The 72089-nt window shown below is 36.9% G+C and overlaps 6 protein-coding genes across 10 annotated transcripts in view; 2 read left to right on the top strand and 4 right to left on the bottom strand.

Annotated features, from left to right (window-relative positions):
* The window catches only part of kif11 (kinesin family member 11), a 31841-nt gene extending 28001 nt beyond the window's left edge, over window positions 1-3840 (bottom strand). The window contains exons 1-2 of one of the 2 annotated variants that reach the window (XM_062059455.1): window positions 3659-3840; window positions 3458-3533 (exon numbers count right to left, since the gene is read on the bottom strand). In XM_062059455.1, coding sequence (XP_061915439.1) covers window positions 3458-3531 — 74 coding nt within the window. In that variant the 5' untranslated portion in view covers window positions 3532-3533; window positions 3659-3840. The remainder of the gene's footprint in view (window positions 1-3457; window positions 3534-3658) is intronic. The other variant, XM_062059456.1, reaches the window with a different exon arrangement.
* Window positions 3841-19251: 15411 nt separating this feature from the next.
* On the top strand, window positions 19252-20040 carry egr2a (early growth response 2a). Its single transcript, XM_062057918.1, has one exon. It carries the CDS (start codon window positions 19252-19254, stop codon window positions 20038-20040), a length of 789 nt encoding a protein of 262 aa, XP_061913902.1.
* Window positions 20041-30004: 9964 nt separating this feature from the next.
* adob (2-aminoethanethiol (cysteamine) dioxygenase b) lies at window positions 30005-31737 on the bottom strand. The gene has a single exon (XM_062057845.1). It carries the CDS (start codon window positions 31388-31390, stop codon window positions 30686-30688), a length of 705 nt encoding a protein of 234 aa, XP_061913829.1. The 5' UTR covers window positions 31391-31737; the 3' UTR covers window positions 30005-30685.
* A 2811-nt stretch (window positions 31738-34548) lies between these two features.
* On the bottom strand, window positions 34549-45414 carry znf365 (zinc finger protein 365). Of its 4 annotated transcripts, none has more exons than XM_062059422.1 (5): window positions 44527-45414; window positions 42277-42589; window positions 40501-40672; window positions 36677-36723; window positions 34549-35361 (listed from the first exon to the last, which is right to left on the bottom strand). In XM_062059422.1, exons 1-5 carry the CDS (start codon window positions 45032-45034, stop codon window positions 35163-35165), a joined length of 1239 nt encoding a protein of 412 aa, XP_061915406.1. In that variant the 5' UTR covers window positions 45035-45414; the 3' UTR covers window positions 34549-35162. The 4 variants fall into 4 exon arrangements, with proteins under 4 accessions (XP_061915406.1, XP_061915407.1, XP_061915408.1 ...); XM_062059423.1 differs by having other exon boundaries at window positions 36677-36720; XM_062059424.1 differs by having other exon boundaries at window positions 36677-36717.
* Window positions 45415-48889: 3475 nt separating this feature from the next.
* sult6b1 (sulfotransferase family, cytosolic, 6b, member 1) lies at window positions 48890-65781 on the bottom strand. The gene is made up of 7 exons (XM_062059427.1): window positions 65466-65781; window positions 57860-57972; window positions 57520-57609; window positions 52489-52615; window positions 52252-52346; window positions 52034-52184; window positions 48890-49622 (listed from the first exon to the last, which is right to left on the bottom strand). The coding sequence occupies exons 1-7, from the start codon at window positions 65659-65661 to the stop codon at window positions 49495-49497; spliced, it is 900 nt and encodes a 299-aa protein (XP_061915411.1). The 5' UTR covers window positions 65662-65781; the 3' UTR covers window positions 48890-49494.
* A 3592-nt stretch (window positions 65782-69373) lies between these two features.
* slc30a6 (solute carrier family 30 member 6) overlaps window positions 69374-72089 on the top strand; it is a 71181-nt gene continuing 68465 nt past the window's right edge. Inside the window, exons 1-2 of the mRNA XM_062059421.1 lie at window positions 69374-69616; window positions 70068-70108. Of these exons, the coding sequence (XP_061915405.1) occupies window positions 69439-69616; window positions 70068-70108 (219 nt within the window). The 5' untranslated portion in view covers window positions 69374-69438. The remainder of the gene's footprint in view (window positions 69617-70067; window positions 70109-72089) is intronic.

Raw genomic sequence — 72089 nt, 5'->3', positions numbered from 1 at the left:
TATACAGGGAGAAGAGCAAGGGGGAGAGTACACAGCCCTGAGGAGTACCAGTGTTCGTGGTTCGACTGTCCGAGACAATCTTCCCCAGCCGCACGTGCTGTCTTCGGTCTGTCAGGAAGTCATTGATCCAACTGCAGAGGGAGTCGGGCACGCTGAGCTGGTAGAGCTTGTCTCGTAGCAGTCCAGGGAGGATGGTGTTGAAGGCAGAGCTGAAGTCCACAAACAGGATCCTAGCGTAGGTTCCTGGGGAGTCCAGATGCTCCAGGATGAAGTGGAGGGCCAGGTTCACTGCATCATCCACAGACCTGTTGGCTCTGTAGGCGAACTGCAGTGGGTCCAGGAGGGGGGCGGTGATGTCCTTGAGGTGGGGCAGGACCAAGCGCTCAAAGGACTTCATGACCACAGACGTCAGCGCGACCGGCCTGTAGTCATTTAGTCCTGTGATACGTGCTTTCTTGGGGACAGGGACAATGGTGGAGGTCTTAAAGCAGGACAGCACGCGGCATAGCTCCAGAGAGGTGTTAAAAATGTTAGTGAAGACAGGAGCCAGTTGGTCCGCACAGTGTCTGAGAGTGGAGGGGGAGACACCATCCGGCCCGGGGGCCTTCCGCGCATTCATCCTCTTCTTGGATGGAGAGGGCCTTTACAGTCCTATGATGTTTTTGGAATCCTGTGATGTCCTTGGAGTCCTTTAACTCCTTTAATGAAGTGCTGGCATTGGTGGGAAGGGTGATGGTGGGGGGAGCATGGCTTTGATGAGCTGAAGGCCGTTCATGACTAGGGATGATACTCGAAACCGGTTTTCCCGGTTGTTCGATAAGAAAAGAACAGAGTCCTCTGACTCGTATCCCTTTTTGATAACCGGTACCCGTTATCGAGACCACTATAGTAAAGAAAAAGAGTTGGTTCTTTATTCGAATCCCTGGAATCTCGTCCCGACCAGAAATGCTCCGTGAGAAATCACAAGAAATTACGTCACATAGCTCAGTCATTAGGCGCAGATAGGGAAAGCAGGGGCCGGAAAAAGCGCTCCAAGGTGTAATAAAGTTCAAAACAAAAGGTATAATCCAATGAATAACTTTACTGAGAGATTTGAGCAGGGTACAAACACATGACCAACACTTTTACCACCAACCGGAAACATAGCAACCAGGCTAGCAACGCACCTCCTTTACGGCAGCTGTCGCAACGTTCTTATAGCAACCGCAGCACATACATATATGACATCTCCCTTTTTTAACTTTTGCTTTTCTTTCCTTGTAAACAAAACAAAATCACACTGTATATGTGTTGTCTGTCTAATTATAAATAATGCAGACGAGGCGTGTTGGCTGAGTTCTTGACGTCTTAGCTGCCGAGTGAGACGACATGCAACAACACTTTTTGGGGCTACCGCGCATGCTCGTCACTCCCGTTGCATGCTGGGTAGTGTAGTTGTTATATTCCTAGCTCATAAAATCAAATCTTTCCCCCTATAAAGAAATAATGTTAACTCAATAAAGTGTATTTCTTTTTTAGCTTTAACTTTTCATTTTTTAGCATTGTAACCACATTTGCAAACAACTTTTCTCCTCATAGAATTTTCTTTCAATAAAGAAATAAAGTGCAAAAATGTCAAAGCATCATAACAAACAGTTATGTCAAATAGCAGCAGAAGTGCACTTTTTGGAGAGCTGTATTATTTTCAGTTTTGTGCCCAAGGGACTGATTTTATTTAACACTATATTATTATTTATACACCTATAGTGATCACAGAGACAGGTTGTTTTTGTGTTACTGTATATATTTGTTTTTCTGAAAAATCCCACTTAATATACTTTGGGTGACAACAGTCAATATTTATTAATTTATTAGATTTTATTTTTTTCTTATATAATAAAAGTGAGCTTTTGTTAAACCAAATATTGTGTGTTTTTTTCCATATACAACAACCTATCTGGACTCGATAAGAGAATCGATAAGGAATCGGTTCGATAAGAGGATTCGATAATAGGCTTGAACTCGATAATTTCTTATCAAACATCATCCCTATTCATGACGACAGTAATGTGTGTTGAGGCCCTGAGCGAGAGTCCAGTCATTCAGGGCCTGGGGGGTTTTGGGCTTGTAGTTCGTAAGGGCCCTTAGAGCCCTCTCCAAACTCCTGCAGATATGTCCGATAATATTCGGCCGATAAATGCTTTAAAATAAAATATCGGAAATTATCGGTATCGGTTTCAAAAAGTAAAATTAATGACTTTTTAAAACGCTGCCGTACGGAGCGGTACATATCCGGTAAAGCACGGACGTAGGGCATACTTGCCAACCCTCTCAATTTTCCCGGGAGACTCCCGAATTTCAGTGCCCTTCCCGAAAATCTTCCGGGTCAACCATTCTCCCGATTTCCACCCGGACAACAATATTGGGGGCGTGCCTTAAAGGCACTGCCTTTAGCGTCCTCTACAACCTGTCGTCATGTCCGCTTTTCCTCCATACAAACAGCGTGCCGGCCCAGTCACATAATATCTGCGGCTTTTACACACACTTAAGTGAATGCAAGGCATACTTGTTTAACAGCCATACAGGTCACACTGAGGGTGGACGTATAAACAACTTTAACACTGTTACAAATACGCGCCACACTGTGAACCCACACCAAACAAGAATGACAAAACACATTTTGGGAGAACATCCGCACCGTAACACAACATAACAAATACCCAGAACCCCTTGCAGCACTAACTCTTCCGGGACGCTACAATATACACCCCCCGCTACCATCAAACCCGCCCACCTCAAATATGAGCTTATATAAGTAAAGCAGTAAAGCAAATTAATATTGGTTATTGGCCTCCTTTGAGAAGCATTTAAGTCCCAACTTAAAGCTCATTTGTTTACTCTAGCCTTTAATAGACCCCCCTTTAGACCAGTTGATCTGCCGTCTCCTTTCTGCTCTAGGAGAGGGTGGGGCACAGATTAGGTGACCACAGATGAGGCGCTAGCTGTTAAAAGTCGGGACCCGGGGTGGACCACTCATCTGTGCATCAGTTGGGGACGTCTCTGCGCTGGGAGGGGTCCCCACCAAGGTTTCTCATTGTAGCCTACTGGGTTGAATTACCATAAATATACCATGAATTGATTAACGTGGACCCCGACTTAAACAATTTGAAAAACGTATTCGGGTGTTACCACTTAGTGGTCAATTGTACGGAATATGTACTGTGCAATCTACTAATACAAGTTTTTATCAATCAAAAATTAGTTTTTCCTTGCCGTGATGTGAGATCTGAGCCGAGGATGTCGTTGTGGCTTGTGCAGCCCTTTGAGACACTCGTGATTTAGGGCTATGTAAATAAACTTTGATTGTTTGACTACTAATAATCGGTATCGGCCTCCTTTGACTACTAATAATCGGTATCGGCCGTTCACTAGACAAAAATCACACTGGCGTTAAGAAATAAAGGAGAACATTTCGTACCTGCATCTGACGACCACTTGAATGTTTCTCCCCTTTTCTTCTCGCTTGACTCCACTCAGGTTGTGTGAAGCCATGACTGCAGAGAGCAAGAATTTGTTATCAATGACAACTTTAACGCCACATTACAAGCTGGCGCCGTCTCCACGTTAGCATCTTCGCTAGCGATAACCGCAATAATCGGCCGGAATGCTAAAAACTTACCGAGGGCCTTTACGAGTTATTCGCTTCTGCTCTGAATGTGTTTCGCTTGTTTATTCGGTGTCCGCTTCTGCGGGGAAGTTTTTGGTTGTTTTTGGAGTCGGCTTTCTGCTCGCCGCACTTTCCAAATTCAGCCTTCCTGGCGCCCAAACGTCAACAGACGGTTCAAAGTGCTTTTTTTAAAAATTCGTTCAGCCAATTGCAGCAGAGCAACGCAAAAGAAGGATTCTATTGGTCAACCTCGACACGTGACCATTCGCCGTGCATCTTGGGAAATGACTGCTATTTTGCGCACACGTTTTTAAATATGGTATTTAGTATTATTACTGTATAGCATATAAATATAAAATATAATATAACATGTTCAGCTCGTTTGTGAGACGATGGCTGACTATCAAAATTTCCCGAAAAACGCCCACATTTTGCTTTAATCGACATTTTTGGCGACTTCTTCTACTGAAATAAATGTTGTTTTTTTTCCAAAGGATTAAGGCTCAGCCCCTCCTCCGAAGCAAAGGGAAAATGGTTTGATTGATTGATTGAGACTTTTATTAGTAGGTTGCACAGTGAAGTACATATTCCGTACAATTGACCACTAAATGGTAACACCCGAATAAGTTTTTCAACTTGTTTAAGTCGGGGTCCACTTAAATTGATTCATGGTACAGATTTTGGGGGGGTTGCCACTTTCGATCAACTTTTGATAAAGGACAATCAGCTAATGACAAATGTTTTCATCCGGCAGCTGAGTAGGCCGCTTTAAGGTCCTTCCATAGTAATGGGGTCCTTCAGGCATTAGCAGAACATTATGGTGGCCATTGGATGCAGGCGTCGTGCCCGAATGGTAGCCATCTTGGGTGGGGCAATGTTTCCAGTAGAGCAGTGGTTCTCAAACGTTTTTCATCCATCCATCCATCCATTTTCTATCACTTGTCCCAAAAAACATTTTTATTTTATTTTATTTTATTTTATTTTATTTTATTTTATTTTATTTTATTTTATTTTATTTTATTTCAGACACAATTTGGAAACAATCTACTAAGCAGAAAAATTGTGACTATAGAAGATTATACAAAACCTATATTGTTGGCATTGTTGGTTCAATTATTTGGTGATTTTTAATATCGAGAAAAACAAAATAAAGACAATTTTACTTATATCTATATATCTATCTATCTATCTATCTATCTATCTATCTATCTATCTATCTATCTATCTATCTATCTATCTATCTATCTATCTATCTATCTATCTATCTATCTATCTATATAACGTGTTTTAGTAATATTACACAGGTAGTATCATTCAATATTATTAATGTGATGGGGTTGTAATACACACATACAAATAAATATGACAAAAAATCTCAGCTGCCTCAGAAAACCCTTGGCTCTCCGAGTGCCACCACAATGAGCAACATTAAAATACAGTAGCGTAGTAGGCTTAAGTATTCATTAAAAGCAAGGCAATGGTTTTATTCAAACATTTTCGGCCACTGTAGCAATACACACAGTTTGAACAGTAACACTGTGTTTGAATATTTCATTAAGTGATTCTTTGGCGTACCACTAGATGGAGCCCGCGTACCACTCGTTGAGAATCACTACATTACAGGCAATGCACGTGTAGTTATGCAAGATATATGCAAGAATTAGTTATTTTACTGGTTACACACGTTAACTTTTTTTTTTTAGCTAATTTTGCAGTCGTACACCTTCGAGTTTTATAACTGTCAACTGTTACATTAGCATGCTAACCTTTTTAGCTGATTTTACAGCCGTACACCTCAGAGTCGTAAAACATGCTACTTGACACACGCTAAGTGTTATCATGGTAGCATGCAGCAATTCAGTTCGGCTCCAGCGGGCGTACACATCAGAATCATACATTGTGGTACTTGACGCATGCTAACTTTTACATTAGGATTCTAACTTTTTTAGCTAATCTCAAAGCTGTACACCTTTGAGTCATTTATCGTGGTACTTGGTTGCACATGCTAACTATTACATTAGCATGCTAACTTTTTTTTAAACAAATTTCACAGCCATACACCTCAGAGTCGTAACTTGGTACTTGGCAAATGCTGTTACAGTAGCATGCTAACATTAGCATGTTTAACCTTTTTTTTGTCATATTTATTTGTATGTGTGTATTAAAACCCCATCACATTAATAATATTGAATGATACTACCTGTATAATATTACTAAAACACATATATAGATAGATATAAGTAACCTTTTTTTTATTTAGTTTTTCTCTATATTAAAAATCACCAAATCATTGAACCGACAATGCCAACAATATAGGTTTTGTATAATCCTCTATAGTCACAATTTTCCTGCTTAGTAGATTGTTTCTAAATTGTGTCTGAAATCAAATCAAATAAAATAAAATAAAATAAAATAAAAGTTGGCGACTTGTCCAGGGTGTACCCCGCCTTCTGCCCGAATGCAGCTGAGATAGGCTCCAGCACTCCCCCGCGACCCCAAAAGGGACAAGCGGTGGAAAATGGATGGATGGATGGATACTACCTGTATAATATTACTAAAACACATATATAGATAGATATAAGTAACATTTTCTTTATTTTGTTTATTCTCTATATTAAAAATAACCAAATCATTGAAGCAACAATGCCAACAATATAGGTTTTGTATAATCCTCTATAGTCCCAATTTTCCTGCTTAGTAGATTGTCTCCAAATCGTGTCTGAAATAAAATAAAATAAAATTAAAAAAAATAAAATAAAATAAAAGGCGGCGACTTGTCCAGGGTGTACCCCGCCTTCCGCCCGAATGCAGCTGATAGGCTCCAGCACCCCCGGCGACCCCAAAAGGGACAAGCGGTAGAAAATGGATGGATGGATGGATACTACTCGTAATATATTAAAACACATTATATAGATGGATATAAGTAACATTTTCTTAATTTTGTTTTTCTCTATATTAAAAATAACCAAATCATTGAAGGAACAATGCAAACAATATAGGTTTGATAGGCTCCAGCAACCCCCACGACGCCGAACGGGACAAGCGGTAGAAAATGGATGGATGGATAATCCTCTATAACAGTGGTCCCCAACCACCGGGCCGCGGCCCGGTACCGGTCCGCAGACCGATTGGTACCGGGCCGCACAATAAATTTAAAAAAATAAAAAATTATTATTATTATTTTTATTTAATTAAATCAACATAAAAAACACAATATATACATTATATATGAATATAGATCAATACAGTCTGCAGGTATACAGTCCGTAAGCACACATGATTGTATTTTTTAATTTAAAAAAAAAAAAAAAAAAAAAAAAATTTTTTTTTTTTTTTTTTTTTTTAATTTTACCCTCCACCCCCCGCCCCCCCCGATCCGTGGGACACATTTTCAAGCGGTGACCGGTCCGCAGCTACAAAAAGGTTGGGGACCACTGCTCTATAGTCACAATTTTCCTGCTTAGTAGATTGTTTCCAAATTGTGTCTGAAATAAAATAAAATAAAACAAAATAAAATTAATTACAATTGAATACAATTAAATAAAATTAAATAAAATTAAATAAAATTAAATACAATTAAATACAATTAAAATGTTTTTGGGGCCAAGCGGTAGAAAATGGATGGATGTTGTTTTTTTCCCATGATTAATAAACAATTAGCATTGCTTTTAATGCAACATAACTTATGAGAAAAAGTAAGAGAAAAGCACTAAAACACAAATAAACAAAACATGCAGATATGATGTTAGTGTGTGTGGGGGGGGGGGGGGTGCCTAATCAAGTGACCATTGGTGAGCAGCGGTCCATCTGCTGAGGAGGTCCACCCACTCAGCCCCCTGAGGAGGAATCAGTGGGAGGAGGGTGACACCTTTTTTAACAAACACACGCACAAATAGACAAATATTTGACTGCGTCCGCACTCACAACACGCGCACACACACACACACACACACACACACACACACACACACATTTTATACATGTATACATACGTATATGACACACACAAAGCAAAAGGAGGATGGTCAGCACATCATGTAGCCAATTATGTGCAGCTTTTAGCCCCGCCCCCTCTGAGCAAAGTGATAATAAATGAAGTGTGGTCACTGAGATGATTGACAGCTGCTGAGTCATCAATTCTCACTCACCCACCGGCCACTTCATTAGGAACACCACGGAATGCCATCTGCCTTTGCCATTTTCCCTGTCTTGCATGGTACCTAATGAAGTGACCGGATGTGGTCCGCTTCATTATCATAACAGTTTCCGAGGAGAGGGAGGAACAATCGTGCCCCGCCCACCCTTTGTGGCAGCATCCCACTCCGACCCGGCAGGCCAGGACCGGGAACTTTTTTCCTTCGGCCGGACCTCCTCGCTCGCACTCTTTGTTCCTCTCTGGAGAGCCAGGACGCCGCCCGGAGCAGCGTCTCGGGGAGAAGACGGGAGAAGAAGGAGGAGGAATAGAAGGAGAAGAACGAGGAGGATCATTATAGGGAGAACCAGGAGAAGGAGAAGAACAAGGAGAAGAAGAAGGAGAAGAACAAGGAAAAGAAGAAAGAGAAGAACAAGGAGAGGAACTAGAAGAAGGACAACAAGGAGAAGAACTAGGAGAAGAAGAAGAAGGAGAAGAACAAGGAAAAGAAGGAGAAGAACAAGAAGAAGAAGAAGAAGAAGAACAAGGAGAAGAACAAGGAAAAAAGAAGGAGAAGAACAAGAAGAAGAACAAGGAGAAGAACTAGAAGAAGAAGGAGAAGAACAAGAAGAATAAGAAGGAGAAGAACAAGGAGAACAATAAGAAGAAGAAAGAGGAGACGAACAAGAAAAAGAAGAAGGAGAAGAAGTAGATGAAGAAGAGGAAGAAGAAGAAGAAGAAGAACAAGGAGAAGAACAAGGAAAAAAAGAAGGAGAAGAAAAAGAAGAAGTACAAAGAGAACAACTAAAAGACGAAGGAGAAGAACAAGAAGAATACGAAGGAGAAGAACAAGGAGAAGAATAAGAAGAAGAAAGAGAAGACAAACAAATAAAAGAAGATGGAGAATAAGTAGATGAAGAAGAAGGAGACGAAGAACAAGAAAAATAAAAAGAACAAGGGGAAGTACTAGAGGAAGAAGAAGAAGAAGAAGAAGAAGAAGAAGAAGAAGAACAAAGAGAAGAAGAATAAGTAGGTAAACCACAATAAGAAGAACTGGAAGAAGAAGAAGAACAACAGGAAGGAGAAGAACACAAATAAGAACAAGGAGAAGAACAAGGAGAAGAACAAGGAGAAGAACAAGGAGAAGAACAAGAAGAAGAACAAGGAGAAGAACAAGAAGAAGAACAAGAAGAATAACAAGGAGAATAACAAGAAGAAGAACAAGGAGAAGAACAAGAAGAAGAACAAGGAGAAGAACAAGAAGAATAAGGAGAAAAACAAGAAGAACAAGAAGAACAAGGAGAAGAACACGGAGAATAACAAGGGGAAGAACAAGAAGAACAACAAGGAAAAGAAGAAGGAGAAGAAAAAGAAGAAGAACATCCAAGGATAGATTTGTTTACGGCTGAGGTAAGTGTGCATGATCATGAGATGTTCACGCTGAATTCTTGTCTGCTCAGCATCTTTTGTTGGAAGCTCCAGAGAAGAGAAGATAGTTTATGCTTTGAAAGGAGCATGAATGCTTCCCACCAAGTGGAGATCAGGTGTGGGACGTGAGAGTTGTCCACCAAGTGGAGATCAGGTGTGGGACATGAGAGTTGTCCACCAAGCGGAGATCAGGTGTGGGTCATGAGAGTTGTCCACCAATCGGAGATCAGGTGTGGGACATGAGAGTTGTCCACCGAGTGGAGATCAGGTGTGGGACATGAGAGATGTCCACCGAGTGGAGATCAGGTGTGGGACATGAGAGTTGTCCACCGAGTGGAGATCAGGTGTGGGACATGAGAGTTGTCCACCGAGTGGAGATCAGGTGTGGGACATGAGAGTTGTCCACCAAGTGGAGATCAGGTGTGGGACATGAGAGTTGTCCACCGAGTGGAGATCAGGTGTGGGACCTGAGAGTTGTCCACCGAGTGGAGATCAGGTGTGGGACATGAGAGTTGTCCACCAAGTGGAGATCAGGTGTGGGACATGAGAGTTGTCCACAGAGTGGAGATCAGGTGTGGGACATGAGAGTTGTCCACCGAGTGGAGATCAGGTGTGGGACATGAGAGTTGTCCACCGAGTGGAGATCAGGTGTGAGACATGAGAGTTGTCCACCGAGTGGAGATCAGGTGTGGGACCTGAGAGTTGTCCACCGAGTGGAGATCAGGTGTGGGAAATGAGAGTTGTCCACCGAGTGGAGATCAGGTGTGAGACATGAGAGTTGTCCACCGAGTGGAGATCAGGTGTGGGACATGAGAGTTGTCCACCGAGTGGAGATCAGGTGTGAGACATGAGAGTTGTCCACCGAGTGGAGATCAGGTGTGGGACATGAGAGTTGTCCACCGAGTGGAGATCAGGTGTGGGACATGAGAGTTGTCCACCGAGTGGAGATCAGGTGTGGGACATGAGAGTTGTCCACCGAGTGGAGATCAGGTGTGGGACATGAGAGTTGTCCACCGAGTGGAGATCAGGTGTGGGACATGAGAGTTGTCCACAGAGTGGAGATCAGGTGTGGGACATGAGAGTTGTCCACCAAGTGGAGATCAGGTGTGGGACATGAGAGTTGTCCACTAAAGTCACGTTGAAGGATGTGACAGGAACACGTTGGACTGTGTTGACGTCACTGTCTCTTTGTTAAGAAGGTTCTACCACACAGCTGTCCAACTCAACACCCATGGGCCACATCTGGCCTCCTACATCATTTTATGTGGCCCACTACTTATATTTACGTGGCCCACCACTTCATTGTATGTAGCCCGCCATATAATTTTATGTGGCCCACCACTTATTTTTACGTGGCCCACCACTTCATTGTATGTAGCCCGCCATATAATTTTATGTGGCCCACCACTTATTTTTAAGTGGCCCACCATGTCTTTTTATATGGCACGCCACATCATTTTATGTAGCCCACCACGTCATTTTATGTGGCCCATCCCATCATTTTACGCGGCTCGCCACATCATTTTATATGACACGCCGCATCATTTTATGTGGCCCACCACAATATATGGCTTGCCATTTCATTTTATGTGGCCTACATCATTTATGTGTCCCGCCACATCATTTTATATGGCATACTACATCCTTTTATGTGACCACCACATCATTTAACATAGCTCGTCACAACATAATTTTACATGGCCCCCCACATCATTTTTTATATGGCCCACCATTTCATTTTATGCGGCCCGTCACATCATTTTACATGGCCCGCCACATAATTTTACATGGCACGCCACATTATTTTATGTGGCCCGCCACAACAGTTTACATGGTTTGCCATATCATTGTATGTGGCCTACATAATTTATGTTTCCCGCCACATCATTTTATATGGCATACTAAATCCTTTTATGTGGCCACCACGTCATTTAATATGGCCCGTCACAACATAATTTTACATGGCCCCCCACATCATTTTATATGGCCCACCATGTCATTTATGCAGGCCGTCACATCATTTTACATGGTCCGTCACATCATTTTACATGGCCCGACACATAATTTTATGTGGCCCGTCTCATCATTTTACATGGCCACCGTCCCACTTTTTAAGTGTATTATTATACAACTTTTTTTTTAGAGCATTATTTAAAAAAAACCTTTTTAAGTGTATTATTATAAAAACATGTCTTTTTAAAAATGTATTATTCAAAAAACATTTTAAAGTGTATTATTATAAAAAATACTTTTAAAAATGCATTATTTACAAAACATTTTTAACTGTATTATTATAAAAACATGTCTTTTAAAAAATGTATTATTTAAAAAACCTTTTTAAGTGTATTATTATAAAAAAATATTTAAAAAAATGTATTATTATTTTTAAAAAACTTTTTTAAATGTATTATTAGAAACATTTATTTTTAAAAAGGTGTAATTATAAAAAATAATTAGAAAATTGTATTGTTATAAAAATGTATTTAATTTTTTTTTATTATAAATTTTTTTTAAAAAATGTATCATTATAAAATTATATATGTTTTAAATATAATATTTTAAAAAACATGTTTAAGTGTATTATTACAAAAACATGTATTTAAAAAAATGGATGATTTAAAAAATTTTTTTAAGGGTATTATTATAAAAAAAAAAATTTTTTTTTAAATGTATTATTAAAAACAATTATTAAAATTGTTTTATTATTACAAAAAATGTATTTAACATTTTCTATTATTATAAAAAAATATTTTTAAAATGTATAATGTTTTTCAAAACATTTTTAAGTGTATTATCATAAAGAAATATTTGTAAACATTTATTATTATTTAAAAAATATTTTTAAATGTAATATTATAAACATTTCTTTAAAAAAATGTATCATTGTAAAAAATGTATTTGAAAAAATGTGTTATTATTAAAAAAATGTTTTTAAATGTATCATTATAAAAAATACTTTTTAAATGTAGTATAAAAAAATATTTAAAAACATTTATCATTATAAAAATGTCTTTTAAAAAATGTATTATTAATTAAAAAAATGTTTTAAGCGTATTATTATTGTAAAAAAAATGCATTCTTAAAATTATATTATTATAAAATGTATATTTTTAAATGTATTATAAAAAATAATTTAAAAAATGTATCATTATAAAAACATTATTTAAAAAAAATATTATTATAAAAAAGTATTTAAAAATTGTATTATTATGTAAAATGTATTTTTTAAAAACATTTTAAGTGTATTAGTATAAACATTTTTTGTAAAAATGTACTATTATTTTAAAAACATTTTAAAAAATGTTTTATTATTAAAATGTCTTTTTAAAAATGTATCATTATAAAAATTTATTTTTAAAAATGTATTATAAAAAATGAATTTTAAAAATTTATTATTATTCAAAAATATATATATTTTAAAATTTATTATAACAAAATATTTTTAAAAATGTATCATTATTTTAAAAACATTTAAAAGTGTAGTATTATAAATATTAAAAAAAAAAGTATTAATATTTAAAAAACATTTTTTTAATGTATTAATATGAAAACATATTTTTAAAAATGTATCATTATAAAAAAAAAGTAAAAATCTATATTTTTATATGTAAGAAAATATATATTTTATTAATTTAAAAAAGTGAATCCAAATGTTACTGAGTTTCCTTTAATTCTTGACTAAATATTCCAGTCCAGTTGCCCGTGCAGAGCGGGCGATTGCCCACGCTAAATTTGTTGTACACAAATATCATCAAAAGGTTCAGAGAATCTGGAGAAATCACTGCACGTAAGCGATGATATTACAGACCTTCGATCCCTGCATCAAAAAGCGACATCAGTGTGTAAAGGATATCACCACATGGGCTCAGGAACACTTCAGAAAACCACTGTCAGTAACTACAGTCCGTCGCTACATCTGTAAGTGCAAGTTAAAACTCTACTATACAAAGCGAAAGCCATTTATCAACAACACCCAGAAACGCCGCCGACTTCGCTGGGCTCGAGCTCATCTAAGGTGGACTGATGCAAAGTGGAAAATTGTTCTGTGGTCTGACAAGTCCACATTTCAAATTGTTTTTGGAAACTGTGGACATCGTGTGCCCTGGACCAAAGAGGAAAAGAACCATCCGGATTGTTCTCGGCGCAATGTTGAAAAGCCAGCATCTGCGATGGTATGGGGGTGTATTAGTGCCCAAGACATGGGTAACTTACACATCTGTGAAGGCACCAGTAAATCTGAAAGGTACATACAGGTTTTGGAGCAACATATGTTGGCATCCAAGCAACGTTATCATGGACGCCGCTGCTTATTTCAGCAAGACAATGCCAAGCCACGTGTTACAACAGCGTGGCTTCACAGTAATTTTATTATATTTTATTTATAATATTTTATTCAAATGTTATTCAGTCTGTATGATATGATGGATGACTGATAAACGTTGGCGGTTCAGAAATCTGCGGGGCCAACATGTTCACCGCTGAGCCACCGCGCGCTCCTGCTGAGGTCACGTAGCGTCGGCATCCTCCGCACATCAGCGGCGGACAAGCGGCGTTCCGTCTTGTCCGTCCCAGCGAGCGCTTCTTGGCCTACGTTTGAGATATGAGAGGCGGCGTCGGCGACGTTGGGGTTTGAGGTCTGGGACAAAGATCCGCATGAACAAAAACCACCGATGACACATGATTAATCGGCGCGGCGCGCTTGGTCGAGCCGCCGGACCCCCGGCTGACACTCCAGCCATCCAACACAAAACCAACCCCCCGCCCAGGAGCCTCGGCGGCCCGGAGGAGCGTGGGCGAAGGGTGCACGCGGGGCACCGTCCCCATGGAGCTGTGTGTGTGTGTGTGTGTGTGTGTGTGTGTGTGTGTGTACGCACCAAACCCCCATCTGGCAGCGGGTGGGCGGCCACAATGCACGGCAACATTTTTGGAGGTGTGGGCGTTAAAAAGGCAGCCAGATCTGCATATGTGTGAGCAGACCGAGGGCGGGGTCTCGAACGCAGCCCTGATGAACTCCTTTCATCAGGCCAGTCCCCGCTTCGTCTCCACGACAACTTGGGACCGGCGTCGCGTGACTCGGCGATATCACGGTGCTGGTATTTTTGCTCTACGTCCTGTAAGGGGTCTTTAACTAGGCGATGAGCTAAAATGTCCTCACATTGTCTGACACGGGTGAGGTTTACACACGTACTAGCAGACATCACACTTCAACACATCAAACATTTATTACGACATCTATTCATCCCAATTCTGAAACGATTCAGAACTTGCAAAAATTATTGAAAAATGTAAAAAAAAAAAAAAATGTCATTCATTTTTATTATAAAAATAAATTTTTAGGCCATCTTTATGCAACCAGAAGGAGATTTTTTAAACTGTAATAGTTTTATTGAAATTATGACACCAAATAATACGTTGCCAGAATCGGTTTGAAGTCAGAATCGTGTTGAATCGAGAATCGATTCTGAATGGATTGGATCGGATCATTAGGTACCCAAATGTTCACACCTTGATCAAGTAGTGAGTTTACCAAGAATCAGTGTTTATGTTGTGGATTTATTGTGAAGGTTGCAGAATTGAACTTCCTGTTGGCTTGTTATGCGGAGAGTTGAATAAAAACATTGTCTTTGTTTAGTATAGGTGCACAAAAAAAACGATTCACATCCAAATCATGATTCCTATTCATCCCGATTCCGAATCGATTTCTAATTTTCAAAAATCGATTAAAAAAAAATTGTTTTACATTTTATTTTGTAAAAATCTATTTTTAGGCTATCTCCATGCAACCATAATCTCTATTTGTGTACCTCCCAATTCTGAATTGATTCCTAATTTTCAAAAATCGATTTTTTAATTTAAATTTTTTATTTTAGTGAAAATAATTTTTTTTAAAGAGGTTTTTAGGCCAATTTTTTAAAATAGGTTTTTAAGCCATCTCCATGCAACTAGACTCGCGATTCTTATACCTCCCGATTCTAAATCGATTAATCATTTTCAAAAATCGATTATTATTAATTTTTTGGGCAGAATACATTTTTTCTAAATGTTTTTTTTAGGACATCTCCTTGCAACCCGAATCGTGATTCGTACACCTCCCAATTCTGTATGGATTTTTAATTTTTTTTAATCTTTTTTTTTTTTTTTTTTCGTGAAAATTAATTTTTTTAAAGAGGTTTTTAGGTCAATTTTTAAAAAGAGGTTTTTAGTCCATCTCCATGCAACTAGAATCGCGATTTTTGTATTTATAAATGGTTGATTTATATAGGCTAGTAAGGTAAAGTTTTGTACCTGACAAGTAAGAATCGCTATTCTTATACCTCCCGATTCTAAATCAATTGATCATTTTCAAAAATCAATAAAAAAATAACATATATTTTTTTAGTCAGATTACATTTTTATCAAAATTGTTTTTTAGGCCATCTCCATGCAACGCGCAATTCGTATACCTCCCCGTTCTAACTCGATTCATAATTTTCAAAAATCGATTAAAAAAAATTAAATAAAAAAAGAATTCTAACAAATTGGCCCGAATGCAGCTGAGATAGTCTCCAGCACCCCCCGTGACCTCGAAAGGGACAAGCGGTAGAAAATGGATGGATGGATGGATTGGAAAAAATATATATATATACTGTATTTATATATTTTTAGTAAGAATTAATTTTAAAAAAGAGGTTTTTAGGCTATCTCCATGCAACCAGAATCGCAAATCGTATACCTCCCAATTTTGAATTGTTCCTAATTTTCAAAAATCGATAAAAAGTTGTATTTTATTTCTTTCTTTTAGTGAAAATTATTTTTTTAAAGAGGTTTTTAGGCCATCTCCATGTAACTAGAATTGCGATTCTTATACCTCCCGATTCTAAATCGATTAATCATTTTTCAAAAATGTATTTAAATAAATAAATAAATAAATGTTTTTTTAGTCAGAATAAAAAATAAAAAATAAAGGTTTTTAGGCCATCTCCATGCAACTAGAATAGCGATTCTTATACCTCCCGATTCTAAATCGATTAATCATTTTCAAAAATCGATTAAACATTTTTTTTTTTAAATGTTGTTTTAGTCAGAATGCATTTTTTTTAAAATAGGTTTTTAGGCCATCTCCATGCAACCAGAATCACGATGCGTATATCTTCCCATTCTAACTCGATTCATAACTGAAAAAAAAGCTTTAAAAAATTCAAATAAAATGTTTAAATTTATTTTTAGTAAGAATCAATTTTATTTAATAGGTTTTTAGGCCATCTCCATGCAACCAGAATCACGATTCTTATACTTCCCAATTCTAAATCGATGAATCATTTTCAAAAATCGATTAAAAAAAATAAACAAATAAAAATGTTTTTTTAGTCAGAATTTTTTTTATTCTGACTAAAAAAACATTTTTATTTGTTTATTTTTTTTAATCGATTTTTGAAAATGATTAATCGATTTAGAATTGGGAAGTATAAGAATAATTTTCATAATTTTCAAAAAACGCTTAAAAAAATTAAACTAAAAATGTAAAAACATTTTTTTAGTAAGAAACAATTTAAAAAAAAAGGTTTTTAGGCCATCTCCATGCAACTAGAATCGCGATTCTTATACCTCCCCATTCTAAATGGATTCATAATTTTCATAAATTATAAAAAATATAAATATTTTTTTTAAATCGATTAAAAAAAAAAAAATACTGTATATATATATATATATATTTTTTTAGTAAGAATTAATAAAAAATACAAATAAAAGGTTTTTAGGCCTTCTCCATGCAACCAGAAGTAACTTTTCTAACCAGTGACCTGTTCATTATAACTTATTATACCAAATCACACATTGCGAGAATCGAGCATCGTGTTGAATCGAGAATCGATTCTGAATCGAAACGCCATCCCAGGAATCCGAATTGGAATCGGATCAATTGGTTTGGCGCCCAAATATTCACACCCTTAGGGGTTCACAAAAAAGTAAATTCACATCCAAAATGGTCATTCTTGATCATCTCGACTCTAAATCGATTAATAATTTATATATTTATAAAAAAAATTTTTTTTTTTATTGACTTTTGAAAATTATGAGTTGACTTTGTAATAATGTTTTTGTTTTATAAGAATCCATTTTAAAAATATTTTTTTCTCCGTGCAAACATTCTAACATGTAAACTGTTTGGAAAAAAAGGTTTATTACCAAATAATTGCCAGAATCGATTCTAAATGGAGAATCGGAATGTGATGGAATGGTTAGGTGCCCAAAGATTGACACCGTGTAGTACCACGTGACCACACCATATTTGGTCAATGAGTCACCTTCCTCCTAACGAGCACACCTGGACTCGACCCCCCCCCCCCCCCCCACATAGGCAGTGATATACTCACAAGAAACCGAATAGCTTTGTCTTTGACCTTTTTTTTTACTTAAAGAAAGCAAATTAACATATTATATGAGAATGTTATGTTATGATTATCTTTAACCGAATCACAGCAGTGCTCAAATTAAAAAACAGCATTCCCTCTCATGTGATATTGCTTAATTAACATTAATGATGTGCACTTTAACAACTAGGCTTACAACTATACCTAATATATAAAGTGACTATTACCTGCAGGGCAAACATTAGCTAACCAGAAGGCAATAACAATGTAAACAAAAAACACCTGCTTAAAAGATCTAATACAAATGTCCCTGAGGAATGTAAAGGGGGAGTACTGTAATTACCTAACGTTACATTATTATTTTTCATAACAATTTAGCCCCCTCCACAATATTAATCCGACGTTAAAACAGAACTAGCTATTTATTGATTAGCAATTGCCGAATCATGTAACATTAGCTTAATGCTAAAAAGCCAGGTTGCTATCACATTCTGTAACAGACAAATAATTCCATGTAGGCCAGGGGTCGGCAACCCAAAATGTTGAAAGAGCCATATTGGACCAAAAATACAAAAACAAATATGTCTGGAGCCGCAACAAATTAGAAGCCATATTACATACAGATAGTGTGTCATGAGATATAAATTGAATTAAGAAGACTTAAAGGAAGCTAAATGACCTCAAATATAGCTAAAAATGAGGCATAATGATGCAATATGTACATATAGCTAGCCTAAATAGCATGTTAGCATCGATTAGCTTGCAGTCATGCACTGACCAAATATGTCTGATTAGCACTCCACACAAGTCAATAACATCAACAAAACTCACCTTTGTGCATTCATGCACAACGTTAAAGGTTTGGTGGACAAAATGAGACAGAAAAAGAAGTGGCATAAAACACGTCCTAGAAAGTCGGAGAAAGTTATACATGGAAACAAACTAAGGTGAGTTCAAGGACCGCCAAAATTAGTAGGACAAAACGGCGCTCGCCAAATACTCGAATCAGTGAAGCCTGTTTAATATAAACAGTGTGCTTTATAACAATTAGGGAGGTTTGTGTCATGTTTGTCCTCCTACAGAAACCATACTAAAACAAAAAATGTTTTTTTTTCCCATCATCTTTTTCCATTTTTCATACATTTTTGAAAAAGCTCCAGAGAGCCACTAGGGCGGCGCTAAAGAGCCGCGGGTTGCCGACCCCTGATGTAGGCTAACGTTACCTACCTGCTACCTCTGTCTTTTTCTCGTTTCTCCTCCTCTTCTTTTCTATTTTTTCTTCCCTGGGCACCTGACAGTTTTGGCCGTTTTGACATCTTGTGTTCATTTTTTGATGTGGTGACGTCCAAAAAGAGTCATGATACGAGAAGGGAGGGGGTGCACCGTGCGGGGGGAAAGGGGGGGGGGGGGCGTAATGTTGTAACAAATTATATTTCTATTAAATAGGCTTTACTTTGCATTTTAATTAACGTGGGATTATTTTTTGTATTTAGAAATAATAGTACCAACTTTTTTTTTTTTTTTTTCCTCCAACATTTGTGGCACTGGCGTGGCGCCCCCTGATGGACGGCGCCCTTAGCATTTGCCTATACGGCCTATGCCACGGGCCGGCCCTGCACGTGACCCACTTCTCCTCTGTCCAGGTGAGCTCGCGCGAGGAAGCGTCCGGCAGCCCACGCGGGACGTCACCGCGCACCATGGCGCACGGCCCGCATGACGTCAGCCACATGTACGCGCACCTCCACCCCGCCCCTTCCTACTCCTGCGGCGCCGACGTGTACCAGGACCCGTCGGCCGGGGGCTACCTGTCCACGCCCGCCTGCGGCGTGTCATACCACGCCCCGCCCTCCTATAGCGCGGCGCCCAAAGCGGGCGTGGACGCGGCGCTGCACGCCGTCCCGCCCGAGTACGGCGGCGGCGGCGGCGGCGGCTTGTACCCGCAGTGCCAGAGGGACATCCAGGCGGCCTTCGCGGAGCGGAAGTCGGTGGCGTACGCGCTGGACTCTCTCTCCCTGCGCGGGGCGCCGCCGCTCACGCCCCTCAACACCATCAGGAATTTCACGCTGCAGGGCGCGCCTTCTGCCGCCGCCGACGGCCCGCTCGCCGCCGCCGCCTTCCCCGCCCACCCCGGCCTCCCGCTGCGGCCCATCCTGCGGCCGCGCAAGTACCCGAGCCGGCCCGGCAAGACGCCCGTGCACCAGCGGCCCTACGCGTGCCCGGCGGAGAGCTGCGAGCGCCGGTTCTCCAGGTCGGACGAGCTGAGCCGACACCTGCGCATCCACACCGGCCTCAAGCCCTTCCAGTGCCGCGTCTGCCTGCGCGCCTTCAGCCGCAGCGACCACCTGACCACGCACCTGCGCACGCACACCGGCGAGAAGCCCTTCTCCTGCGACACCTGCGGCAGGAGGTTCGCCCGCAGCGACGAGCGGAGACGACACCTGAAGATACACCTGAGGCTCAAGGACAGGAAAGACCCCGCCCCTTGATGACGTCATCGCCCCCAGTCAGGGAGTCCACGAGACACGCGCACAGCGGGATTATGTAGAAAGGGGAGGAGTCACACACTGGAGGCGGAGCCAATAACTTTTTTTGTGTACTTGATTAAAGAGGAAAATTTGTTGGATGAAGATAAAAATAGACGGTGTGAGAATTTGTGCTTTTTATTGTCTGCGTGTGAGGAGAATGTTGATGTTTATGTACAACATGTTAGTTACATAATAATAACACGTGTACAACATGTTAGTTACATAATAATCATGTGTACAACATGTTAGTTACATAATAGTCACGTGTAGAACATGTTACTTACTCAACAATAACACATGTGTACAACATGTTAGAGTTACATAATAATCACAACATGTTAGTTACATAATAAGCACATGTGTTCAACATGTTAGTTACATAATAATCACATGTGTACAACATGTTAGTTACATAATAATCACACATGTACAACATGTTAGTTACATAATAATCACGTGTACAACATGTTAGTTACATAATAGTCACGTGTACAACATGTTAGTTACATAATTACACGTGTATATCATGTTAGTTACATAATAATCACATGTGTACATGTTAGTTACATAATAATCACATGTTAGTTCCATAATAGTCATGTGTACATGTTAGTTACATAATAGTCACATGTACAACATATTAGTTACATAATAATTACATGTGTAAAACATGTTAGTTACATAATAGTCACATGTACAACATGTTAGTTACATAATAATCACATGTGTACAACATGTTAGTTACATAATAAGCACATGTGTTCAGCATGTTAGTTAAATAATAATCACATGTGTTCAACATGTTAGTTACATAATAATCACATGTGTACAACATGTTAGTTACATAATAATCACATGTGTACAACATGTTAGTTACATAATAATCACATGTGTACAACATGTTAGTTACATAATAATTACATGTGTACATCATGTTAGTTACATAATAATCACATGTGTTCAACATGTTAGTTACATAATAATCACATGTGTTCAACATGTTATTTACATAATAATACATGTGTACATCATGTTAGTTACATAATAATCACATGTGTTCAACATGTTAGTTACATAATAATCACATGTGTTCAACATGTTAGTTACATAATAATTACATGTGTACATCATGTTAGTTACATAATAATCACATGTGTACAACATGTTAGTTACATAATAATCACATGTGTACAACATGTTAGTTACATAATCACATGTGTACAACATGTTAGTTACATAATAATCACATGTGTACAACATGTTAGTTATATAATAATTAAATGTGTACAACATAGTTACATAATAATCACACGTGTACAACAAGTTAGTTACATAATAATCACATGTGTACAACATGTTAGTTACATAATAATCACATGTGTACAACATGTTAGTTACATAATAATCACATGTGTACAACATGTTAGTTACATAATAATCACACGTGTACAACACGTTAGTTACATAATAATCACGTGTACAACATGTTAGTTACATAATAGTCACATGTACAACATGTTAGTTACATAATTACATGTGTATATCATGTTAGTTACATAATAATCACATGTGTACAACATGTTAGTTACATAATAATCACATGTTAGTTCCATAATAGTCATGTGTACATGTTAGTTACATAATAGTCACATGTACAACATATTAGTTACATAATAATTACATGTGTAAAACATGTTAGTTACATAATAGTCACATGTACAACATGATAGTTACGTAATAATCACGTGTACAACATGTTAGTTACATAATCACATGTGTACAACATGTTAGTTACATAATAATCACGGGTACAACATGTTAGTTACATAATAATCACATGTGTTCAACATGTTAGTTACATAATAATCACATGTGTTCAACATGTTAGTTACATAATAATTACACGTGTACATCATGTTAGTTACATAATAATCACATGTGTTCAACATGTTAGTTACATAATAATCACGTGTTCAACATGTTAGTTACATAATAATTACATGTGTACATCATGTTAGTTACATAATAATCACATGTGTACAACATGTTAGTTACATAATAATCACATGTGTACAACATGTTAGTTACATAATCACATGTGTACAACATGTTAGTTACATAATAATCACATGTGTACAACATGTTAGTTATATAATAATTAAATGTGTACAACATAGTTACATAATAATCACACGTGTACAACAAGTTAGTTACATAATAATCACATGTGTACAACATGTTAGTTATATAATAATCACATGTGTACAACATGTTAGTTACATAATAATCACATGTGTACAACATGTTAGTTACATAATAATCACACGTGTACAACACGTTAGTTACATAATAATCACGTGTACAACATGTTAGTTACATAATAGTCACATGTACAACATGTTAGTTACATAATTACATGTGTATATCATGTTAGTTACATAATAATCACAGGTGTACAACATGTTAGTTACATAATAATCACATGTTAGTTCCATAATAGTCATGTGTACATGTTAGTTACATAATAGTCACATGTACAACATATTAGTTACATAATAATTACATGTGTAAAACATGTTAGTTACATAATAGTCACATGTACAACATGATAGTTACGTAATAATCACGTGTACAACATGTTAGTTACATAATCACATGTGTACAACATGTTAGTTACATAATCACATGTGTACAACATGTTAGTTACATAATAATCACGGGTACAACATGTTAGTTACATAATAATCACATGTGTACAACATGTTAGTTACATAATCACACGTGTACAACATGTTACTTACTTAACAATAACACATGTGTACAACATGTTAGAGTTACATAATAATCACAACATGTTAGTTACATAATAACACATGTAAAACATGTTAGTTACATAATAAGCACATGTGTACAACATGTTAGTTACATAATAAGCACATGTGTTCAACATGTTAGTTACATAATAATCACATGTGTACAACATGTTAGTTACATAATAAGCACGAGTTCAACATGTTAGTTACATAATAATCACATGTGTTCAACATGTTAGTTACATAATAATCACATGTGTACAACATGTTAGTTACATAATAATCACATGTGTACAACATGTTAGTTACATAATAATTAAATGTGTACAACATGTTAGTTACATAATAATCACACGTGTACAACATCTTAGTTACATAATAATCACACGTGTACAACATGTTAGTTACATAATAATCATGTGTACAACATGTTAGTTACATAATAATCACATGTGTACAACATGTTAGTTACATAATAATCACACGTGTACAACATGTTAGTTACATAATAATCACATGTGTACAACATGTTAGTTACATGATAGTTACGTGTACAACATGTTAGTTACATAATTACATGTGTACATCATGTTAGTTACATAATAATCACATGTGTACAACATGTTAGTTACATAATAGTCACATGTTAGTTCCATAACAGTCATGTGTACATGTTAGTTACATAATAGTCACATGTACAACATAGTTACATAATAATTACATGTGTACAACATGTTAGTTACATAATAGTCACATGTACAACATGTTAGTTCCATAATAGTCACATGTACAACATGCTAGTTACATAATAATCACGTGCACAACATGCTAGTTACATAATCACATGTGTACAACATGTTAGTTACATAATCACACATGTACAACATGTTAGTTACATAGTAAACACATGTGTACAACATGTTAGTTGCAAAATAATCACACGTGTACATGTTAATTACATAATAATCACATGTGTACAACATGTTAGTTACATAATAATCACATGTGTACAACATGTTAGTTACATAATAATATGTGTACAACATGTTAGTTACATAATAATCACATGTGTACAACATGTTAGTTACATAAAAATCACATGTGTACAACATGTTAGTTACATAATAATCACATGTGTACAACATGTTAGTTACATAATAATAACATGTGTACAACATGTTAGTTACATAATAATCACATGTGTACAACATGTTGGTTATATAATAATCACATGTGTACAACATGTTAGTTACATAAAAATCACATGTGTACAACATGTTAGTTACATAATCACATGTGTTCAACATGTTAGTTACATAATAATCACATGTGTTCAACATGTTAGTTACATAATAATCACATGTGTACAACATGTTAGTTACATAATAAACGTGTCAAAATCAATAATTATTGCAATTTTTTATGACCTATGGAAAATAAGGAGCAGGATAAAAATATAATTTATTGTAAATGTAACTTCCTGTGATTATAATCCCTCAGCTATCAAGGCAGAAAGGAAATGTCAACACAAGCATGGAAAACACTCAAACAATGTCAACAAAATATTAAAATCACATTGAACACTTAATACGTTCTTAAAAATAAGGAATATGTAAGAAATGCTTTATAAAGTGTAGGGAAATCGTGCAAAGTGTGAAAATGTAAACAAAGACACCTGAGAATAACTATTTTCTGCTAGGAAATAATGGCTGTGTAACATTAATTTGCCGTTATTCTATGGAAATAATTTTTTTAAGTGCATTAATTATTAAAATATTTCATTGGTCAAAATCGATAATTATTGGAAATTTTTCTGACCTACGGAAAATAAGGAGCAGGGTAAAAATATTGTTTTTATTGGAAATGTAACCTTCCCCTGATTACAATCCCTCAGCTATCAAGGCAGAAAGGAAATGTCAACACAAGCATGGAAAACAATGTCAATAAAATATTAAAATCACATTGAACACTTAACAATAAGCCCTTATTATGAATGAATATGTAAGAAATGCTTCATAAAGTGTAAGAAAATAGTGTAAAGTATGAAAATGTAAACAAAGAAACCTGAGAAGAACTATTTTCTGCTAGGAAATAACGGCTGTGTAACATTAGTTTGCCCTGTTATTCTTATTTAACTATGGAAATTATTATTTTTAATGCATTATTTATTCAAATATTATTTCATTGGTCAAAATCGATCATTATTGGAATTTTGTATGACCTATGGAAAATAAGGAGCAGGGTAACAATTTTTTTTTTTTTGGAAATGTAACCTTCCCCTGATTATAATCACTCAGCTATAAAGGCAGAAAGGAAATGTCAACACAAGCATGGAAAACAATGTCAATAATATATTAAAATCACATTGGACACTTAACAATAAGCCCTTATTATGAATGAATATGTAAGAAATGCTTCATAAAGTGTAAGAAAATAGTGTAAAGTATGAAAATGTAAACAAAGAAACCTGAGAAGAACTATTTTCTGCTAGGAAATAACGGCTGTGTAACATTAGTTTGCCCTGTTATTCTTATTTAACAATGGAAATTATTTTTTTTTTATGCATTATTTATTAAAATATTATTTCATTGGACAAAATCGATCATTATTGGAATTTTGTATGACCTATGGAAAATAAGGAGCAGGGTAAAAAAATGTTTTTTATTGGAAATGTAACCTTCCCCTGATTATAATCACTCAGCTATCAAGGCAGAAAGGAAATGTCAACACAAGCATGGAAAACAATGTTAATAAAATATTAAAACCACATTGAACACATAACAATAAGCCCTTATTATGAAGGAGTATGTAAGAAATGCTTCATAAAATGTAAGAAAATAGTGTTAAGTGTGAAAATGTAAACAAAGAAACCTGAGAAGAACTATTTTCTACAGGTTTAGTGGCAGGATGTTACAGCTGTGCTCTAAAGGGTGAGCGCGGCTAAGGTGGTGTGCTATTAGCACTATTGATAAGGGGACGAGTGCCCTTGTCCGTGAAACCAACCTTGCTTTGCAACTTCTCGCAAAGGAAAAAAAATGATTGAACGTTTTTTACTGATAAACTTACGTGTCCATCGCGATGTACATTGACATGGTTTTTAGTAGCGACTGAAGCAACATCCACATTGTTGTTGCAGCTGGAACTAATCAATCTGACACAACACTCACTTTTATTCTACATATTGTTCCGGGACCGGAGGAGAAGACTCCATTTACAGGTCGTGACCTGAAGATTAACAAGTATTAGCGATATTGTTATTACAAGCGCTAACGCAGAGGAACTACTTTTAGCGGCTAACTAGCTTATGCTGCTATATTGACATAGTGAGCTGCTGCATCGCCTCTATGAGTTGGTGAAAGTTCATTGTAGATTATAAATCACGCCTCTCACCTGGATAGTAGAAGGTTGTGGACATAATCTGACAAGTTGGTCAACTTTGTCGAGAATTACACGAAAAGACGCTTGTTTTTGTTTTTTTAACCATTTGTGAGGATTACGATGAATTGTTGATGTAAATGGGAAGATATAAACATCCTATCAGTCTTTATCTCAGTGAGAGCAGACATTGCACAGTAAGTGATTGTTTATTTTGTTTATGTCTTGTTTAGCACTTAGCAATTCTGCAACTTGTTGGATGTGCTTAGCCCATAGCTTCTTATATTCAGGATCAAAGTAGTCTTTGTTGTCTCTCATCAAGTCTGCCATGATTAGCGCTCTGTGATCAATGCACTGCTAGCGTTCTTGCAGAAGTGTTCAAAATGGCCGTCTTTGAACCCTGCAGCTTATAAAACGGCGCGATTAATTTATGATTTTTTTCTTCGCTGGCGGCCATAACGCAAATAGTTTTCCTGCTGTGTGAATGCCTTCAAGTGTTTCCTGCTGTTTAAAGAATTGAACCGGAAGCAGAAATGCCGTTCAATCTTCCGGCTGTCCATAGCGTTTCTACTCGTATGGATTCTTCATTCATCACTCCAAGCAGCGTTTGTAAGTTTTACAATGTAACTAAAACAATTTTTACTTACTAAAGTGTCCCATGTGTGATGTCTGCAGGAGTGTTTTCATGCATATTTGTACTTGCTAGCCGTCCATAGCGTTTCTACTCGTATAAATTCCTCATTCATCACTCCAAGCAACGTTTGTAAGTTTTACAATATAACTAAAACAATTCTTACTTACTAAAGCGTCCCATGTGTGATGTCTGTAGGAGTGTTTTCATGCATATTTGTACGCGCTATCGTAATGTAAAGACGCTAGAGCTGTTAGCATTCACTAATATTCCATTGTCTGTTTTAAAACAAAAAATGGATTTGAAAGAAAATATATAAATGTTTTATATATTTTCAACCAGTAAAAGATTACTCATCGTATTTTGGTCATGAACCATTTTTTTCCCGGTTGCAAATATTTGTTTTCGCAGAAAAAACCCAACATATTTGCAATTCAAAAAAATTGGATTTAAAACCAAAATATTTTGAAACAAAAAAAGGGTTTGAAAAAATATATAGTTATGTATTTTCAATCAAAAAAAAGTTTACAAATAGTATTTTAGTTACAACCATTTTTTTTAAAGCTGTAAATCTTTTTTTCTGAAAAAATAAACAATAAAAGATATTTGCAACCAAAAAAAGATATTTGCAGCAAAGATGGGCGGGTGTATATTGTAGCGTCCCGGAAGAGTTAGTGCTGCAAGGGGTTCTGGGTATTTGTTCTGTTGTGTTTATGTTGTGTTACGGTGCGGATGTTCTCCCAAAATATGTTTGTCATTCTTGTTTGGTGTGGGTTCACAGTGTGGCGCATAATTGTAAGTGTTAAAGGCCTACTGAAATGATTTTGTTTTATTTAAACGGGGATAGCAGATCCATTCTATGTGTCATACTTGATCATTTTGCGATATTGCCATATTTTTGCTGAAAGGATTTAGTATAGAACAACGTCGATAAAGTTCGCAACTTTTGGTCTCTGATAAACAAAACAACCTTGCCCCTACCGGAAGTAGCCTGACGTTGTCAGTTGTTCACTCCCTCATATTTTCCCATTGTTTTCAACACAGCTAGAGCTATTCGGACAGAGAAAGCGACGATTACCCCATTAATTTGAGCGAGGATGAAAGATTTGTGGATGAGGAACGTTAGAGTGACGGACTAGAATGCAGTGAAATACATTTTTTTTTTCGCTCTGACCGTAACTTAGGTACAAGCTGGCTCATTGGATTCCACACTCTCTCCTTTTTCTATTGTGGATCACGGATTTGTATTTTAAACCACCTCGGATACTATATGCTCTTGAAAATGAGAGTCGAGAACGCGAAATGGACATTCACAGTGACTTTTATCTCCACGACAATACATCGACGAAGCTCTTTAGCATGAGCTAACGTGATAGCATCTGTCTCAAATGCAGATAGAAACTAAATAAATAAATCCCTGACTGGAAGGATAGACAGAAGATCAACAATACTATTAAACCATGGACATGTAAATACACGGTTAATAATTCTCAGCCTGGCAAAGCTTAACAATGCTGTTGCTAACGACGCTAAGGCTGACTTAGCAACTTAGCAACCGGACCTCACAGAGCTATGATAAAAACATTAGCGCTCCACCTACGCCAGCCAGCCCTCATCTGCTCTGCTCATTGACACCCGTGCTCACCTGCGTTCCAGCGATCGACGGCGCGACGAAGGACTTCACCCGATCATCCGTGCGGTGGCCGGTGGGCGGCTAGCATCGGCTAGCGCGTCTGCTATCCATGTGAGTAGTCCTTGTTGTGTTGCTACAGCCAGCCACTAATACACAGATCCCACCTACAACGTTCTTCTTTGCAGCCTCCATTGTTCATTAAACAAATTGAAAAAGATTCACCAACACAGATGTCCACAATACTGTGGAATTATGAAATGAAAACAGAGCTTTTTTGTATTGTATTCAATGGGGAAGGCATACCTCTGTTCCCCGGGCTACGTCACGCGCATACGTCATCCTCCGAAGGCTTTTTCAACCGGAAGTGTGGCGGGAAATTTAAAATGGCACTTTATAAGTTAACCCGGCCGTATTGACATGTGTTGCAATGTTAAGATTTCATCATTGATATATAAACTATCAGACTGCGTGGTCGGTAGTAGTGGGTTTCAGTAAGCCTTTAAAGTTGTTTATACAACCACCCTCAGTGTGACCTGTATGGCTGTTGACCAAGCATGCCTTGCATTCACTTGTGTGTGTGAAAAGCCGTAGATATTATGTGATTGGGCCGGCACGCAAAGGCAGTGCCTTTAAGGATTATTGGCGCTCTGTACTTCTCCCTACGTCCGTGTATACAGCGGCGTTTTAAAAAGTATTACATTTCACTTTTTGAAACCGATAATTTACGATTTTACATTTTAAAGCATTTATCGGCCTATAATTTCGGCAGTCCGATATTATCGGACATCTCTACCCCAAAAACACGTCAAAAGTGATAAAGGAATGGCTAAATCAGGCTAGAATGAAGGTTTTAGAATGGCCTTCCCAAAGTCCTAACTAAATGTGTGGACAATGCTGAAGAAACAAGTCCATGTCAGAAAACCAACACAGTTAGCTGAACTGCACCAATTTTGTCAAGAGGAGTGGTCAAAAATTCAAGCAGAAGCTTGTGGATGGCTACCAAAAGCGCCTTATTGCAGTGAAACTTGCCAAGGGACATGTAAGCAAATATTAACATTGCTGTACGTATACTTTTGACCCAGCAGATTTGGTCATATTTTCAGTAGACCCATAATAAACTCATAAAAGAACCAAACTTCATGAATGTTTTTTGTGACCAAAAAGTATGTGCTCCAATCACTCTATCACAAAAAAATAAGTTGTAGAAATTATTGGAAACTCATGACATTATGTCCTTTACAAGTGTACGTAAACTTTTGACCACGACTAAGTCCGAGCTGTACGCTACTTTGTATTTAAAAAGGCAACAGCGTGGGTCAGGTGTGTAGTGCGTTACTACCAACCTCAGACTTTGCCACAGAAAGCCAACAAAGCTAGTCCACGAGAGCCGTCGGCTCACTCTCAGGACCACACCGCACCCTAGCGTCCGGGAAGAGAACTACTAAAAAAGTACACAAAACTCCACATCCTCAGTCGGACTTGAATGGTGTTTATTAGCGCCACGTGGTAGCTACTTACAAACTCCTTCATTCCTCGTCTTTCACACTGAAATGTTTGGAGGCGGTCACAGTGGAACTAGCAGCGTTGCGCAGGGGGTAAAGGGAGCATTAATCGGACAGCAGCAGTCGTCGCCATGTTGACGTTATTCCCGTTATCCCGATCAGGGGTTCTCAAACCGTGGCACGCCGATATGTACTGCACATGGTGTCAGAAAATTTGTATTTAAATGATCAAAAACTTTCCGTTCTGAGTTCCCAATGAACAGACAAGAGGCTGTCTTTGTTGCACCAAGCAAAGGCTTGGAAAATTCCATTGTGTACGATGGGAGGAGACGGGAGGGGGGTTATCTATTGTCATCCAAGACCTGCCCAGGCTGAAGCCAGGACCAGCCCAAGCCCATGTTTAATAGATGTCGTCAGTTTGAACCTGACACATGGAGTTACTAATGAATACTTAGACCTGCTACGCTACTGCGTTTTAACGTTGGGCGAGCCAAGCGGTACTTGGTGAACAAAGTTTGAGAACCGCTGATCGACATGGCCAAAGTTCATCAATTACTACACAGAGATGGCGTTGGATCATATCAAACAGTCCGCACGTGGGTCACCTGACACGCCGGGTCAGTCCGTGGTGACGTCACCCTGCGCGCCCGGGTCAGAGGCGTACCTCGGGGCCCGGGTAGGGCTCGGTCCCGCACCAGAAGCTGACGGGCTGCGAGATCTCCATCAGCCACACCTCCCGGCTCTGCGGGTCCCCGAGCTCCGCCTCTGGCAGCACCCGGTAGTAGTGGCAGTCCCTCCCGTCGTCCGGGTCGTAGGGCGGGGCCAGGATGTCCACGAAGGCGGCGGGGCCGTCCACCGCGTCGATCTGGTGCAGGTTGTCCCGCTCGGGGGCCAGCAGGCACGGCTCGCTGTCCTGCGTGTACTCGCCCCTGGAGCGCGGCAGGCAGCGCCGCAGCGCGCCACCTGGCGGCGGGGAGGAGGACTCCAGCCGGTCGTAGCAGCTGATGCGCACCTTGCCGTACATGACCCTGAGCAGGCCGTGCATGCCCGGGTGGTCGTGCAGGGGGATGCAGGCGCCGCTCTTCAGCAGGAACACGCCCATGCTGAAGTGCTCCGTCTCGCAGATGTGCATGTACGTGACCGGCGGCGCCCCGCGGGGAGGGGGCGCGGCGGGCGGCGCGAGTTTCAGGTCGGCGGCGCGCACCTCGCTCATGAGGCCGTGCAGCTTGTCGTGGTTCTCCGCGAAGCACTTGGCGGCCTGCGCGCCGAGCCCCGGCAGGCTCCGGAAGGTGACGAGCGCCTGCCGTGCGATCCTCTGCACGATGGAAGTCATCATGGCGTCTTCTCTGGGCCTCATAGCGACGGTGCAGCTAGCGCCCAAGATCGCGTGTTTAAGGGATGACGTCTCACTCCGGCGTCCTCACGCCAAAGTCACGTTATCCGCATCACTCGGTGAAAATGTGGACACTAAATATGAAAGTGAAAATTAAATAGAGACATGTTGGCGTGTTTTGTCCCAACTACAAAACAATGGCCCTTGTGCTACTTCCGGATTCTTAAAAAGAAGTCAGAGTGAGACATCCTTTCCGTTGCTCGTTGTTTTGGTTCCGGAAGTACTCAGCAACTTCCGTTCGTCACGTGACCGCACCGCCGTTTTAAACGTTACACTTTGCACGGTAAATACATACGTAGACATGACGTCTGTGTGACTCACACACCGATAAATACGTGACATACTCGCGTTTAATACGCTTTTAAAGCAATTGACGGCAAGCTACTATGCCGCTTAGCATTGTGGGGTATGTAGTCATTTTTTGTTGCTGGTCACGTGAACACACCTTATTTCTTTCTTGGTTTAAACTTTACAACTTTCTTATTCAATTTAAAAGTAGACACGAAGTGGTGTGAATTACACGCCGATAAATATACGACATTTTATGTTTGATACGCTTCAAAATAGTTGGCGGCAAGCTACCTTGCCGCTTAGCATTGTGGGGTATGTAGTCCTTATTTGTTGCTCGGCGCAGCGGCTTCCGCTCGTCATGTGAACACACCTTCGTTCTTTGTTGGTTTGAATTATACAATTTTCTCAAAGTAGACACGAAGTGGTGTGAATTACACGCCGATAAATATATGACATCTTATGTTTGATACGCTTCAAAGCAGTTGGCGGCAAGCTACCTTGCCGCTTAGCATTGTGGGGTATGTAGTCCATTCTGTAGCTCAGCGCAGCGGATTCTGCTCGTCACGTGAACACACCTTATTTATTTGTTGGTTTAAACTTTACAACTTTCTCATTAAATTTAAAAGTACACACGAAGTGGTGTGACTTACACGCCGATAAATATGACATTTTATGTTTGATACGCTTCAAAATAGTTGGCGGCAAGCTACCTTGCCGCTTAGCATTGTGGGGTATGTAGTCATTTTTGTTGCTCGGCGCAGCAGCTCCCGCTCGTCACGTGAACACACCTTCGTTCATCTTTGTTGGTTTAAACTTTACAACTTTGTCAGTAAATTTAAAAGTAGACACGAAGTGGTGTGAATTACACGCCGATAAATATACGACATATTATATTTGATATGCTTCAAAGCAGTTGACGCAGAAAGCTTGCCGCCTGGCATTGTGGGATATGTAGTCATTTCGCAGCTAGCTACCATGGCTGACAGGTAAATAACAGAAAAGTAGCCTGCGTTAACTGTTGTTTTTGTGACGTTTGAGCTTCAAAAGTTCACGTTTAGACATACTTAACTTGCGAATGAACAACATGGTTGAAATAGTGTGTATTGTGTGATCATGTTGGAGCCTGAAGAACCTCACAATTATCTTTATCTTCCCCACTTTTAATGACATTCAACTTGAAGTACATTAAAGCACCGCTCACAATGTTGTTGTTTTTAAATACACACTGTAAGTTAGTCTTTTTGTACCATGTTGTGTAATATAAGATGGAAGAGTGAAGGCACAAAACTAGAGTACGTCACCATGACAACATCTTCAAGTTTCAACACTTTCACAGCATCACGCCAGGAATAAATGCAAAAAAAACCAAAAACATTATGATTGTCTCTTCCTTCTTGCTCACAGATGAAAAATATGTCCCGCCACAAAGCCAGGCTTCATGCTGTGGCGTCCTACACCTTGTGACACCATGGGACGCTATACCACCCAGCACAGCTACAAAATGTCATCAAAGAGGTGAAAACATCTCAGCAGATCATAACCATGCAAACAGGATATGACATCACGACGTTTGCAATGTCCGTGACTTTTGACCTGCTGGTGACACGTTTCGATTTTCCAGAAAGTTTGTAGAAAAATAATGCTACATGTTTTGCGTCCTACACAGCGAGGAGCGCTACAAAACGAACAGATGTGTCACACCTGTTACCAGGTGTGACACAGGTGCTAACACGTTACCAAGCTGCTGCTATGCACGCAACACAACAGTAAACTGTCATTCCAGTGGAAATTGTTTGGCTAAAACGCACAACACCTGACAGCATTATTATTATTATTATTACTCCTATTGACACTTTGTTGACACACGGCCTACAAATAATATTTATTTACATGTGGACTACAGTTACACTCAAATATAAGTACAGGGTGCCCCTAAAGTCTGGACATATAATAGAAGGATACCAAAAAAAGCAACCTTTGATTCAAATAATTACAAATAAAAAATAAACTAGTTATCTAAAAATAATTAATAATAAATAATACAAAAATAAACTACAGAATATATTATACAATGTAACTGTTTATATAATATATATAATAATTTAAAAAAAAAGATCATTTATGGAGATAGATTTGTGTCTTTTTATGCAAAAAAACCCCAAAAATGTATCTGTAAATTACATATTTTGAAACAAAAAATGGATTTGGAAAAAAATATATATTTTCAACCAAAAAAAGATTACAAATCATATTTTGATGACAACCCATTTTTTGGGGTTACAAATATTTTTTTTCCTGAAAACAAAAAATACTATATATATTTTTAACCCCAAAAATGGATTTTAAATTAACATAAAAAAATTGATTTTGAAGAAGAAAAAAATATATATATATTTTCAACCAAAAAAGGATTACAAATCGTATTTTGGTTATAAGCCAATATATTTTGAGGTCACATGTTGAGCCAATATATGATTTGCGTTGCAAATCATATATTTAAAAATAAAAATAATTAAATTGAAACTCAAAGAATTGTATTTAAAATCAGGATATTTTGAAACAAAAAATTAAAAAAATATTTTGTATTAGCCGTATTTTGGTTGCAACCATTTTTTCCCCTGAAAATATATATGTATGCATGTGTGTGTAATATATACTGTGTGTATATATATATATATATATATATATATATATATATACAGTACATACATATACATATATATATATATACACATATATATATATACATACATACATACATACATATATATATATATATATATATATATATATATATATATATATATATATATATATATATATATGCAACCAATAAGATATTTGCAACAAATACATTTTTTTGTTTAAACATGTATATTTGCATTTGAAATATATATTTTTTTGGTTGCAAATCTTTTCATAAAATTTGCAACTCAGAAAAGTTGATTTTAAATCAAGATATTTTAAACAAAAAATGGATTTGAAAAAATAAACATGTACGGTATATATTTTATAACCCCAAAAAATAAATGGTATTTTGGTTACAACCATTTTTTTGGGGAGAAAAAAAAACAAAACAAAAAATTTGCAGAGAAGGCATTTTTTCGTTTGAACATAAAGTATATGGGGGACGGGTTCCTGGTTCAACCCCCATCTTCTACCAACCTCGTCATGTCCGTTGTGTCCTTGAGCAAGACACTTCACCCTTGCTCTTGCTGGAAATAGTGTCAAAGCGCTTTGAGTACCTTGAAGGTAGAAAAGCGCTATACAAGTATAACCCATTTACCATATGTATTTGTATTTCAAATATTTTTGTTTGCAAATCCATTTTTTGGGTTGCATAAAAGGACACAAAGGTCTTTCCTTAATAACGGTGTTAGACTTGCGGGACAGCCTGTTACAAACTCATTCAATCTTCTGTTGCAAACGTCGCTGCAAGTGATTTCTACGCCTCGTACCCTGCCGACCGCCGCCGCTGGTTCCAGATGTCGTCTCGGTGTTCGGGCCGGCAGAAGAGCCTGGACGAGCGGGCCAGACGCTCACGCTGCTCCCACTCTGGGTCTCGCCCTCCGGACGGCCGGCGGAGAGGAGGAGGAGTGGTGTTGCCGTGGAAACCGGACGAGGAGAGCTGACCTCCTGCTGACCTGAGGGTAATACAAGTATTTGAATCACGTATGTAGAACATAACATAATCATAAGAAGATGCCTAGTTTGATAGTTTAATCACTAAAATAAGCATCACACTTATTTATCTTGATATTCTCTAAAATATCCACCAGCAACTGCCATAAAAGTATGATTATACCCTGCTAAACCGCCATGTTTTCAAACACTTCCAGCCCCTAAGCAATCATAGGACGAGATTCCTGTTGGCCCCGCCCACTGACTTTGACGGATCAAAGAAATTCAGGAAGCACTGACACACATTTTTATGAAATAATTAAATCAGTTATGAAATAATTCAATAACTCATTAAATCATGAAATAGTTAAATACATAATTCAATTATATTACTTAAATCGTGAAATAATAAAACACGGAATAATGAAATAAATCATTAAATTGTGAAATATTTTAATAAATAAGAATTTAAATAATTAAATGCATAATAAAATCATTACCTAAAGTGTGAAATAATAAAACACGGAATAATGAATTAAACCATGAAATAAATCATTAAACTGGGAAATATTTAAATAATTATGTATTGCAATAATTAAATACATAATTAAATCATTACCTAAATCGTGAAATAATTAAAACACGGAATAATGATTTACATCATAAAATAAATCATTAAATTGTGAAATATTTTAATAATTAAGTATTGAAATAATTAAATACATAATTAAATCATTACCTAAATTGTGAAATAATTAACACAGAATAATGAATTAAATCATGAAATTAATCAGTAAATTGTGAAACATTTCAATATTTAAGTACTGTATTTAAATAATTAGTTACCTAAATTGTGAAATAATTAACACAGAATTAGGATTTAAATCATGAAATAAATCAATAAATTGTGAAATATTTCAATAATTAAGTATTTTAATAATTAAATACATAGTTTAATAACTACATAAACTGTGAAATTAAAACACAGACTAATGAATTAAGTCATTAAATTGTGAAATATTTAAACAATTAAGTATTATAATAATACATATTTAAATAATTACCTAAATTGTGAAATAATTAACTGAATCATGAAATACATCCTTAAATTGTGAAATAATTATTAAAATAATTGAATATTGAAATAAATACTTAAGTTGTGAAATGACTAAATGAGACATTTAATATCACAGTGATGTGACGACATGAATGATGACTGAATGAGACATGTACAGTTAGTCATTGATGTGATGGCAGTCTGCAATGCTGGTCATGTGACCTCAACAAACATCAAGAGTTGTGATTGGCTGGTGTCTGAGCCAATCAGCAGATGCTCACCTGCTTTTTGTAATCCTTTGATGGCCGCGCTCACTCGGCTGCTGCTGAGGAGAGGCACAGGTCAAAGGTCAGACGTGCACAGGTCAAAGGTCAGACGTGCACAGGTCATGCCGGGCTGCATAATTCATCAGAATTTGTTTTCCATTTTGTTACAATCGTCAAAATATCGTAACGGAAAAAACAAACCAATGGTTTTGTTCATGGATTTTGATGCTCGGCGCCATCTTAGAAGTACGCCGGCTTGGATCGACCCCGGGCCAGAAGTTCGGAGCACAGATAGTTATTATATGACTTGTTGTTTATTAATTACACATTTTTATCCGCTGTTCTTTGAAATTATATTTAAAGTAGAAAAATCGTGTTATTAACCGTGATTTCAATATCAATCCAAATAATGCTGGTCATTATTTTTGCCATAATGGTCCAACCCTGGTGCAGTGTGTGTGTGTGTATGTTCTTGTATTTCTACCCTTCTTGAGACATCAACAAGGAAAAGTATCTTCCATATGAGGAGGTGTGAACAAGTGATGACATAAATCATGGTCCCAATACGGAAAACCATTGCATCTAATTGAGAATGTCTCATTTGCACCCCTGCTGGTCAGATCTATCAAAATGAGGGTGTTCCCAAACAGGAGGGATTTTTCAAATTTACTGTGTGTCGGTTTTAAAAGTGCTCCCCCTCTGGCCAACATATGTAATAACAAGTGTGCGTAAGAAATTTAAATGCGCCCCATTTGGCTTAAAACTAATTTAAAAAAAACAAAAATAATATATATATATATATATATATATATATATATATATATATATATATATATATATATATATATATATATATATATAAGGAGACATACTGTAATAACTTGAAGTAAATAATGAAGATTAAAAAGCAACTAGATGAGGCAACTCTTAAAGGAATTGCTTGTGAATGCTCCAATGCTGAAGTTGAACTGAAATGCTGACAGAATGTAGTATGAATGTAAGAATAGTTTGAATGTTGGAATGGTTTGAATGTTGAAGAGTTTGAATTTCCAGGAAGAACGGAATTTGGTTTGGAACTTGGGAAAGTGTTAGTTGGATGAGTGGAATGTGTTGATGTTGGAATGGTTTGAATAGGCTGAAAAATGGTTAAATGTGCGAATTGTGGGAGTTTAAGAAATGGACAATTCAATTTGAATGGGGAAAATATCCCTGAAAACTGGGAATTCTTGGAAATCTTGAATTTTTTTTTTAATTGTTGAAGGAGAGCACACAATTTTGAACAGGCTGAATATTTTGGAGTTGGAACATTTTGAATCGGATGAATAATGTGGGAATTGTGGAACTTTGAAAAATGTCCCACTCATTTCAATGGGAATTTCATGGGAATTTTTTGGAAAATGTTAAAATACTTGAATGTCCTGAATGAGTTGAAATGGTTGGTGTTGGAATTTTTCAAAACTCGAGAAATGTTGAAGTAGTAACATTTTTAATTGAGGAAATTGTATTAAAGGCCTACTGAAATGAATTTTTTAAATTTAAACGGGGATAGCAGATCTATTCTATGTGTCATACTTGATCATTTCGCGATATTGCCATATTTTTGCTGAAAGGATTTAGTATAGAACAACGACGATAAAGATTGCAACTTTTGGTATCTGATAAAAAAAAGGCTTTCCCCTACCGGAAGTAGCGTGACGTAGTCAGTTGAACATATATGCAAAGTTCCCTATTGTTTACAATGATGGCCGCATGAAGTGAGAGAGATTCGGACCGAGAAAGCGACAATTTCCCCATTAATTTGAGCGAGGATGAAAGATTGGTGGATGAGTAAAGTGCAAGTGAAGGACTAGTGGGGAGTTGAAGCTATTCAGATAGGGAAGATGCTGTGAGAGCCGGGGGTGACCTGATATTCAGCTGGGAATGACTACAACAGTAAATAAACACAAGACATATATATACTCTATTAGCCACAACACAACCAGGCTTATATTTAATATGCCACAAATTAATCCTGCATAAAAACACCTACGTGTTTGTTATGCTAGCTCCTAGCTCCTCTGCTAGCTCCTAGCTCCATAGAACACGCCAATACAATTCAAACACCTGATCAACACACACAATCACTCAGCCCAAAAGACCGTTCACCTAACCCAAGGTTCATAAAGCTTATATATTTTTAAAAAGTTACGTACATACGGTCAAGCTATCAAATGTTTAGCAGCCAAGGCTGCATACTCACGGTACCTGATATTCAGCTGGGAATGACTACAACAGTAAATAAACACAAGACATATATATACTCTATTAGCCACAACACAACCAGGCTTATATTTAATATGCCACAAATTAATCCTGCATAAAAACACCTGCGTGTTTGTTATGCTAGCTCCTATGCTAGCTCCTAGCTCCATAGAACACGCCAATACAATTCAAACACCTGATCAACACACACAATCACTCAGCCCAAAAGACCGTTCACCTAACCCAAGGTTCATAAAGCTTATATATTTAAAAAAAGTTACGTACATACGCAAAAAAAAGTTGCGCACATACGGTCAAGCGATCAAATGTTTAGAAGCCAAAGCTGCATACTCACAGTAGCACGTCTGCGTCTTTGTCATCCAAATCAAAGTAATCCTGGTAAGAGTCTGTGTTGTCCCAGTTCTCTACAGGCGTCTGTGTATCGAAGTCAAAAGTCCTCCTGGTTAGAGTCTCTGTTATCCGAGTTCTTCCATCTTGACTGCATCTTTCGGGAATGTAAACAAAGAAGCGCCGGCTGTGTACTATTGTTGCTGACTACGTTCGAAAAATACGTCCGTTTCGCACCGACAACTTTCTTCTTTGCTTGCTCAGCTTCTTTCTCCATAATGCAATGAACATGATTGCAACAGATTCACGAACACAGATGTCCAGAATACTGTGGAATTATGAAATGAAAACAGAGCTTTTTCGTATTGGCTTCAATGTGGAAGGCATACCCGTGTTCCCCGGGCTACGTCACGCGCATACGTCATCCTCAGAGGCGTTTCGAACCGGAAGTTTAGCGGCAAATTTAAAATGTCACTTTATAAGTTAACTCGGCTGTATTGGCATGTGTTATAATGTTAAGATTTCATCATTGATATATAAACTATCAGACTGCGTGGTCGGTAGTAGTGGGTTTCAGTAGGCCTTTAAGGAATTCCTGGAATTTTGTGAAAACCGAAAATATTTCCAGTTAAAAAAAAAAAACTTTGATTTTTGTCTTGATTAAGAGGAATGTTTTGACGGTGGAACGGTTTAAAAATGTGGAAGGAGTAGTCGCCAGAAAAAAGGGCTTGAAAAAAACGGGAATTCCTGGAATTTTTTTGAACTTGGGAAAATGATAGTTTGAATGAGCAAGAGGAGTGGAAAATGTTGAAGGTGGAATGGTTTGAGAAGTTTGAAAAATGGCCCGAAGAACGTGCAATTCTGGGAAATTTGTCAATGGAAAGCCCACGATTCCCGAATAGGCTGAACACTTTGAAGTTGCAATCATTTGAATTGGGTGAAAAATCTTGAGAAGAAAAAGAAGAAGTTGAAGAAGTTTAATAAATAGATGCATTTTAGTGTAGAAAACCATGTGTGAATGTTTTTTTTTAGGTCATTCACACATAACATACATAACAAATGTGAAAAATAAATAATTAACTAAAATGCTTAACTTTTTTATATTTATATAGCATGTATATATTATTAATGTTGTAAATACAAATCTTTATATATCTAGAAAGGGTGGTCCTTAAGAAAGGCATTTTTCTCAGGTCTCAAGAAGGTACAAATACAAGAAAGTGTGTGTGTGTGTGTGTGTGTGTGTGTACCGTGCACTGATGGCGCTGAGGCGGGCTGCCGTTGACCTGGTAGTACTCCACCAGCCTCTCGGCCAGGGCGATGCGTCTCAGCAGGTTCTCGATGAAGCACTGGATCCTCACCTTGCCGCTGGTCTCCTGGCGGGCGGCGGCCTCCAGAAACTTCTGGATGGTGATGACCTGCCTGCACACACACACACACATATTCTTGTATTTGTCACCTTCTTGAGACCTGAGAAAAATGTCTACCTCTTTAGGACCACCCTTTCTAGATATATAAAGATTTATATTTACAACATTAATAATACATACAAACTATGTAAATATAAAAAATGAATTTTTTTTGTTTGTAATTGGTTTTAATCTTCATTATTTACTTCAAGTTATTACAGTATGTCTCTATATACATTTTTTTTTTTTCCTTTTCATTAATTTTGGCCAAAGGGGGCACATTTCAATTTCTTACACACACTTATTACATATGATGGCCAGAGGGGGAGCACTTCAATATCTTACACACACACTTGTTATTACATATGTTGACCAGAGGGGGAGCACTTTTAAAACTGACACAGTCAATTTGAAAAATCCCTCCTTTTTGGGACCACCCTCATTTTGATAGATTTCACCAGCAGGGGTGCAAATGAGACATTCTCTATTAGATGCAATAGTTTTCTGTATTGGGACCATGATTTATGTCATCACTTGTTCACACCTCCTCATATGGGAGGTACTTTTCCTTGTTGATGTCTCAAGAAGGGTAGGAATACAAGAACAAACATGCACGCACACACACACACACACACTCTTGTATTTTCTACCTTCTTGAGACCTGAAAAATACCTACCTCTATATATAAATATTTGTATCTACAACATTATTAATATATACATATTATGTAAGTACAATAAAGGTAAGCTTTTAGTTATTTGGTTTGTAATTGGGTTTTAATCTTCATTATTTACTTTAAGTTATTACAGTACGTCTGTATATACATATAAATGATAAATGTCTTTTTTAATTTTTTTAAATTTTTTTATTAATTTTGACCATTTCAATTTCTAACACGCACTTGTTATTACATATGTTGGCCAGAGGGGGAGCACTTCAAATTTTTACACACACTTGTTATTCCATATGTTGACCAGAGGGGGGAGCACTTTTAAAACCGACAGTCAATTTGAAAAATCCCTCCTTTTGGGCACAACCCTAAGTTTGATAGATTTCACCACCAGGGGGTGCAAGTGAGATCTCAATTTTTAGTTTTTGTAATGTGCTTAAGGCCGATGACAAAGGAGTCAATGACCACAGATGGCCCCTGTGCCGCACTTTGGGCAACCCAGCTGTAGAAGCTAACTGTTAATGGCCACCATAGTCTTAGTACCGTAGTGTATTTGTTCATCCTATGGTCACATATGGGACGCGGGTGGTCTTACGTCAGCACCGGAAGTTGTAAAAGCTTTTCACCTGCCGGGTTTTTTCGGGGATGAATAGGGAAGTCCTTCTTTAGCTTGTTTGATCATATATTGCTGCCTTTGCATCTGTCAATGTTTACTTTTGTATGCACATTAAATCAACAAAAAAATCCTGACTTTGGAGCAATGTTCACGGACTCTAATATTTAGCTCTTTATTAGATACAATGGTTTTCCGTATTGGGACCATGATTTATGTCCTAACTTGTTCACACCTCATATGGAAGGTACTTTCCTTGTTGATGTCTCAAGAAGGGTAGGAATACAAAAACACACACACACAAACGGCGCGTTTACATGGCGACACACGTTACCTCTCCCGTCGCTCCAGCTCGTTCTCCGAAGCGCTGATCTGCTCCTTGAGCGCGGCGATGACCATGACGGCCACGTCCACCTGCCGGCTGAGCGAGCGCTCTCTGTCGGCCACTTCCTGTCTCTCCTGGGACAGGTTGCGCGAGTGGGCGCGCTCGCACAGCAGCTGCGTGTCGGTGCGAGCCAGCTCCGTGCTGACCCGGGCCAGCCGCCGCTGCACGCCGCCGTCGGCCGCTCGCAGCATCCCGGCCAGGCGGCGACGCACCGCGGCCGAGGCCGCCGCCGCCACGTCCGAGCCGGAGGAAGCACGCCGCCCTGGCAGGAGAGCCAACCATTGTTACTATATATCCCAATAACCATTGTTATTGGGATCGAACGGGCCGATTATCAGCACCAATGTTTGGCACTTTGACGTATGTCGGGAATTTTTTACAACTTTTTTACAGCATATTAACGTTAGCATGCTTAATAGTAGTATTTGTCAAGTAACAAAATATTTGATGCTGAGGTGCATATCTGTTTAATTAGATAAAAATCCATCATATTAGCGTTAGCATGCTAAATAGTAGCATTTGTCAAGTAACAAAATATTTCACGCTGTGTACGCCTGCAAAATTAGCAAAAAAGCCAGCATACTAGCATTAGCATGCTAAATAGTAGCATTTGTCAAGTAAAAAAAAAATTTCACGCTGATGCGTACGTCTGCAAAATTAGCAAAAAAGCCAGCATACTAGCATTAGCATGCTAAATAGTAGCATTTGTTAAATAACAAAATATTTCACGCCAAGTTGTACACCTGCAAAATTTGCTAAAAAGCCAGCATACTAGCATTAGCATGCTAAATAGTCCATCCATCCATCCATTTTCTACTGCTTATTCCCTTCGGGGTCGCGGGTGCCTATCTCAGCTACAATCGGGTGGAAGGCGGGGTACACCCTGGACAAGTCGCCACCTCATTGCTAAATAGTAGCATTTGTTAAGCAACAAAATATTTCACACTGAGGTATACACCTGCAAAATTAGCAAAAAATTCAGTTTACTAACGTTAGCATGCTAAATAGTAGGATTTATCAAGTAACAAAATATTTCACGTGGAGGTATACACCTGCAAAATTAGCTAAAAAGCTAGCATTCTAAGATTAGCATGCTAAATAGTAGCATTTGTCAAGTAAAAAGATATTTCACGCAGATGTGTACGCCTGCAAAATTAGCAAAAAAGCCAGCATACTAGCATTAGCATGCTAAATAGTGACATTTTTTAAGTAAAAAAATATTTCACGCCAAGTTGTACACCTGCAAAATTAGCTAAAAAGCCAGCATACTAGCATTAGCATGCTAAATAGTAGCATTTGTTAAGCAACAAAATATTTCACACTGAGGTATACAACTGCAAAATTAGCAAAAAATTCAGTTTACTAGCGTTAGCATGCTAAATAGTAGGATTTATCAAGTAACAAAATATTTCACGTTGAGGTGTACGCCTGCAAAATTAGCTATAAAGCCAGCATATTAGTATTAGCATGCTAAATAGTAGCATATGTCAAGTATCAAAATATTTCACACTGAGGTTTACACCTACAAAATTAGCTAAAAAGCCAGCATTCTAACATTAGCATGCTAAATACGTAGCATTTGTCAGGTAACAAAATATTTCACACTGAAATGTATACCTGCAAAATTAGCTAAAATTCCAGCATAGTAAATAGTAGCATTTATCAAGCAAAAAAAAATTTCACACTGGAGGGGTATACCTGCAAAATTTGCCAGAAAGCTAGCAAACTAACATTAGCATGCTAAATAGTAGCATTTGTAATGTAACAAAATATTTCACACTGAGGTGTACACTTGCAAAATTAGCTAAAAAGCCAGCATAGTAGCGTTAGCATGTTGAATAGTAGCATTTTTTGTGTAAGAAAATATTTGACGCTGAGGTGTACACCTGCTTAATTGGCAAAAAATTCAGTTTACTAGCGTTAGCATGCTAAATAGTAGCATTTTCAAGTAACAAAATATTTGACACTGAGGTGTACACCAACAAAATTAGCTAAGAAGCCAGCATACTAGCGTTAGCATGCTAAATAGTAGCATTTTTTAAGTAACAAAATATTTCACGCTGAGGTGTACACCTGCAAAATTAGCTAAAAAGCTAGCATGGTAATCTTAGAATGCGAACGGTTAAAAAATTAGCTATGAGCCACAAATATGGATTATCGGCCCCCTGGTCTAATAATCGTATCGGTATTGATCTGTACCTGAGCTGGGATCACCCTGCAGGTCCCAGTTGCAGTCCAGGTCAGGGTCTGTCTTCAGAGCGTTCAACTTCTCCGAGAACATGTCCTCCTCCTCCTCAGTCCCGCCCACTTCCTCCTCCTGCGCCTGCGTGCCCACGCCCACACTGTGGGTCCGCCTCCTGGCGGAGGTGTAGGGCAGCACGAAGGCGCCGTCCCGGCTGTCGCTCAGCGAGCGCACATGAGGCGGCCGCCCGGCGCCGCGCTGGCCCCCGCGGGCCGGCAGACTCATGTCCTGCCAGGACGCGGCGGCGGCGCTCAGCGAGTCCGGCGGGAGTTTCCCGGTGATGCTGAAGCCGCCGCCGCCCGTAGCGTAGGCGTGTCGGTACTCCAGGTGGGCGTGCAGCGCGTTCATGCTGTGGAAGCGCTCGTGCTCGCCGCAGCGCGGGCAGCTTAAGAAGAAGAGGTCACGCGGCGGCGCGGACTCGCAGTGAAAGGAGGCGGAGCCTCGGGAGCACAACTTCTGCTGCATGGCCGCCTCCTTAGTGCACACCTGTCTGCTTACCTGCCAGCGCACATCTTGTGTCGGCGTCCAGTGACGTCACTCAACCAGCATCTCAACTCACTGACGAGCCTCGTGCGCGCGCACTCAATTTAGGTGTGCACGCGCGGGTAACAGGTCAATCACGCTCGTTAGCCACTGATGCTAGCTAGCTAGCTAGCGCCGATCGATCGATTGGGAGAAAAAAACACAACGTCGAACCGACGTGAACGCGCTTACCGCGCGTCAAGGGCAGGTTCGGCGTGCGTGTGAAGACGACGCGACGCGCACACGCACGACCCCCGCGGCCAGCGTGATGTCACGCAGGACACGCCGACAGCCCGCGTTCAGGCGACAAGCAGCAGAGCACTTCCGGTTGGCGCTTTCAAAATACAGCATATCCGCTGACGATTGGCTTTATTTAAAAAAAAAAAAAAGAGGTTAAACCGGCATTACTGGTTGACGCTTTCAAAATAAAGCATATCCGTAGATGATTTTCTTCATAAAACTAATGATTGATTGATTGAAACTTTTATTAGTAGATTGCACAGTACATATTCCGTACAATTGACCAGGGCCGGTGTTGTACCGAAATCTGTTACCCATCGGAATTTGTAACTCCAGGGGGCGATGTTCCCATGGCGTTTGTTTGATGGTTAAACGGCAAGCCCAAGGAGGAGGAGAAGAAGAACTCTTGCGTAAATGGCGTAAACTATCCTTAATGCTGAAACGTCAGTTGTCAGAATTTCAGCATTAATAAATTACACATATTCTGGAAATCAATTACTTACTTTCATTATAGTATGAGTCCATTGTATCGCGTAAATGGCGTAAACTATCCTTAATGCTGAAACGTCAGTTGTCAGAATTTCAGCATTAATAAATTACATAATTAATAAAGTAAGTCACATTGATTTCCAGAATATGTGTAATTTATTAATGCGGAAATTCTGACAACTGACGTTTCAGCATTAAGGATAGTTTACGCCATTTACGCAAGCGTTCTTCTTCTCTTCCTCTTTGGGCTTGCTGTTTAACCATCATACAAACGCCATGGGAACATCGCCCCCTGGAGTTACAAATTCCGATGGGTAACAGATTTCGGTACAACACCGGCCCGTGGCATAGGCAAATGCTAAGGGCGCCGTCCATCAGGGGGCGCCACGCCAGTGCCACAAATGTTGGAGAAAAAAAAAATTGTATTTCTAAATACAAAAAATAATCCCACGTTAATTAAAATGCAAAGTAAAGCCTATTTAATAGAAATATTATTTGTTACAACATTACGTCCCCCCTCCTCCCCGCACGGTGCGCCCCCTCCCTTCCCGTATCATGACTCTCTTTGGACGTCACCACATCAAAAAACAACACAAGATGTCAAAACGGCCAAAACTGTCAGGTGCCCAGGGAAGAAAAAATAGAAAAGAAGAGGAGGAGAAACGAGAAAAAGACAGAGGTAGCAGGTAGGTAACGCTAGCCTACATGAAATTATTTGTCTGTTACAGAATGTAATAGTAACCTGGCTTTAACCTGGCTTTAAGCTAATGTTACATGATTCGGCAATTGCTAATCAATAAATAGCTAGTTCTGTTTTAACGTCGGGTTAATATTGTGGAGGGGGCTAAATTGTTATGGAAAATAATAATGTAATGTTTGGTAATTACAGTACTCCCTGGTGTACAGTAATTTGTAAGTCATTCTAGTTAATGCAATATTGAAAAGCACAAATAGAGAACTCTGTAGGATCCCCTTTTTTTGTAAAATAGTTGTTAAAGTCATACTGGTTTGATATCTTGTTTTGTGCAGTGCCTTATTTATATTGTATTTTTAATTTATTTTATGCAACTAGTTGACACGTTTTATTTTGTGTTTATGTATGTAAAAAATATTGTATTTCATATATTCATTTTTTATTTTTTGTATTCATTTATTTATTCATATTTTTTTTAATCTTGTTAACTATTCTGATTGTTAATTTGCTTTCTTTAAGTAAAAAAAAAGGTCAAAGACAAAGCTATTCGGTTTCTTGTGAGTGTATACACTTCACTGCCGATGTGGGGGGGCGCCACCTAAAATCTTGCCTAGGGCGCCAGATTGGTTAGGGCCAGGCCTGCAATTGACCACTAAATGGTAACACCCGAATACGTTTTTCAACTTGTTTAAGTCGGGATCCACGTTAATCAATGTTAGCAAATATGTTAGACAAGGGACAAGCGGTATAAAATGGATGGATGGATGGATCACTGGTGGACGTTTTCTAAATAAAGCAGATAAGTGATGATAAAATGTTAGTTAGACATCACTGGTTGACGCCTTCAAAATAAAGCACATCAGTGATGATTTTTTCCATAAAACTAATGATAAAATGTTAGCAAACATGTTCGACATCACTGGTGGACGTTTTCAAAATAAAGCATATCAGTGATGAATTTCTTTCCAGAACTATCCATCCATCCATTTTCTACCGCTTTTCCTTTTTGGGGTGATAAAATATTAGTTAGACATCACTGTTTGACACCTTCAAAATAAAGTATGTCAGTGATGATTTTTTTCATAAAACTAATGATAAAATGTTAGCAAACATGTTAGACATCACTAGTGGACGTTTTCAAAATAAAGCATATCAGTGATGATAAAATGTTAGTTAGACATCATTGGTTGACACCTTCAAAATAAAGCACATCTGTGATGATCTTTTTCATAAAACTAATGATAAAATGTTAGCAAACATGTTAGACATCACTGGTGGACGTTTTCAAAATAAAGCAGATCAGTGATGATATTCTTTACAGAACTAATGATAAAATATTAGCTAGACATAACTGGTTGACACCTTCAAAGTAAAGCATATCAGTGATGATTTTTTTCATAAAACTAGTGACAAAATGTTATCGAGACTTTATTGGTTGACACTTTCAAAATAAAGCATATTAGTGATGATTTTTGTTCATAAAACTAGTGATAAAATGTTAGCTAAACTTTACTGGTTGACACTTTCAAAATAAAGCATATCAGTGATGATTTTCTTTACAAACCTAATCAAATGTTAGTTAGACATCACTGGTTGACACCTTCAAAATAAAAGCATATCAGTGATGATTTTTTTTCATAAATCTAGCAACAAAATGTTATCGAGACTTTATTGGTTGACACTTTCAAAATAAAGCATATCAGTGATGATTTATTTACAAAATTACTGATTAAATGCTAGCAAGAAATCGCTGGTTGACACCTTCAAAATAAAGCATATCAGTTATGATTTATTTACAAAACTAATGATAATATGTTAGCTAGACTTTACTGGTTGACGCTTTGAAAATAAAGCATATCAGTGATGATTTTCTTTACAAAAGTAATGATAGAAATGTTTGCTACACTTCATTGGTTGATACCTTCAAAATAAAGCATATCAGTGATGATTTTTTCTTAAAACCAGTGATAAAACGTTATCTATACTTTACTGGTTGACGCTTTCAAAATAAAGCATATCAGTGATGATTTTCTTTACAAAAGTAATGATAAAATGTTAGTAAGACATCACTAGTGGCTCTTTTCCAAAATAAAGCATATCAGTGATGATTTTCTTAACAATACTAATGATGAAATGTTAGTTACACTTTACTGTTTATTGTTTTCAAAATAAAGCTTACCAGTGATGATTTTATGTACAAAACTAAGTGTTAATTAAACAACGTTGGTTAAGGCTTTCAAAATAAAGCGTATCAGACATGTTTTTTGTCGTCAAACAGTACTAATGCTAAAATGTTAGCTAGCTACATTAAAAATACAACATATCTGATGGTGATTTGTGCAACATTATTAATAACAAGGTGTTTTAATAGCCATTTATTAGTGAAGTATTTATGGTCATAGTTGCATTGAAACAATATCAGTGTGTCATTTAAGGAATGATGAAGGACAACAAAGTAATGTTTACTACAAAAAGTTAGCACTTAAGTTGTTGAAAGGATTCCAACTTATCTTCAGACCTGGTCAAGAGTTGAACTGATCTTCTGACAGAACTTGAAGGTCTTCTTCGTAGTTACGGAGCTTCAATTGTGTCTTTAATGCCAACGATCTGAATTTATCTCACTGCGTTTAAATTTGGTGGACTCCATTTCTTTACCTCAAATTATGCTGACCATTTAATTGAATAAAAATGTGTTTAAAAAAAATCAGTGTTTTAAAATTCAGTGTACAAAAATATCAGTTCGCACTGAAGCAATCGATCGTTTCTCAGACGCAGCCAATGAGGTGTCAGGTTTCAAGTCATGTGACATTCTTGAGGGTTTTTTTTTCAAGCAAAGAATATTTCTGCACTGGATTTTTCAAAACACAAATTTTTTATTCAGCCAAATAGTCAGCACGATTTGATGTAAAACAATCCAGTTCACAGAATTCAAACTCAAAACAATCAGTTCCATAAATTCAGTGTAAAAAAAATTGGCGTCCTACAGACAGTGGAGGTCGTAGTTGAGCTGGCGTCCCAGCCGGGTCCCTGCCAGGTGTCGGCTGAAGACCTGGTCCATCTGCCGGCTCTGTTCCTCCGTGAAGTGGTTCCTCCAGTCCCCCACCTCACCTGCCATCACATGCGCCCCAAGTTAAGTACCAATGATTGTCACACACACAAAATTATTCTCTGCATTTGACCCGTCACCCTTGATCACCCCCTGGGAGGTGAGGGGAGCAGTGAGCAGCAGCGGTGGCCGCGCCCGGGAATCATTTTTGGTGATTCAACCCCCAATTCCAACCCTTGATGCTGAGTGCCAAGCAGGGAGGTAATGGCTCCCATTTTTATAGTCTTTGGTATGACTCGGCCGGGGTTTGAACTCCCAACCTACCCATCTTAGGGCGGACACTCTAACCACTAGGCCACTGAGTAAGCTAGGTAAGATCATCACCTGTGACGTCGGCCCCGCCCACCTTGTCCAAATCTCCCCAAACTTGTCCTTCTGTTTCTAATGTAACTATTATAGTTTTTAATTTCTTCACATTTTATGTTGTTTATGTAATTCAAATGTTATTTAACATAACTAGAACTCAACTGTGTCCAAACCTCCCCAGACTTCTGCTGCTAAGTTGTTTTAACTGTTAACATGTTTGGAGAGATTTGGACATAGTTGGGTTATTGTTATGATTAATAACACGTTAATTACACGTTAATAACATCAAACCATAAATTGTTGATAACTTAAAAACTATAATAGTTAGGCCAATAATGTTTGCTGCACAAACCACTAAGACCGGTTTAGGGAGGTTTAGACATGGTTGGTAGGGGTGTTATTAATGAGTAATAACATGTTAATAACACTACAAATATAATAATGTTAATAACATAAAAACTATAATAGTCCGACCAAAAATGTTTGCAGCTTGGGACAAGTTTGGAGAGATTTGGACATAGTTGGGTTCTTGTTATGATTAATAACACGTTAATCACACGTTAATAACATAAAAACACAACGTCAACAAAAAAAATTGTAATAGTTGCAGGACAAACAATTGGGGAGAGTTTGACAACAAACATTTTGTTAATAACGTAAAACCATAAATTGTTATTAACTCATAAACTATAATAGTTAGGCTAATAATGTTTGCAGCACAATCCACTGGAACTGTTTTAGGGATTTTTAGACATGGTTGGTAGGGGTGTTATTAACGAGTAATAACATGTGAATAACACCACAAACATAATGTTAATAACATAAAAACTATAATAGTTCGACCAAAAATGTTTGCAGCACAAAAGATTTGGACAAGTTTAGAGACATTTGGACATGGTTGGGTTGTAGTTATGACTAATTACACGTCAATTACACGTTAATAACATAAAACCATAAATTGTTAATAACTTAAAAACTATAATAGTTAGACCAATAATGTTTGCAGCACAATCCACTGGGACTGGTTTAGGGATTTTTAGACATGGTTGGTAGGGGTGTTATTAACGAGTAATAACATGTTAATAACACCACAAACATATAATGTTAATAACATAAAAACTATAATAGTTCGACAAAAAATGTTTGCAGCACAAAAGATTGGGACAAGTTTGGAGAGATTTGGATGATAGTTGGGTTCTAGTTATGATTAATAACACGTTAATTACACGTTAATAACATAAAAACAACGTCAACAACAACAAAAAAAATTGTATTAGTTGCAGGACAAACGATTGGGACAAGTTTGGGGAGATTTGACAACAATAATTTTGTTGATAACATAAAACCATAATTTGTTATTAACTTATAAACTATGTTAGTTAGACCAAACATTAACGTGTTAATTACACGTTAATAACATAAAAAACATAAACAGTTAATACGTTAAAAACTGTAATAGTTTGTTCAACGTATGACTAATACGTGTTAATTACATGTTAATAACATAAAAAACAAACGGTTAATTACTTAAAAACTGTAATAGTTAGTTCCACTTATGATTAATAACGGGTTATTTACATGTTAATAACATAAACGGTTAATACGGTAAGTTAAAAACTGTAATAGTTAGTTCCACTTATAATTGACAACGTGTTAATTACATGTTATTAACATAAAAAACATAAACGTTAATTACTTAAAAACTAATAGTTAGTTCCACTTATGATTAATAATGTGTTAATTACATGTTAATAACAAAAACAAACGGTTTATAAGTTAAAAACTGTAATAGTTAGTTCGACGTATGATTAATAACGTGTTAGATACACGTTAATAACATAAAAAACATAAACAGTTAATTATTTAAAAACTAATAGTTCCACTTATGATTAATAACGTGTAATTACATGTTAATTACATGTTAATAACATAAAAAACATCAACGTTAATTACTTAAAAACTGTAATAGTTCCACTTATGATTCATAACTAGTTAATTACATGTTAATAACATAAAAAACATAAACGGTTAATAAGTTAAAAAGTGTAATAGTTCAACGTATGATTAATAACATGTTAATTACACGTTAATAACATAAAAAACACACCTTTCCTGAAGATGATGTTTTCAATCCCGCCGTGCTGCGAGCTCTCCTTCATGGCGGCAAAGGTGCTGGCCTCGGACACGCGGCGCACCTGATCCTGGGTCAGCGTGAAGCCCAGGAAGGAGGCCATGTGACGGACGGCCTGGCCGAGGTCCTGCGTGAAGATCACATGCTCGTTGAGTAAATTCCACGTGGGCGGCGAGCTCCTCCTGAGCGTTTACTTGTTTGAGCTGCTCGTAGGTGACTAGCATGACGTCGGGGTCGTCCATCCTCTTCTCCCAGGCCAAGGCGTGCTCGAAGTAGGACCCCCAGGGAACTAGACCCCCAGACAAATGCACATTAGGACCCCCAGGGAACTAGACCCCCAGACAAATGCACATTAGGACCCCCAGGGAACTAGACCCCCAGACAAATGCACATTGAGCCTCAGCTGAGCGTGGCGGCCATAGGGCACTCACCGTCTCCTGACAGGAAGTCGGCGAAGAAAGATTCCCAGGACGACACAGAAGGCAGGACGGGGTTGTTGTTGCAGAAATGATAGAAGGACACCAGCGTGTCTTTGGGGTTCCTGAAGATCACCAACATCTGGGACACAAAACCACACTTGCACGCTTCTTATTCATTTCCATTCTAAATCAATTAAACATTTAAAAATGATAATCTAATTTTGCTTTTAAATAAGAATCCATTTGAACCATAAATACGTTTTAGGCCATCTCCATCAAACTGAATCATCACCCAAGGGGATCGGAATCGATTCAAGGTTGCCCAAAGATTCACATCTAGACAGACTTGTCTTAGTCATGTGGCTCCCCCTAGTGGTTGCACACAAAAAAAAATTTGAAAAAAAAAAAGTTACACTTTTTTTTTTTTAGAATACATTTAAAAAAATACTTTTTATAAGCCATCTCTATCCAATCAGAATTTATATATATATATATATATATATATATATATATATATATATATATATATATATATATATATATATATATATATATATATATATATATATATACATATATATACATATATATATATATATATATATATATATATATATATATATATATATATATATATATATATATATATATATATACTTATACACTTATACATGTATATATATATATACTTATACATGTATATATATATATATATACTTATACATGTATATATATATATATATATATATATATATACTTATACATGTATATATATATATATACTTATACATGTATATATGTATATCTATATACACTTATACATGTATATATATATATACTTATACATGTATATATATATATTTATATATATACTTATACACTTATACATGTATATATATATATATACTTATACATGTATATATATATATATATATACTTATACACTTATACATGTATATATATATATACTTATACATGTATATATATATATATATATACTTATACACTTATACATGTATATATATATATACTTATACATGTATATATATATATATATATATATATATATATATATATACTTATACATGTATATATATATACTTATACATGTATATATTATGTATATATTATGTATATACATATATTATGTATATATATATATATATACATATATATATATATATATACTTATACACTTATACATGTATATATATATATACTTATACATGTATATATATATATTTATATATATATATATATATACTTATACATGTATATATATATACTTATACACTTATACATGTATATATATATATACTTATACATGTATATATATATATTTATATATATATATATATATATATACTTATACATGTATATATATATACTTATACATGTATATATTATGTATATACATATATTATGTATATACATGTATATATATATATATATATATACTTATACATGTGTATATATATATATATGTATATATATATATATACTTATACATGTGTATATATATATATACTTATACATGTGTATATATATATATACATATATATATATACTTATACATGTATATATATATATATATACTTATACATGTATATATTATGTATATATTATGTATATACATATATTATGTATATACATGTATATATATATATATATATACTTATACATGTGTATATATATATATATATATATATATATATATATATATATATATATATATATATATATATATACATGTATATACATAATATATGTATATACATAATATACATAATATATACATGTATAAGTATATATATATATATATATATACACATGTATAAGTATATATATATATACATATATATATATATACACATGTATAAGTATATATATATATATATATATATACACATGTATAAGTATATATATATATATACATATATATATATATACACATGTATAAGTATATATATATATATATATATATATATGTATATGTGTGTGTGTATGTATATACATATGTATAAGTATATGTGTGTGTATATATATACACATACACGTCTATATACACATGTATACACGTTCACATATATATTTCATATATATATAAATATAAGATATGTGAATGTGTATATATATGTGTGTATGTGTATATATATATACATACATACATATACATATGTATATACATACACACACATCTACATATTTACACACATACATATATATATATATATATATATATATATATATATATATATATATATATATATATATATATATATATATATATATATACACATATACATGTAAACATAAATAAACAAATACTTTTTATAGGCCATCTCTACGCAACCAGAAGGAGCTTTTCTAACCTGTAACTTGTTTTTAAAAAAAAATTAATTATAATTATTATACCAAATAGTACATTGCAAGAATCGGTTTGAATTGAGAATCGATTCTGAATCGATTCTGAATCGAGTCCTCACCCCAGGGAATCGAAATCGGAAACACTCACACCCTTTCTATAGTGTTCCCTAGGGAGTCTTTCTGATTCCGATTCCTGCTTTGATGATTTGATTCAAAATCGATTCTCATTTCAAACTGAGTCCTGCAATGGAATATTTTCCCCCTAGTGGTTGTTAGGGGGGCACACAAAACTGGATTCAAATCCGAATTGCGATTCTTATTCATTCCAATTCTAAATCGATTTTTCATTTTCAAAAATCATTTGAATAAGAATCAATTTTAAAAAGATGTTTTTAGGCCCTGCAGCTTGAATTCTCACATGGCCAATCTCTCGCAATTGTAGGGTGTTATAGACCTCCCTCTGCCTCCACTGAAGCCCTTGCCTCGCTTGAATCCTTTATGAGTGGGTTAAAAGCTAGTGAACTTCTCTTGGTTGGTGATTTAAATTTTGACTGGTTGACTTCCTCTTCTGATAACCTTAAAGCTGTATGCAACTCACTAAACTTAACTCAATTAATCACTTCCCCAACTCGACCCAATACTAAAAACTCCTCAAAATCATCTTTACTTGATCTGATTCTAACCAACGCTCCCCATAAGTACACTGGCACTGGGGTGTTTGCCAATGACTTGAGTGACCATTGTACAATTGCAGCTGTAAGAAACTGCAAGCTACCAAAATCAAAACCCACTATTACATGCAAAAGAAATATTAAAAACTTTTGCCTCCCAGCTTTTATATACGATTTAGCTGCCTTTCAGTGGAACAGAGTTGCTTTAATTGATGATATTGAGATAGCGTTGAAATACTTTTATAATGAATTTCAACGTATAGTCAATAAACATGCTCCCTTTCGAAAACTTAGAGTTAAAGGTCGAAATAATCCCTGGTTTTCCTCTGCAATTGGAAACCTTCTCAAAGAGAGAGACGTTGCTTGGGCCAGGGCTCGAAAAACAAAGACAGAGGCTGACTGGCTTAGCTTTCGCCAGCTTAGAAATAAATGTACTTCGCTTGTTAAGAGGGCCAAGTCTGATTTTTACCTGCATGAATGCAAAAAACATATAAATGATCCCAAAAAGTTTTGGCAAACCATAAAAGCTTCTTTAAATCATGTGACAACAAATGACTTTCCAAGTCCTTTAATTACTCAATCTGGTACTTTGTCTGATAAGACAACTATATCAAATTGTTTTAATGAGTATTTTGTTTCTGCCGGATCCTTGTTTGAGTCGTTGAATCCTCAATTGTCAAATGTTGGTTTAACTAATGTTAATATACCAAATACACCACAGGCTGTAAATAGACGCAGCACCTGCACTTTTGAGTTCACACCTGTATCAATATCCGAGGTAAGCAGTGCACTAAAGAGCCTAAACACAACTAAAGCAGCAGGACCTGACCAACTTGAACCCTTTTTCTTAAAATTGGCTGCTGGTTTTGTTGCTGAGCCTCTCTCGCATATTTTTAACCTAAGTCTTAACAAGTAAAAGCATTCCAAAAATCTGGAAATCTGCCTTTGTTCTTCCCCTGCTAAAAGGGGGTGAACCCACAAATATAAATAATTACAGACCAATTTCTAAATTATGCATTTTAGCAAAATTGTTTGAGAAGATCATCAGTAACCAGCTAGAGGATTTTTTAGAATCAAACAATATTTTATCTCCATTTCAATCTGGTTTTAGAAAACAGCATAGCACTATTACAGCTGCTCTTAAGGTCCTCAATGATTTAATCGAGGCTGTAGACGGCAAGAAATATTGTGTCGCCCTATTTATTGATTTGTCAAAAGCATTTGACACAGTAGACCACAGTCTGTTAATTCAAGCCCTTCATCACGTTGGATTATCTAAAAATGCAGCTGCTTGGTTCACAGACTATCTCTCCAGCAGAACACAACATGTACAGGTGGCTGGGACCACCTCTTCATTACTGGACATTACCAAAGGCGTTCCACAAGGCTCTGTGCTGGGGCCCATTTTATTTTCTATCTACATAAATAATCTTTGTAATAATTTGTCGAATGCAATGTACCATTTTTATGCAGACGACACCATTATTTATTGCTGTTCAACCTCCATCATTCAGGCTTTTGAGTTTTTACAAGCTGCTTTTGATGTCATCCAGGCTCGCTTATTTGATCTTAAATTGGTTTTAAATACAGATAAAAGCAAGGTAATGGTTTTCTCTCATTCAAGGGTGCTACTGGAAAATATTCCAAATATTGTAACATCAAATGGAAACCCTATAGAGCAGGTCTTAAATTACAAGTACTTGGGTTTTACTCTTGATCAGGAGCTGAAAGAGATCTTGATCTCAATGGGTTTTCTTATCTGGTTAAATAAAGGTTCTACTATCTCCATGCAACCAGGAGTCAATATTCGAACCTGTAATCTGAAAAATGTATGTTATAATTCTTATACCAAATAATACATTGCAAGAATCGCTTTGAATCGGGACTGGCGTTGAAAGGGGAATCGATTCTCAATCGAATCGTCACCCCCAGGAATCGGAATCGAGTCGTTCGGTGCCCAAAGATTCACACCCCTGCTAATTGTGGTGGCTAATGGGACGCTCACCTTTGCTCTCTTGGCGAAGAATGTGGCAGGGATGTTGTCGGGGTGCAGGTGGGTCCCCAGAAGCCTGGGAGAGGGACTTTGATCCATCACCTGGAAGTTTGAGGCATTGCAACTAGCGTTAGCCGGCAGCATGCTAACGATACGATCAATGAAATATACGAATATGATAATTAAACGACGTGACAACGTCCCCGTTAGCACTGTTTTGTGCTAAAGGGCTCCCCCGGTGGTGAAAGCAGGTGTTACACCATGTCTCACTTCACTGATGCAGGCAACTATGCTGCACAGTTAACAATAATAATAGTATGAATTAGCTGCTAAGAAACATAAACATAAATACCTGGGAGACATCCGGTCCAAAAAACTCCATAAGTGGCGGCATTCTGGTTTCTACCTTCCTCCCTGTGGCCTCCATCATCATCTTCTTCAACACACCAACCATCCAGTTAAACCCTGAAACGCAAACATATATACATACATATATATATATATATATATATACACACACACACACATATATACATATACTTTGGTGAAAAATGTGCATGTTTTGGTTTTACAGACCTATTTTCAAGGCATTTTTTCTCCCTTTTAAAACTGCTGTTAGATGCAAATGAACCCCTCCACGCGCTGGGTAAGCATTCGCCCCCGCCCGGCAGAAATGTTTTGTTTCTTTTTGCTTTTATTGTGCACTTTGGACATCAGTGACATCTGATTTTGAGTGACTTTCACCACAACACCCAGATGATACATGGACATCAGCGCTCGTGTTTTGTTGTCGCGCCAAGGAAGGAGGAGATGTGGGCGGACGAGAGAGAGGAAGGACAGGTGTGGAACTATACGCTGACTCACGTTAAACTTCGACTTTTTAATGCTAGATCCTGGACATACTCATGTGTACATTGACATGAAAAGGCTTTATCGTCATGTAAATAATTACTCTGCACCGCTGCTTTGACTTATACACAATAAGAGACTCATAAACTATGCTACGAGCTACATCGCTAACGTAATAACATAACTTACTGGTCCATTGCCAAACCCAGTAGGCACTGATCCATTTAAAAGTCGTTTTTAGGAAAATCACTATTTTGGCCAGAGGACGTGATGCTATTGTCTTACAGTAGAAGGCTAAGCTAGCTACACAACAACTTGAGCTAACATTGCTAACGTACCATTAAACCATTTCTGACCAACATTATTAACTACCGTTTCATTGTCTCCCCCATCGCTATAAATACTACAGTATTATCCACCTCTTACTAAAATATTATCCACCAAGTACTACAGTATTATCCACCAATTACTACAGTGTTATCCACCAATTACTACAGTATTATCACACTAATTACTACAGTATTATCCACTAATAACTACAGTATTATGCACCAATTACTAAAGTATTATCCCCACTTATTACTCCAATATTTTCCAACAATTAGTACAGTATTATTCCACCAATTACTACAATATTATCCCACCAATTACTACATGTATTATCCCACCAATTACTACCGTATTATCCCACTAAATACTACAATATTATCCACCAGTTAGTACAATATTATCCTACCAATTACTACAATATTATCCACCAATGACTATATCATCCTACAAATTACTACAGTATTATCCACCAATTATTGCAATATTATCCACCAATTACTACAGTATTATCCCACCAATATCTACAGTATTATCCACCAATTACTACAATATTATCCACCAATTACCACAATATTATCCACCAATTAGTACAATATTATCCTACCAATTACTACAATATTATCCACCAATTACTACAGTATTATCCACCAATTAATACAGTATTATCCACCAATTACTACAGTATTATCCATCAATTACTACAATATTATCCATCAATTGCTACAATATTATCCACCAATTACTACAACATTATCCTACCAATTATTACAGTATTATCCACCAATTACTACAGTATTATCCACCAATTACTCCAATATTATCCACCAATTACTACAGTATTATCCACCTCTTGCTACAATATTATTCACCAAGTACTACAGTATTATCACACTAATTACTACAATATTATCCACCAAGTACTACAGTATTATCCATCAATTACTACAATATTATCCACCAATTTCTACAATATTATCCACCAATTACTTCAATATTATCCCACCAATTACTACAGTATTATCCACCAATTACTACAGTATTATCCACCAAGTACTACAGTATTATCAACCAATTACTACAGTGTTATCCACCAATTAATACAGTATTATCCGCCAATTACTACAGTATTATCCACCAATTACTACAATATTATCCACCAATTACAACAATATTATCCTACAAATTACTACAGTGTTATCCACCAATTACTACAATATTAACTACCAATTACTACAATATTATCCGCCAATAACTACAATATTATCCACCAATTACTACAATATTATCCACCAATTACTGCAGTATTATCCCACCAATTACTACAAGATTATCCACCAATTACTACATTATTATCCACCAATTACTACAATATAATCTACCAATTGCTATAATATTATCCACCAATTACGACAGTATTATCTGTCATGTCTGTGTGATCATGTTTTGTTTGGCCATGTGCTTTTTTGGATTTGTCAGTTCCTGTTTTTTCACTCCCTGTTTTGTTTCCATGACAACCCATTAGTTTTCACCTGTCCTCATGTCACACACCTGATTCATTTGCACTCACGCACCTGTTGTTAATCATGTCTGTGTCACGATCGGGGGGTCGCAGCTTGCTGCGCGGTTGTTCTCCCAATGCAAAGGAACGGCTCCGGACGAAGGCGTAAGGTAGGAAGTGATTTATTTATCATAAATCATCCAATAAACAAAAACAACAGGGATGCGTGCAGAGCGCACGGGAAGTTAAGGAACTATTACTTAGCATAGGCAAAAGACAAGGAACACTAGAACTCAAAAACTCACGTGACAAGTGCATGGAGCAAACACAATGAGAGCAGGACGAGTGACTGGCAAAGGCAACTTAAATAATGCCTCTGATTAGCGCTCGGGAAGCAGGTGAGCGGGCGAGCACTAATCAGAGACAGGTGCACACAAAGAGTGACCATGACAACCAAAACAAACTCACAGGAGCACAACAAATAACAAAAGGAGTCCAAAATTAACAGAAAACACAAAAACATGATCCGGACCATGGATCATGACAGTCTGTGTTATTTAAGCTTTTCATTTTCTGTTGGTGGGCCTGGGGACATCACATTCCTGCTCTGCACTCTTGACACGCTGCTTACTCTGTCCGGGTCATAGTTCATGCTGCTCTTTTCTTGCCACGTAAGTTTTTTTGTTTATTCAAGCCACTGTTTTGTACCGCCGCTGTGAGCGCCTTTTCTTTGTTCCTTTTTTTCCACAGTTCTGCCTTTGTGCTACTTTTGTTTTATTAGCCAAGTTTGTTCCCCGCCTTGTGCGCGCCTTTTGTTTATACTTTTTCTAGTCTATTATTAAATCAGGTATTTAACTTCACGCCATGTCCGGTCCAATTCTTATGCATCTTGGGAAAACAAACCACTTCATAGTCCACGTCCTGACATTATCCACCAATTACTACAATATTATCCACCAATTACTACAATATTATCCACCAATTACAACAATATTATCCTACAAATTACTACAGCATTATCCACCAATTACTACAATATTATCCACCAATTACAACAATATTATCCTACAAATTACTACAGCATTATCCACCATTTACTACAATATTATCCACCAATTACTACAATATTATCCACTAATTACAACAATATTATCCTACAAATTACTACAGCATTATCCACCAATTACTACAATATTATCCACCAATTACTACAATATTATCCACCAATTACAACAATATTATCCTACAAATTACTACAGCATTATCCACCAATTACTACAATATTAACTACCAATTACTACAATATTAACTACCAATTACTACAATATTATCCACCAATTACTACAATATTATCCACCAATTACAACAATATTATCCTACAAATTACTACAGCATTATCCACCAATTGCTACAATATTAACTACCAATTACTACAATATTATCCGCCAATTACTACAATATTATCCACCAATTACTACAATATTATCCACCAATTACTGCAGTATTATCCCACCAATTACTACAAGATTATCCACCAATTACTACATTATTATCCACCAATTGCTACAGTATTATACACCAATTACTACAATATTATCTGCCAATTACTATAATATTATCCACCAATTACGACAGTATTATCCACCAATTACTACAGTATTCTACACCAATTACTACAATATTATCTACCAATTACTACATAATTATCTTACCAATTTCTAAAGTATTATCCACCAATTACCACAGTATTATCCGCCAATTACTACAATATTATCCCACCAATTACTACAGTATTATCCACCAATTACTACAATATTATCCACCTTTTACTACAATACTATCACCAAGTACTACAGTATCATCCACCAGTTACCACAGTATTATCCACGAATTACCACAATATTATCCACCAATTACTACAATATTATCCACCAATTACTACACTATTAACCACCAATTACTACAATATTATCCCACTTATTACTACAATATTACTTACCAATTACTGCAGTATTATCCCACCAACTACTACAAGATTATCCACCAATTACGACAGTATTATCCACCAATTACTACAATATTATCTACCAATTACTACATAATTATCCTACCAATTTTTGGAGTATTATCCACCAATTACCACAGTATTATCCGCCAATTACTACAATATTATCCCACCAATTACTACAGTATTATCCACCAATTACTACAATATTATCCACCAATTACTACAGTATTATCCACCTCTTTCTACAATATTATCCACCAAGTACTACAGTATCATCCACCAGTTACCACAGTATTATCCACCAATTACCACAATATTATCCACCAATTACTACAATATTATCCACCAATTACTACACTATTAACCACCAATTACTACAATATTATCCCACTTATTACTACAATATTATCCACCAATTACTGCAGTATTATCCCACCAATTACTACAATATTATCCACCAATTACTACATTATTATCCACCAATTACTACAGTATTATCCACCAATTACTACAGTATTATCCACCAATAACTACAATATTATCCACCAATTACTACAATATTATCCACTAATTACAACAATATTATCCTACGAATTACTACAGCATTATCCACCAATTACTACAATATTATCCACCAATTACTACAATATTATCCACCAATTACAACAATATTATCCTACAAATTACTACAGCATTATCCACCAATTACTACAATATTAACTACCAATTACTACAATATTAACTACCAATTACTACAATATTATCCACCAATTACTACAATATTATCCACCAATTACAACAATATTATCCTACAAATTACTACAGCATTATCCACCAATTGCTACAATATTAACTACCAATTACTACAATATTATCCGCCAATTACTACAATATTATCCACCAATTACTACAATATTATCCACCAATTACTGCAGTATTATCCCACCAATTACTACAAGATTATCCACCAATTACTACATTATTATCCACCAATTGCTACAGTATTATACACCAATTACTACAATATTATCTGCCAATTACTATAATATTATCCACCAATTACGACAGTATTATCCACCAATTACTACAGTATTCTACACCAATTACTACAATATTATCTACCAATTACTACATAATTATCTTACCAATTTCTAAAGTATTATCCACCAATTACCACAGTATTATCCGCCAATTACTACAATATTATCCCACCAATTACTACAGTATTATCCACCAATTACTACAATATTATCCACCTTTTACTACAATACTATCACCAAGTACTACAGTATCATCCACCAGTTACCACAGTATTATCCACGAATTACCACAATATTATCCACCAATTACTACAATATTATCCACCAATTACTACACTATTAACCACCAATTACTACAATATTATCCCACTTATTACTACAATATTACTTACCAATTACTGCAGTATTATCCCACCAACTACTACAAGATTATCCACCAATTACGACAGTATTATCCACCAATTACTACAATATTATCTACCAATTACTACATAATTATCCTACCAATTTTTGGAGTATTATCCACCAATTACCACAGTATTATCCGCCAATTACTACAATATTATCCCACCAATTACTACAGTATTATCCACCAATTACTACAATATTATCCACCAATTACTACAGTATTATCCACCTCTTTCTACAATATTATCCACCAAGTACTACAGTATCATCCACCAGTTACCACAGTATTATCCACCAATTACCACAATATTATCCACCAATTACTACAATATTATCCACCAATTACTACACTATTAACCACCAATTACTACAATATTATCCCACTTATTACTACAATATTATCCACCAATTACTGCAGTATTATCCCACCAATTACTACAATATTATCCACCAATTACTACATTATTATCCACCAATTACTACAGTATTATCCACCAATTACTACAGTATTATCCACCAATAACTACAATATTATCCACCAATTACTACAGTATTATCCACCTCTTTCTACAACATTATCCACCAATTACTACAGTATTCTACACCAGTTACCACAGTATTATCCACCAATTACTACAGTATTCTACACCAATTACTACAATATTATCCCACTTATTACTACAATATTATCCACCAATTACTGCAGTATTATCCCACCAATTGCTACAAGATTATCCACCAATTACGACAGTATTATCCACCAATTACTACAGTATTCTACACCAATTACTACAATATTATCTACCAATTACTACATAATTATCCCACCAATTTCTAGAGTATTATCCACCAATTACCACAGTATTATCCGCCAATTACTACAATATTATCCCACCAATTACAACAGTATTATCCACCAATTACTACAATATTATCCACCAATTACTACCAGTATTATCCCCCTCTTACTACAATATTATCCCCAAGTACTACAGTATCATCCACCAGTTACCACAGTATTATCCACCAATTACCACAATATTATCCACCAATTACTACAATATTATCCACCAATTACTACAATATTATCCATCAATTACTACACTATTAACCACCAATTACTACAATATTATCCCACTTATTACTACAATATTATCCACCAATTACTGCAGTATTATCCCACCAATTACTACAATATTATCCACCAATTAATACATTATTATCCACCAATTACTACAGTATTATCCCACCAATTACCACAATATTATCCCACCAATTACTACAAATATATCTGCAACGCCTCCATGCTTCGATTACCACAGCAGGTGCCAATAGGCAAGAAAAGTTGCTTCTGCATGATAGGACCCGTTAAGTCGATTTTTGTGCACTTCTAAAGTATAAATGTGACAAGGAATGAATAAATAGTATTTGACACATCTCAAACACTTGCAAAATAACATTCCAAAGCAAATGTGAGAGGAAGAGCATCACATTAGTGTGTTTTTGGGTGTGTGCGTGTGTGTGCGCGTACTTGTGTGTGTGTGTATGTGTGCGTGTGTGTGTGGCTGAGGTCAGCAATGCATGACCATGTGCCACCAAACCAGCCTAACAGGACCAGTTTGTATGCAGTCACACACACACACGTACATATGTTATGGTCTAGTAAATGTGTAGTGGAAGTTCCATAAAGAGTAGATATGTATTCATTGGTGAGTCCAAAAGAGCAGCAGCGTCACATGATGGAGGTCATGTAGATGTTGTTGCCAGAGAGGAATCTCACCCACATTTGGGATAAGTCACCAGAAGAACGTGAAGGGGGTCTCACCACATTTGGGATAGGCCACCAGCAGGATGTCATCATCTCGCGCTGTCACGTCCTCCAGAGCTTGGAGGTTCTCGCGCGGGCACAGGAGGAGCGGGTACAGGACCCCCTTGTTCCTGTACAGCTTCTCCTCCTCCTGCATGGCCGACGCCGCCCTCAGTCTGCTCCGCAAGTGGACCGCAAAGTCCTCACCGTCCATCACCAAACTTATAGCAATATATATATCAAATATATATATTTGATATATACAGTATATGTAAATATTTATGTATTGCTGCTCCTCAACACTCAAGTACTCCTGGAACTAAATGCTGCTGCTATGCCATGTGTGTGTGTGTGTGTGTGTGTGTGTGCACAGGCCAGGCACCGCCTCCACACACACACACATACACGCACACACACACACACACACACACATATGGAATGCCAGAATTTTCCAGAGAGGAAATTGGTGTTTAGAGAGTATATATGAGAGCAATAATAAAGTGTGTCATTGATTATAAGAATTATAACTCAGTTATTATTCTCTATAAAGTACGTCATTCAAAATGTATATTTCATATATTAGCGCTGCTTCATCCCTTGTTTTCCTTTTTCTACTTCCTCTTTTGCTCCCTGCAGGCCCCTCACAAGCTGCGGGGCCCCACACATGTTGCATGCTTCCCTTCAAATGTGACACACACACATGCACACATACCCACACACACACACACACACACACACACGTGCATGCACACATGTACAAGTTGAAAAATGATTGTGGCAGAAATGAGTCTGATATTGATTTAGGTGTATTACCTCTGAACATATACAAACCCCAAAACCAGTGAAGTTGTGTAAATGGTAAATAAAAACAGAATACAATGATTTGCAAGTCCTTTTCAACTGATATTCAATTGAATAGACTGCAAAGACAAGATACTTAACGTTCGGACTGGTAAACTTTGTTATTTTTTGCAAATATTAGCTCATTTGGAATTTGATGCCTGCGACATGTTTTTAAAAAAAGCTGGCACAAGCGGCAAAAAAGACTGAGAAAGTTGAGGAATGCTCATCAAACACTTATTTGGAACATCCCACAGGTAAACAGGCTAATTGGGAACAGGTGGGTGTCATGATTGGGTATAAAAGCAGCTTCCATGAAATTCTCAGTCATTCACAAACAAGGATGGGGCGAGGGTCACCACTTTGTGAACAAATGCGTGAGCAAATTGTCCAACAGTTTAAGAACAACATTTCTCAACGAGCTATTGCAAAGAATTTAGGGATTTCACAATCTACGGTCCGTAATATCATCAAAAGGTTCAGAGAATCTGAAGAAATCACTGCACGTAAGCGATGGTATTACGGACCTTCGATCCCTCATGCGGTACTGCATCAAAAAGCGAGTGTGTAAAGGATATCACCACATGGGCTTAGGAACACTTCAGAAAACCACTGTCAGTAACTACAGTTGGTCGCTACATCTGTAAGTGCAAGTTAAAACTCTATGCAAAGCGAAAGCCATTTATCAACAACACCCAGAAATGCCACCGGCTTCGCTGGGCCTGAGCTCATCTAAGATGGACTGATGAAAAGTGGAAAAGTGTTCTGTTGTCTGACGAGTCCACATTTCAAATTTTTTTTGGAAACTGGACGTCGTGTCCTCTGGACCAAAGAGGAAAATAACGATCCGGATTGTTATAGGCGCAAATTTCAAAAGCCAGCATCTGTGATGGTATGGGGGTGTATTAGTGCCCAAAGCATGGGTAACTTACACATCTGTGAAGGCGCCATTTATGCTGAAAGGTACATACAGGTTTTGGAGCAACATATGTTGCCTTCCAAGCAACGTCTTTTTCATGGACGCCCCTGCTTATTTCAGCAAGACAATGCCAAGCCACGTGTTACATCAATGTGGCTTCATAGTAAAAGGGTGCGTGTACTAGACTGGCCTGCCTGTAGTCCAGACCTGTCTCCCATTGAAAACGCGTGGCGCATTATGAAGCCTAAAATACCACAACGAAGACCCCCGGACTGTTGAACAACTTAAGCTGTACATCAAGCAAGAATGGGAAAGAATTCCACCTGAAAAGCTTCAAAAATGTGTCTCCTCAGTTCCCAAACGTTTACTGTGTTGTTAAAAGGAAAGGCCATGTGACACAGTGGTAAAAATACCCCTGTGACAACTTTTTTGCAATGTGTTGCAGCCATTAAATTCTAAGTTAATGATTATTTTCAAAAAAAAATTACGTGTTTCACTCACCTCGCTCTACATGTTGAGTCTGTCTAGCTCATCTATATCAACAGCAACCACTCGCTCTCTCTCATTTGCGGCAACACACGCACTCATGGCACTTAGCCAGTGATGCGTTTACGGCCGCACAAAAAGTTGCACAACTCCAACACCGCATAAAGTAAAAGTAAATTCCAGGTTGTTACACTTTGACTCCTCGATCAGATGTGTGCTTATTCTACCTCCATTTATTAAGAATGTTAATGTATGGATATTAATCATGGAATACTGTTACTACATTACATAACTGATAATACAAATATATATTGGTCAGACAGTTAGAAGAATGTACCCTTTTTCCCATCTTTACATCTCATTGTGCAACATGTGAATGTTTTAAGGGGAACTAAATGTACATTTAATCCCATGCTTACATCTCATTGTGCAACATGTGAATGTTTTAAGGGGAACTAAATGTGAACTCTGAAAGGAGTACAAATGATTTCCAAAGTAGAACCCCCACCCAGGCGTACAATACCAGCACATAGCTTGTGAAAAACAAGATTTTAGATATTAGAAAATAAACTCATGAAAATGACTGCTGTTGTATGATAAAAGTATGACATTTAAATTGTTATGATGTCAGGTGTGACACAGGTGTGCTGCTATTGTGGCCACAGTGTGCACGTCTGATCTTGCTCACATGATCCGGTCTAATGCTCAGGGAACATTCGAGGGAACATTGATTACAAGTATAATCGGTAAAAAAAAATACTGATCAAATTAATAAGTCAATTTAATGAATAAATAAAGAAATGAAAGCATCATAGAGCAGATAATTCATCAGTACATATAAAGAATAGTATATAAGTAACAGAATAGTGCAATTACGCATAAATTGTAAATAAATAGATTATAAAAAAACATTAAATTATTAAATGTGAAGAATAATACTGCATATTAATAACAAAATAATGCAGTCAATCAAAAATAAGGAATATGTGCATTATTTAAAAATAATATCTTAATAGAAATTGCAAAAGTAAAAATTAACAAATAAATGCATTTTAAAACTATAAACTAATACATCATTATTAAAAATATTATAATAATAATATAATAGTGCAATTAAGCAAAAATAAGAAGTACATTATGAATAAAATAATACATGGATAAATACATATAAAAATTATATATTAATAAAATAATGCAATTCAGCTGAAATAAGAAATAAAAGCATCATAAATAGAATGATACTGTAAATGAATAAATACAAATTAGAAATAATATCTCAATAATAGAATAATGCAATAACAAAAACATAAGGAATATGTAAACAATATAATAGTGCAATTAAGCAAAAAACAAGAAATACTGTACAAGCACAATAAATACCAATACGTAAATAATAATAATAAAATAACATGTTATGACTATTTTTCTGTAAGATCGCACATGTGAAATATCATGTGTGTTTTGTTCAATCAATCAATCAATCAATCAATCAATGTTTATTTATATAGCCCTAAATCACAAGTGTCTCAAAGGGCTGTACAAGCCACAACGACAACCTCGGTACAGAGCCCACATTGTTCGTAATCTTATTTTTTTAACGTTACAAAAATGAAATCGGTTAAAAAGTTCCAGTCGGCGAAGCCTAGTGGCAACCACCGGCAGGGGGCGGTACAACATGCAGGCGCTAAGGTGTACTGTCTATTCTGTGCAACAGAAGAAGACGAAGACGAAGCGGAAGGGAAGGCAATGGACTCCGTCATGTCCACGTCCGCGGCTCTGTCGTACCACAATGTTGGGGACTTTTACCCCAGAAAGTTGGGGCCAAAGCCGGACGTGGTTCCCTCCGGGGTGACGGAGAGGAAGGTTGGCGCGCTGGACAAGCCCGACATGGTGTCGGTGGACGTCATCAACGTCAACGAAGCGGGTTTGTTGTGCTAGCATGCTAACTGCTAACAACAGCCTAATCCAGCTGGCCGCTTGTTTCCTTTCAAATATTATTGTTCCTAAGGAGATAATGTTTTAAAATACTCAATACTGACCTCACGTAAGGTTACGACGTGGTTAAAGATAATTATGCTCAATTCCTTTTTTAAACTTGATATCAATCTTGCTTGTAGGAGGAGGAGCCACATCCCCTCAGGAGGACTCATATTTACGAAATATAGGTGTAGAATAAAAAACATTGTTAAATAAATAGCTCTCAGCAAGCAGATCATTATTTAATTGTTATAATTTGTTTGTGTCGAAGCGTATGTATTTATTATTGTTATTATTATTATTATTATTATTACAAGGTGTATTCATTGTGGTTGGCGCTAATTGAAACACTTCCTGGTCTCGTGGTCACGTGACTTATTTGTTGATGTTTTCCTCAGACCTGCCCGTGCACCGGAAGAAGCAGGACACGTACGTCTTGGTGAGTGTCTTCAACATTGTCCCAAAGAAAAGACACATTTGAAAAAATGGAGAACTAATTTTTTATGGAATCTTGCCTATCAGTCACAATCCTTTTGTAAGACAAGAACACGTATGTTTTCCTTTTTATTTTATGCATCCTAACTCGTAAAATATGGCAAGTAAGAGGAGGCTAACAATGCAGCTCTTGGTAGTACACTATTTCACCCATAAATCACAAAAAAAACATCCAAAAAGCGCCAACGATACTCCATTTACATGTGCTGACCTGAATATTAACCCACAGCTTCTAAGTCCGTGTCCACACGAACACAGAGAGTTTCAAAAACACATATTTGGGGTTAAAACAATCTCCGTCTACACAAGTGTAGTTTCAAAACTGTCTATGTCTACACACAAACACATACACCTGCTGTCATGCACATTTTGTCAAATCAGACGCCTGAAAGAAGCAGCAATATCTGACTTGGTGGCATTACACCTCCTATTATGTTTATTTTGATGGACTTTAGATGTACAATGACATGTACATTATTAGAGATGTCCGATAATGGCTTTTTTGCCGATATTCCAATATTGTCCAACTCTTAATTACCGATTCCGATATCAACCGATACCGATATATACAGTCGTGGAATTAACACATTATTATGCCTAATTTTGTTGTGATGCCCCGCTGGATGCATTAAACAATGTAACAAGGTTTTCCAAAATAAATCAACTCAAGTTATGGAAAAAAATGCCAACATGGCACTGCCATATTTATTATTGAAGTCACAAAGTGCATTATTTTTTTTAACATGCCTCAAAACAGCAGCTTGGAATTTGGGACATGCTCTCCCTGAGAGAGCTTGAGGAGGTTGAGGTGGGCGGAGTTGGGGGGCAGGGTTGAGGTGGGGGTAGGGCGTAGCGGGGGGTGTATAATGTAGCATCCCAGAAGAGTTAGTGCTGCAAGGGTTTCTGGGTATTTGTTCTGTTGTGTTTATGTTGTGTTACGGTGCGGATGTTCTCCCGAAATGTGTATGTCATTCTTGTTTGGTGTGGGTTCACAGTGTGGCGCATATTTGTAACAGTGTTAAAGTTGTTTATAGGGTCACCCTCAGTGTGACCTGTATGGATGTTGACCAAGTATGCCTTGCATTCACTTGTGTGTGTGAAAAGCCGTAGATATTATGTGACTGGGCCGGCACGCAAAGGCAGTGCCTTTAAGGTTTATTGGCGCTCTGTATTTCTCCCGCTTTTTACAAAAATGGACGAAGGACACGTAAGTTAACTTCATGATTTGTACATTAAATAAGGACTAAAAACATAAAATAATGTTGTACCTTTCTTATGACACAGAGCAAAAAGTCTTGCTTATCAAAATTGTCCCATTAGGTGGAGGTTCCACAGCGATCGTATCCAAAACAGCTGACTGTCATTAGCGCCGTGTCGCAAAGCCCATTTTGATGTGTCTTTTTTGTTCATGTTGCGTGAAAATAGCTGCATGTTTACGTTCAAACTAGAGCTGGGCGATATGGCTTTTTTAAAAAATCTGGATATTTTTAGGCCTTGTCACGATACACAATATATATCTGGATATTTTGCCTTAGCTTTGAATGAACACTTGATGCAAATAATCACAGCAGTATGATGATTCTATGTGTCTACATTAAAACATTCTTGTTCATACTGCATTAATATATGCTCATTTTAAACTTTCATGCAGAGGGAAATCACAACTAAGTCAATTGACCAAAAGTGTATTTATTAAACAGTTATTAAGCAGTGGTACAAACATTCATGTCATTTCAAAACAGAAAGTGCAAGATTGTCAGAGACATTTTAAAACAAGCTATGAGTGCACTTTTGTGCATGATGTCACTAAGATGACATATCAAAACAACACTAAATTAAAGTGCACCTTTTGTACAGAACGCCACTACAATAGTTTAAAACAAATAAAGTGCACTTTAGGGCATGATGTCACACAAGATATTTCA

The sequence above is a fragment of the Entelurus aequoreus genome, linkage group LG09, assembly GCF_033978785.1.
Source record: "Entelurus aequoreus isolate RoL-2023_Sb linkage group LG09, RoL_Eaeq_v1.1, whole genome shotgun sequence".
In the NCBI taxonomy this organism is placed as follows: Eukaryota; Metazoa; Chordata; class Actinopteri; order Syngnathiformes; family Syngnathidae; genus Entelurus; species Entelurus aequoreus.
Note: the sequence above shows the minus strand (reverse complement) of the source record. Positions and strands in the feature narration are given on the sequence as shown.

Coding starts and splice junctions, on each gene's coding strand:
- egr2a (XM_062057918.1), top strand. CDS start 19,252: ATGGCGCACGGCCCGCATGACGTCAGCCACATGTACGCGCACCTCCAC.
- adob (XM_062057845.1), bottom strand. CDS start 31,390: ATGAGGCCCAGAGAAGACGCCATGATGACTTCCATCGTGCAGAGGATC.
- znf365 (XM_062059422.1), bottom strand. CDS start 45,034: ATGCAGCAGAAGTTGTGCTCCCGAGGCTCCGCCTCCTTTCACTGCGAG. Junction 42,590..44,526: donor GCAGGGTGATCCCAGCTCAG/GTACAGATCAAT, acceptor CTCTCCTGCCAG/GGCGGCGTGCTTCCTCCGGC. Junction 35,362..36,676: donor CAAAGGATTACAAAAAGCAG/GTGAGCATCTGC, acceptor TATTACCCTCAG/GTCAGCAGGAGGTCAGCTCT.
- sult6b1 (XM_062059427.1), bottom strand. CDS start 65,661: ATGGACGGTGAGGACTTTGCGGTCCACTTGCGGAGCAGACTGAGGGCG. Junction 57,973..65,465: donor GGTGGCCTATCCCAAATGTG/GTGAGACCCCCT, acceptor TTTGCGTTTCAG/GGTTTAACTGGATGGTTGGT. Junction 49,623..52,033: donor AAACATCATCTTCAGGAAAG/GTGTGTTTTTTA, acceptor ATGTGATGGCAG/GTGAGGTGGGGGACTGGAGG.